This window comes from Ziziphus jujuba, chromosome 11 (assembly GCF_031755915.1).
Source record: "Ziziphus jujuba cultivar Dongzao chromosome 11, ASM3175591v1".
NCBI lineage: Eukaryota > Viridiplantae > Streptophyta > Magnoliopsida > Rosales > Rhamnaceae > Ziziphus > Ziziphus jujuba.
The window spans coordinates 25,050,457-25,122,545 of NC_083389.1; the positions used below are offsets into that span (position 1 = coordinate 25,050,457).

At 31.8% G+C, this 72,089-nt stretch overlaps 5 protein-coding genes across 8 annotated transcripts; 3 read left to right on the forward strand and 2 right to left on the reverse strand.

Moving 5' to 3' along the window:
• The first annotated feature begins 11,181 nt into the window (after window positions 1–11,181).
• LOC107405047 (uncharacterized) lies at window positions 11,182–14,753 on the forward strand. 3 transcript variants are annotated; one of them, XM_016012052.4, is made up of 3 exons: window positions 11,182–11,589; window positions 11,733–11,897; window positions 14,503–14,753. In XM_016012052.4, exons 1-3 carry the CDS (start codon window positions 11,325–11,327, stop codon window positions 14,535–14,537), a joined length of 465 nt encoding a protein of 154 aa, XP_015867538.3. In that variant the 5' UTR covers window positions 11,182–11,324; the 3' UTR covers window positions 14,538–14,753. The 3 variants fall into 3 exon arrangements, with proteins under 3 accessions (XP_015867538.3, XP_015867537.3, XP_048320716.2); XM_016012051.4 differs by lacking the exon at window positions 14,503–14,753 and adding an exon at window positions 13,915–14,488; XM_048464759.2 differs by lacking the exon at window positions 14,503–14,753 and adding an exon at window positions 13,977–14,487.
• Window positions 14,754–16,584: 1,831 nt separating this feature from the next.
• Window positions 16,585–19,111, reverse strand: LOC107405050 (large ribosomal subunit protein uL4). The gene is made up of 2 exons (XM_016012055.4): window positions 17,914–19,111; window positions 16,585–16,903 (listed from the first exon to the last, which is right to left on the reverse strand). Exons 1-2 carry the CDS (start codon window positions 19,021–19,023, stop codon window positions 16,790–16,792), a joined length of 1,224 nt encoding a protein of 407 aa, XP_015867541.1. The 5' UTR covers window positions 19,024–19,111; the 3' UTR covers window positions 16,585–16,789.
• Window positions 19,112–23,790: 4,679 nt separating this feature from the next.
• Window positions 23,791–33,921, forward strand: LOC107405049 (uncharacterized). 2 transcript variants are annotated; one of them, XM_048464983.2, is made up of 10 exons: window positions 24,936–25,066; window positions 26,344–26,420; window positions 27,404–27,533; window positions 28,523–29,010; window positions 29,328–29,408; window positions 30,835–30,939; window positions 31,534–31,647; window positions 31,759–31,842; window positions 32,466–32,537; window positions 33,185–33,921. In XM_048464983.2, the coding sequence occupies exons 3-10, from the start codon at window positions 27,488–27,490 to the stop codon at window positions 33,452–33,454; spliced, it is 1,260 nt and encodes a 419-aa protein (XP_048320940.2). In that variant the 5' UTR covers window positions 24,936–25,066; window positions 26,344–26,420; window positions 27,404–27,487; the 3' UTR covers window positions 33,455–33,921. The 2 variants fall into 2 exon arrangements, with proteins under 2 accessions (XP_015867540.3, XP_048320940.2); XM_016012054.4 differs by lacking the exon at window positions 26,344–26,420 and having other exon boundaries at window positions 23,791–25,066.
• Window positions 33,922–37,482: 3,561 nt separating this feature from the next.
• Window positions 37,483–39,517, reverse strand: LOC107411398 (sugar transport protein 10). The gene is made up of 3 exons (XM_016018978.4): window positions 39,385–39,517; window positions 38,071–39,029; window positions 37,483–37,956 (listed from the first exon to the last, which is right to left on the reverse strand). Exons 1-3 carry the CDS (start codon window positions 39,515–39,517, stop codon window positions 37,483–37,485), a joined length of 1,566 nt encoding a protein of 521 aa, XP_015874464.3.
• Window positions 39,518–51,920: 12,403 nt separating this feature from the next.
• LOC107406314 (sugar transport protein 10) lies at window positions 51,921–54,036 on the forward strand. The gene is given in 3 exon segments (XM_048465791.2): window positions 51,921–52,053; window positions 52,480–53,438; window positions 53,563–54,036. Coding segments are annotated over 3 exon segments (1,566 nt in total).
• Window positions 54,037–72,089: the final 18,053 nt, after the last annotated feature.

Genomic DNA, 72,089 nt, shown 5'->3' on the forward strand with positions numbered 1-72,089 from the left:
AATTGACTAAGTTTGACCAAGTTTGACCAAGCGAACAATATATGGGTTCAAGTTGACTTTTTCAATAGCCAATATTTTTGGTTTGACTAAGGTACCATTGTGTAAATCTCATCGATACGAGTTCATAGACTAGCGGCACGTCAAATTCTAAGTTCTGGATAAAAAGTTATGGTTCTGAGAAATTTTAAACATAAGTTTTAAATCAGTGTCCAAGCCAGTCCCCAATTTTTGTCTGTTAGTGACCTAAGGCTTTATATAAGCCTAAGTAAGCATTTTAAACAAGAAACAAAGCCCAAAATACCCATTTCTTCCCCAAAACCCGAGAAATTCTCTCCTCAAACCCGTGGGTCCAAACTGGATCATTTTGACCCATTTACCGTCAAACCGGGTCACCGTCGTTTTGCCCATTTCCGACCAACAACCACTTACACGTGCCAACCACTAGAAAGGTCACTTGAATGCGAGCTCAGCCGTGAAATTTCATGATAAGAGGCGGCCGAACACTCCCAGATCGGGTCGGCGAAGTCCGCGGCGGCCACCGAGGTGGGTCACCAGATTTTTTCATTTCTTGGCCATTTCAGGCCAACCCATACACCTTTTCTACTATTTTTGACCCCTATGAGCTCATTTCCGTAGTTATTTTGTCCAGATTCCTCACCCTTTGAAAGATCTGACAACAGGAAATTCGACCGATGCTTCAACAGTGTTTTTCGGCCACCGGAGCAAACTTTGGACCAAGGTGAGCATACTGGTAGGTTCCTTGTCTCTTGGGCTTTCCATCAATATAAAGTTTGTGAATTTTGGAGGTCGTTTGATAATTTTTCCATTTTTGAGTCAATTAGTTAATTTTCGGATAAGTTGGGGACTGTGTTTGGACAAAATGGGTCAAATTAGTTAAAATTGGAGTTGAATTAATGAAATTGGATATTATTAGGACCCATTAGGTAGTTCAATTTCAAAATATTAGGCTTCGGGTGAAAATCCCCAATTTTAGGTACCGGATCCTAAGGACATGCGGTATAATTGGACTGTCCGGTATCCAATTTATTCAATTTTGTAGTACTGTAAGTCATTTTGAGACATTTAGGCCATACAAGTGTCTCTGGTTTAGTTGTTTGGAGCCTGAGAAATATTTTATTATATGACAGGCACTCGAGTTGAGCCTGGAGGCAATCCTGTAGAAGAGCAAGCGTGAGCATCTACAGTACTGTGAGTGGTTATTAGTTTTAAAAATATTTTAGGTATATAGTATAATATATATATGTGGTTTGAGTATTTTACTTATACCTATCATTTGATTTGAATGTTCATTCTATGGATACATGAGGATCTGCTTTTACATATATGTGTTATCATTTTATATGACTTTGTCAATATTTTAAACGTTTGGCAATTCTAATGAGTTCATGGATGAACTTGTGGTATTTAAATATTTTAGTATTTGAATTGAGGTTTTAAATCACCTTGGAAATTAATCGATTTGAGAAAGCATATTAAAAATTATATAATTTGAAGCATGTTCAAATATTTTATAAATTTTTAGATGCTTAAAATCAGTTTATAGTGAATATATTTCACTGTGGTATTTTTTTATTTGAGTAAGAAATCATGATTTGAAGTTTTTTTGAAATATTTAGACAAGCGGTTGAGCGTGAATATTCAATTATGATTTATGATACGGTAGGATAGTGTATCGGTTATTTTAAATTGATGTACCGTATAGTACCAGAGTTTGGTTCAATATTATATTACAACGCGTTGGGTTTACCATGGTGCCGTGAGATTGGTATCATCCAACGGTTTATTATTGCCACAGATCGTAAGGTTGGGTACGTCCCGATGATTAATTGATATTTCCACGACACCTTTCGTATATTGAGGGTCGTGAGATGGATGTCTCCCACGGGTTACAGATTGGTACATCATTTGGTACATTTTGTACGTTTGAACATATTGTTGATTTACAAACATTGTGGTGATTTTTGCATTTTCATATTTATTTGGTGGAACTATATTTATTATATTTTATGCTCAAATATTTATATCTTGATTTGAGATATTTTATAATATTACAATGATCATTCATTTTATATTTGAGCATCGGTTTTATGATATAGTAAATTGGGATACAAGTTTGGATTTTGTGAAATGATTTTAAACGGAGAACTTTTCAAACGAGTGGAACGAGAGGTCTTAAGAGAAAGATTTTTCAGAAATAAATTATTATTTTTCTATTATACTATGTCACTCACTGAGATTTCTTTATCTCAAGTTTTATTGGTTTAAATTCGTTCCCCTAGGCCCAGGCAGTTAGTAGCAATCTATCTCGCGCACAGCTTATCGTTTTGTTCCTTCCATTACAGCAGCCGTATTTATCTTTCCTTTATCTTTCGTTATCTTCTGGATTTATTTATTACTTATCTGTACTCCTAGAGTTCGTTGATACTCTTAGAATGCTCTGATTTTAGATATGGGACTCAGTAGAGACCATGGTACTTATACGTGTAGTTATAGCCTGTAGTACAGTAGGCCAGTTGTAGACTTTACACTGTTGTGAATTTTTTTTATTTTTTTTATATACATATTGAGGTATTATTGTTATCGCTTGTGTTTGTTGTCCATGTTTTAAGATGAGGTTCCATTGGATATTCTCTAGAGATTGTCCAGTGGGACTTCACTAGGGGGGGCCACCCAGGGGATCCTGGGAAGGTTCCTGGGGCAAGTCCTGTCAAACTTAGTCCGCTTTAAGCCAACTTGACAAATTCTTTTCTGTTATGTTCAGATGACATCTGATCCTTGCCCTCTTGAATAGGACAATAAAGTTCTCTATTAGTTCTCCTTCCATCGGACGCAATCGAGACAAGTCAGCCATGGAAATATCCGGCTTAATCCTATAAAATTGCTCATGGAATTTCTACTCTAACTCCTGCCACGTATGAATTGAATTTGGTTGCAAGTTTATGCACCAGATGAAAGCAGAACCTGTCAAAGAATTAGCGAACAAGTAGAGCTTCAAAAATTATTGGTCATAGCTTCTCCACACTGGATAGTGAAATGTCTTATAAGCTCCATAGTGGACTGATTCTCTTCATTCGAAAATAAGGTGAATTAAGGAAACTTGAATACCCATGAAAATTCTATCTGATCAATGGCCTTGGGTTATGGCCTTCTATAAGATGGTAAACCAACCCTTCTAAATCTAGGGTCGCTCATCTCCTGTATGATGGTCCAACGGCCTCCTTTATGCCATGACCATTGTTCATCCAATTTCGAACGTTATGTCCATGTTTCCATGCTGGGGCATGAAAGTCAGCTTGACGACGATGGTCTTCATTCTGACCATACAGAAAGTTTTGGCCATACTATTTAATATTCCCTCCACCATGACCTTGATTCTAGACATGTGGGAAAACATGGGGCTGAAAGTTTGATCTTCCTCCATGAACACTATTCGTGGCCTGAGGGGCTTGCATACCATAAGGTGAGGCTTGAAAGTGTGTACTACATGAGGTACGGCCTGAGGGGCTTGTACAATCTATTCTTCTCGACCATTTCTACCATTGTGGCCTTGGTTCTTAATTGGTCCTCCACCATGAATTGGGTTCTGAGCCGGTGGGAGAATATAAGGTTGTCATTCTAGTGCAACTGTCCTTCCTTTATTTTCCATTTGTTCTAGCCAAAATAGTCGGTGCATCAATCCTTGATGTGTTGCCTTTAGGTATGGTCAACAAGGCCTGCACCTGTTCTTCCTAGCCAGTAAATGGCCTTGCACCACTCAACGAGGGTTGAGTAACCTACAATTGATTAGGCAACAAATCCATAATGCCTTCCATCATTCATTGTTGGGTCTCTTGGAATCGTTGTTGGATCTCATGGAATGCTTCCATCTTCCTTTGACCCTCCATCAGATCTCGAAATAGCTCATGGATCGACTCCTATGTGAACATCTCCGTCAAGTCCAAAGTCTTGCTAGCTTCTTCATCCTTGTTGCTCTCATAGGTGTCGGACTCTTGAGACATTGATCAAGTCTGTACCATTGTCCTCAGTTGGAATCTTGGGGTCCCTCTGAGCATGCCAAAAAAATATATTGGAATATGTTAGGAAACTTTCCAACAATCTGCTGTCTCCTAAATATGCGGTCATACCACTTTAAACCTATAATAGTTCAAAGAAAGAAAAATATGCGTCAATTGAATGGAACTACTCAGACAATTGTATTGATTATTGGAGAATAATATAATCTACAAGGTCCAATTACCTTAATGATTAAAGGACTTTTAAAAATAAAATTTCAACTAAGAACAACTGATAATAGTAGACTAAAAAAAGGAAATTCAAAGGAAATTCTAATGAGAATAAACTAAATAGTCTAATAGTCTTGTAGTTGTACGTAGGTGTGTAGAGATCCCCAACAAAGCCAATGGGGCTCATATTTATACATGTAGAAAACTTCAATTTGCTTTATGCGCTTCTTTCCAATGTAGGACTTTTTAAAAAATCCAACCTCAAAATCTTAATTTATACATGTGCGAGTCATGTCTCTTTTCATCTCCAATCAATGTGAGACTAATTTTATTTAATTGATCTTTCAAAAATAATATTCCAATGAATTAAAAATATTAATTTGAAAAATTAATATTTTGGCCCAAACATAAGCTTTTAAGAAGTATACGGTTTGTCAAGAAACTTGCACTGGGTCCTTGGTGTTTTCAGGTTTGTACGTTCGCAAGGCATTATACCTGCATTAACTTTGCTTAATTAATGTTGTATAACTTGTTTTAGAACTTGATATCTTTTGCATTCTCTTCCAACTTTGTCATTTTATATATATAATTTGTGCAATTTTTCTATGGTTTATATGAGATATGTACATAATTTGCACGTCTAATATCATCCAACATTATATGTATATAGAGTAATAAATTAGTTGCTTAAAAAACTACATAATTGATGATGATATTCAGTAGTTTTTTTTTTATTATTAATGCTACAGTCAGTCTATTATTAAGTGGGTCTGATAATATTATACAGTAAAACCTCTATAAAGTATGCACTGTATCAAAGCTAATAATTTGCTATATGTATATGGACTAATAAATTAGTTGCTTAAAACACTACATAATTGATAACCAAGTCCAGTAGTTTTTTTATTATTAATGCTACAATCAGTCTATTAAGGGGATGTGATAATGTTATGCAGTAAAACCTCTATAAATGAATATTCATGATACTGTAAAAAAATTATTCATTTAAAAAGGTTATTAATTTATCAATAAATGAATAATTTACTGATTTATCAATAAATAAATATCTATTAATTTTAAAAAATATACTATTTTTGAAAAATAATTTTACTAACTATGTAATATATACTAATAAAAAAGAATCAATCAGGCTAATCAAATTTATAATCATGGAATTGATTACCACTCAATCAACACACAAAGAAAAAATAATCAATAGAGAGAATTTTGTCATATACAAAAGTTTACTAATGGAAAAAGCTCCATTGATAAATGCAAAGACGGCCGTTGTTAAGCGGGCTAATTATTTGGCCTTTACTTACAGAAAACTACCTCTAATTGTGGATTGGTGGATCAATTAATAATTATTATACGGAACCTTATTTTCTTTTCTCAAACATCTTGATAAAAGTGAAAAACAACTTTAGATGCATATTTTGGGAAAAAGCTAAATTAAAAAGAACATAGAAGCTATTAAGAAAAATTTTCTTACCATGTATATTAAATGTCTATATATATTATTTATTTTCTTACAAGTTTAATCAAACATTAAATTATATATTCAATGGATCCTAAAAGATTTTTTTTTAAAAAATTATTATCTTATGCATTTAGTAAATTTATTTATTTAGCACATCGGCTCGGTTGGGACAAAACAATTTTATTTATTTAGGGAGACTATTCATTTATCGAGGTTTTGCTATACTAAACTATAAAATGGAATATTATTCCATTCCATATTCTTGAACATTTGATTATCTTTCATGAATTAACCAAATGCCCACCTAATTGAATAGGAAATAAATTATAAAGATTTTTAATTTCATCGTTTAGTTAAGAAAGAATATTAATTATGTGAAAAAAAAAAAAAGCAAAGAAGCATAATAGATATTTTATAGTTTATATAAACGAAAGCAATAATTACATATATTTTAGAAATTCTGATAATTTCTCATGAATTAGAATGTGAATTATGTTTGGCTTCAATTCTTTCTTTTTTGCCCTAACAAAAGCAAATCTCCGAAGCAGGTTGGATTATTTTATACATTTCTTTTCTTTTCTTTTCTTTTGGTAAATCAGGTTGAATTATTATTTTACCACATTTAAAGTGCTATTACATATTTTTCTATAAATTTATGATAGTTAAATACTACTTGGCATTCCACACACTCTTTATCATTGACACGGTGTTTATATGGAAAATGTTATTTGTCATTATTAGTGAATGAATACGAAATGATTACTGTTTGAGAATTTACTTTTAGGCTTATATTAAGTTAAAAAAAATACAATTAAATATCACAATTAAAATTTTTCAATAACTTGATAATCATCCCCAGTGTTGATAAATAATAAAATTCTGTTTATATAGTTGATAAATTGTGAATTAGCATTAACCTTTTTATGAATCTTATTTAAATATTGAATATTTTGCATAATAGTCCTCCATAGTTTCGTCAATCTATGCTAATTGTGTTTAACTTTTTCTTTGAGTCTACAGATTGTAACCCGTTGCTCGAAGAAAAATCTTTGTATTCTTCACTATTTGAGTGCACAGGCTTAACAACGGAAACAAAAATAGGAGAATGGGACCTTCTGCGTGTGGCAAGAGTACTGCAACAGAATTTTCCTCATCTGGAGACATTAACCATAAAAGCTTCTAATTGTTTGGTAAGTTTTTCTTTAACTATGTTGTCCCGTATTTCTTCTTTTATATCCTTTCCAATTCGATTACAGTTAGAAGCAAGACCAAAAACTCCTTTAAATACTTAGATGCTTAAATTATCTTTACATCATCACATTTATATTTTTTGGTTATGATTAATTTTTAGTAAACTGAGTAAGTCTTTATTAGAAAATCTCTGGTTAAATTAAATAAGGGATATTTAGGTGACAAAACTTCTTTTTTTTTTTTTAATAATTTTTAAGTGGCAAAGACTTAGCCATTAGATAAAGTGATAATTATTATTTGAATTGAATCTAAAATTCTAGAAGAGATGTGACAACTTTTAGTGCATGTCACATAAGCATCTCTTATATATATCTAATAAAATGAAGAATTTTCTAACCAGAAAATTCTTGTACTAAGTTAATGTAACCGGTTTATTTGATCCTTATTTTTTGTGATTTATTTGATAGTAGAGGGGGAAAAAAAAGTATCATATTTAGCTATAAAAATTAGTTGGTTCAGCCGCAACGATTGACTTTAGCTGCATAAACTGTAGCAACTAATTTTTAGTCACAAAGTTAATGGCTGCAAATTGAAAACAATACTATTTTGTCGCTAATACTTTTTCACTATGGAATTTGATATTTTAGCTACGATATTTGTTTTTGCTAATGAAATATGTATAGATTTTTAAAATTAGTGTACTTGACTTCTTACAAGCCTATTAGAAGAGAGATGGGAAAGATCTCCAGGCCATGTGCAATGAGAAGCAAATTTCATCACTAGCTGAGTTTTTGCTCAAGAATAAAAGGGTTTTGGAGAAAATGGTCTTTGAGTTATCAGATAAAATTAGTTGTATAGTAGTTGAAAAAATATGTCAATTGTGTGGTTTCTTCCTGTTTTGAAACTAAGGATGTCCCAAAAATTGCTCACAAGTTACAAAGCTTCCCAAGATCATCACTTCATGTGAATATTATTTTCTTGCTGCAACATTCCCTTATATGATGATTTTATTTTTTGTATTTTTTTGTCATTGGGGTAGTGGGAATTCAAAATTTTGAATTATTTTATAAAGAAAGAGTGGCTTTGTCATGGAATTGGAGTGGCTTTATTATTATTTTATAAAGAAAGAGTGGCTTTGTCATGGAATTGGAGTGGCTTTGTCATTGAATATTCTTAGAGATTATTTAATTAATTAGAACATGATTTTTTTTAAAACACAAAATTAAAAACATATGTTAACATATGTTTTAATTCTCTGACCACGAGAAGAATAAAATTGAGAAGAAAAACAATATATTTTATTTCTCTCTGGAAATCAATACACAACAAAAAACTTCTTTATACAACTCTGTTTGGAACCTCTCTCAAAATTTCTCTGGAGTTTCACTTTATTCTGGCAATCAAAGATACAAAAAATATGAGAACCTAGCACCTATTTGCAGGTTTACAAGGCTGCTTTTTTTTTTTTTTTCCAAACTAAATTTGACACCAAGAAAATTTGGATAACAAAAAGTGTAAAAGAAATAAAAGTCCACTTCTTATCAGCTTAAGTTTTTAGGAGAAGTAGTAATTCATCTTGGTATTAGAGTCAACAATCCAAAATATTATGGTTTCAAAACTTAACAATTCAACCAAAAATAAAATAATAAAAATAAAAAACACATTTAAAAACTCAAAAAGAACTCTAAAAAAGGCTGATCTTACATGTTAGGGAGAGGGTTAAAGAAAAAATTATAAAAGAAATGAAAACCAACGAGTAAAAGTTGTATTAGGCTAGGCTTGGAGGCTAGACTTCACAATTCTCTGCCTTCAGCTGCATTTCAAAACCGATGATCATTTTCCTTCCATTCCAAATATGGCTCTACATAGTTTTAGCTTCTCTAGCACAATAACCTTTGTAAACATGTTGCTAAATTCTCCTTAATGTGAATTTTTTTCTAGTATGAGAAGTCAATATGCTTTTTACAAGATTATACATTGAGTTCTCTTGCTTAAATCCATAGCACTCCAATTGTCACAATGTATCTTGTAGTCCTTTTGCTTGATGCCCAATTTATTAGTAAACACATTAACCACAATATTTCTTTTCTAACTTCTATTGTAGCAATGTACTTTGCTTCTATCGTAGATAAAGTAACACACTTTTGCAACTTTGACTGCTACGATATAGTTTTTCCTAAATAGGTATATAGATAACATAAAGTAGATTTTCTACTATTAAAATCTCTGGCCATATATCCATTTGAATAGCCTTCTAGAGCTGCATAACCTCCTCGGTAGCATAGGCATACCTTTGATGTATGCTTAAGGTACTTAATATCCAGTTCACTACCTTCTAATGTTCTTTTATAGGATTAAAAAATAAATAAAATTACTCATTGTACCCATTTATGAGCAATGCCTTGTCTAGTACATATAATTGCGTACAATAGACTGTCCACTGCTAAAGAATAAGACACTGAAGCTATATCCTCTATCTCTTTTTTGGACAAGGAATACAATCTTTTGCTTAACTTGAAATTGTTTGCTAGTGGAATGATGATTGGTTTGGCCTTATCAATGTTGAATTTCTTTATCGTTAGTTTAACATACATCTCTTGAGATAACAATAAGCTTTGGTTCTTTTTGTCTTTAATTATTTGCATTCTTAAAATCTGTTGATATGATTTTAAGTCTTTCATATCAAAGGACTTATGCAGGGTTCATTGCAAGTCCCACCAGGTGTCTAACATACATCAAAAATATTAATTAATGGTGGACATATAAAAAGTAGTTTTGTAATGAAAAACAATTTATTTATGTTGACTAATAAATAGATTCCATGGTTTGTTTAATGAATAAGAATTTTTGTTGGAAAAATATGGTTTTTAATATCATATTAAAGGCTATTTATGATGAAATTGTGAATGGAAATTGTAACTGTTTTGGCTTTTATATGAGGCCAAATAAATTAAATAACAACTTTTAATTTAATTGACTATTATAGGAAATAAATTGGATAATAGTTTTAGAATTTAATTAACTGTTATAGAATTAATGACAAATGTTTTAGAACAAAATTACTTGGCAAATTTAAAATCCCCTCTATGGATGAGCCTATAAATTAACATTTATTGTTCAGTTTTCAATAAAACTTTCAATCAAATTAAATAACTATCTTCTTTTTCCTTAATTCTCCATAGTTGTTATAGGCTTCCAAGGTGATAAAGTTCAAGCAATTTCAAATTCACTAAAGGGAAGCTCCAAAGGTGTAATATTTCAAAGCTTCTAATGTATATTATATTTTGGAGACAGAACCAACTGGATTTACTAATACCAATGAAAGGGTGAATCTAATTGAAATTGTCATGTATTTTTTTTAAAAAAATTGAAATTATTATATAGTTTAAATAAAAATTAATAAAAAATTTAGAATTTTTAAATTAATTATTTGAAAAAAAAATAAGGAATTTAAAATAATTTAACTTTAAAAAGAGTATAATCATTATTTAAACTGTTGTATAGGATAAAAGAGAGTGAAGGTTAGGGGGTATAGTTTTAGTTAAAGTTCTAAAAAATCGACGAAAATATCAAATATTTAAAATATTAAAATATCTATGTAAATATCAAAACTTGTTAAATATCAATATAGATTTATAAAAAATAATGAAAAAATGATAAAAATTTATAAAAAAAAGAAATTAAAATTTTTATTAAAACTTTAAAATTAACTTATTTAATCAAATGAATATCACTTTGACTATAAAAGCTGAAAAAATATTGAATGTGTATCATATCTTCTTAATTTATATTATTGATTAAAAAAATAAAAAAATAATACATATCTAATAAAATTATTTATTAATTAAAATATATAGTATAATATTTTAGATGTGTAATATAAAAAATAATAATAAAAACGTTATATCTTTTAATATTTAATTTAGATTAAAATATAATACTTTATCTTATAAATTCGAATAAATATCAGTAATATTTTTAAAATTTCTTGTTAAAAATATTAAATTTAATAAATATTTTCTAAAAATTGGATAAAAATTTTGAAAAATATCTATAAATATTATAAAATTTTTGACTAAAATATAAAATAATTGATATGAATATACACGAATCGAAGACACATTGAAAATTTTTTTAAAAAATTTATAAAAATTTTATCCATTTTATTTTCAAATCTAAATTTGTCATTAATTTATCGAAAAAAAAGAAAAGTTTTAAAAAATATCGAAAAAATTATAAATATTTTAAAATATGGTTCTCGTTGGATTGTTAGAAAGCCATTCTGTAATTACAACAGACTTCAGTGCTTGTAATTATTTTCAGCCCGTCCCTTAGTGATTGCGTTTTCCTTGCTAGTTTCAAAATCTAGTTCGTTGGAAACTACTACTTCAATCTCGTTTAGTTCTTCAATGGAATCCTCACACAACCACTGCGAATCCGCAGAGGAATTCTCTCAATCGGTAACCCTAAATTCGGAACCCAATGCAAACCCACAATCCTCTGAGTCCGACACCAGCACCAACAATGCTCCGAACTTTAATGGCGGCTCCGATGCTTTGGCCAAAGGTCTATCTTCGATGCTTACCACTGTGATTAGGGACTTCGATTCCAAAGCTCAAGACACTGTCGGGAGCCAGGAGCGACTCTCTTTTGCACTCGACCGTCTCTCACGAGGTATACTTCCAAATGGGTTTTTGTTATTGCTGTAAATTTGATGCCCCATTGTGGTTAAAGGTACAATCTCTTATGTGTAAAGCTGCAAAATTTTTCTCTCATTTGTTTTACTGACAATGAAATTTGTTGCCCATTTTGCATAGAACTTGATCAGTTATTGGAAGATGCACCGTTGCCGTTCGTTATGCAACATGCTGCAAGGATTTCTGTTGTTAGGAAGAGGGTTTCTTCGCTGAATTCGGTTCTGAAATCCATTCAACGGCGGCTTGATAATATGGATCGGATGCTATTTGCCAGTAAACTACGTGGTAATCATTTTTGACCCTATATCTGTTGTTTTTGTTTCTCTGTAATTTTTTTCTTTTTTCAATTTACGTAATAGTTTGTGTTACTATTTTTGTCGTTGTGGTAGATGCAGTCACTATGTATGGTGTTTTCAGTGGTTCGATCATTGTTTTCATTTGGTATTGGTTTCAAATCTCAGTATTGTGTCTTAATCCTAATATTTAGGTGGAAAGTTTTAATCTTTGTATGCTGATAGAGTGTAACATGGATTAACTTATATTAATTTTGTTATGGCCCTTTATGAGGAGGCATTGAAGCTTGAAGTTCTATTTGGTTAAACTGCCTCACACCTCTCCCTTCCTGGTTGTATTTTTGATTTCTCCTGCGTCCTGCCAACACCCTTCTTCTCATGGTCAAAATTAAGAAATTTTAGGATGAAAAGGAACGTGTGCATTTCCTTATGAATTGGTTCAATTCGAGTACCATATCCTCCAAGGACTTTTGATTTTTCATGTTGAAGAGGGAAGGCAAGAAGGAGCTTGGATTATGATGCATATAACCTAAGGTTCTGTTTTAATAGAAGAAGAGAAAAAAGGAAAATTGTGTATCGAAATATATTCAGGAAAATTGTGCATGGAAATATATCTCCGTCTTAAATTCTTATGGCTTTACACCTTGTAATAGGGAATTTTACACTTTTTGGCTAGGATTGCATGATAAAATAGGTTTACAGGACTGCTAATCTTGATGTTACATGTATTCTTAGTGAGACCTCAATAATTTTACAATTAATAATAAAAAGAAAAATAAAAGAGCAATTGAAGACACCTTTTCTGATTGTTGTGTTTGTGGCTTGCCCTTTTAACTATGATCCATGATATAAAAGTATTGTCTAGAATAAACAATTTTTCGTAGCAGGTGAATGATTTCCAGTAGGTAACCAAGCAGATGTGAGATAGGAAACTTTCTTTACTATGGTCATAAATCTCACGTTCAGAATTCAAATCTGGCTAAGAAATCTGTTTGATCAGTTCCCATAAAATTACTATATCACAAGTTAAAGACACCCATTTTTGAAGTCTGCTAAAGTCATGAAGGTCTGCTTCTTTAGACAAACCAGATGAAATTACTTCTCCATCTTTTTCTGCAGTCCCCTACTAGTAAATTTGCAAACCAAGAAAGAGAACCTTTGCATTAATAATCCATAAAATTAATTTAAATGCAATTTTTCATGTCTGTTTTTTTTTCCCCCTCTTTTGTGTTAGTTTGTGTTCAGGGTTAGGGTTTGGATTGAATGTAGTTCTCCAATAAACCTGACCTTATTGGCTTGGGATTTGGTAGGCTTGTGACAGCAGAAACAAACCATGGGCTACAGAATCAGAATCACTGAATCCACCAAATGGTCAGGTCAAATTTGGTAGGTTTTGTAAAAAAGAAATGTGCTAGAATAAAGTGAAATAAAAATAAATAAAATAAATTGCCAAAGAATATGAAACCTAACTGATGAAACCTTCTTATTGATAGAGTGGGATTAGATGATGAGATGTAGAAGGTGAGGCTGTGAAGAGTGAGTGTCAATTCAGAGAGTAAAACATATCATAGCTTGATATACATAACTTGGCTCGCTTCTAACTATTTAAGCTTTTTAGGTGGTAATTTAACATTCTAACAAACTCTATTTGTCTAATTGTTCTTGTGTTTGGGTTTAGCTAACCAAAGATCGAATTTCTTGGATGAACTTACCCATTAGGGTGAGTATTAATTGTCAGTTGTGTTAAGTTCCTATATATAGTTGGATCCAATTCCTGGTAACTTAATTTTTGGGGATTGATTCTGATCCAGTTCCTGGTAACTTAATTTTTCGGGATTGATTCTAACTTAATGTGGTAGTAGAACTGGTTCTTTCCATGTTCTTTTGTTTATGCAATATTCACCTTGCGTCTTGTTAGCCTACGCTTTTGGAATTCATGATAACTTAATAATGTATCAGAGCCTAATTGCCTAAATTGGTCTCGTGTTCAATCCTAATTTATTGTGCAGGACATGTAATGTCCAATTTAAGCCAACATATGGAAGAGAGTTTGAACCATCTATTGCATTAGGTTGAGCTGTCAGGAATAGTGCCTTAACAAATCAAAAGAGGAATAAGTGGAGGATTTGATGAGGGCATAAAGTTGGGGGGAGTGAAGTGAGCAGGTCAAAACCTTTGATGTTTGAGGTATGGTGAGGGCAGCAATCGTAAAATAAAATTCCGACTAACTTGGTAAGGTTAGATTGGTGACACTTGTAGCTTGACCCAATCCGATTGATTATTCCTTTCCATGATCTTCCTTATAATTTCCCATAAATCTGACCTAATTTCTATCAAGCTGTATTAATGAGTTTTAATTTTAATCAGTCCAATTGTGCTCTTTAGTAGCTCTTGTATTTGCAGCGTGTATGTGTTTGAGTTATAAAAGGCTTTCTCCTGCCTGTATGCTTTAAATCTGCTTTGTTGTTTTATTTCCTTCTCTTCATAAAAGGCTTTCTTCTGCCTGTATGCTTTAAGTTTTAAATCTGCTTTGTTGTTTTTTCCTTCTCTTCATTTACGTCTGAGTTCTAACTAAAATATGATGACAAATATTGCAGAGAAGCCATCGTCAGAATGTTCTGAACACCAGTAATGCTTTTGCTGTAATTATAGGTTCTGGTAATCCTTTTTTTTTTTTTTTTTTTCCTGATATAATTTTTTTGTTCAATGGTTTTCCACATTTTTGCTCTTCTTTTACCTCTTATTTTGTGGATAAATTCATTTGTATAAACACAATTATTTTAGAGTCATGGATGACAGGATTTTACAAAATAATAAAAAGAGATCGGAAAACTCAGGTTCTGGTGCACATACTTGTTCAACTGGATGAATTTATCAGGTCATCAAAGAAAAAGTTTTTAAAAAGCTGTCAAGGGTGGCAAATATTACATTGGCCAAGTATTGTCAGCTGTCACACACATACCGGAGAACTGGTAATAATAAAAAAATCATTATAGAGGCAATTGATATTTGTAATTACCTCAAAACACATTTTAGATGAGAAAGGGGAGAAAAAAGAAAGTCAAAAACTTTTTAGATTATGCCCTGTTTATAGTGATTTCTAAAATACTCTTGCTCTGGTAGCTCGAAATGCACATTCTAAAAAAGAAAAATAATTTTAGCAAAAATAAATAAATAAATAAATAATTATCTCAGAAGGACCTTGATAAAGGGAAGAATGAAATGAAAAAAGAAAAAAAAAATCACTTTTGCAATTTTTTTGATGAAAAGACTAAAGGCTGTAAATACTAAAATTCCTATTTAGGAATAGTATATGAAGCCAATGATGTAATTATCTTAAGTGTGATCCAGGAGCTAAAAAACAAAAAATCTTATATTAATCCTTATATTAAGAATCTTATTCGAACTGATTATTAATTTTAAAGTTACAAACATTCTAATTAATGTTTTTGTTGTATTATCAAATAAATTTTATAAGTACCATTATAAATTTATATTTTTACTTCCGTTTAAAATTATTATTAAAAATATTTACTAATTAAACATATTTATATTCAGAAGTATAGAATTAAACATTTCAAATATATTTAAAAATATATAATTAAATATTTTAAATGTATTTAAAAGTACATCATTGAATGTTTTTAGATATAAATATTTTAAATGTGTTTAGAAGTATCCGATTGAACATTTCAAAATGCATTCAAATACGAACATCTTAAATATGTTTAGAAATATATATAAAAGTATATGATCAAACATTTTTAGAGATGATCATAATTTTAAATACGAATATATATTTTCATTATCTAAAAATATTTTAATTAAAAAGAAAGTTTTGTAAAATTTTTATTACTATTAGTTTCGTCTAAAAATATTAGAAAGAGTTTTTGAGGTGGTGTTTGATTTTAAACTGTTTATTGGGAAAGAAAAAAAAAATATTTTTTAACTTAGTTAAGACCCAAGTGTTGATATTTTAAATATTAAAAATATCATATAAATTTATTTTATATTTTTTGTATATTTAAATGATATCTTTAAAGAGTTTTTTTTATAATTGTTTTAAAAAAAAAAATGCAAATCTTATACTTTTACAATTGTGAAAAGAAATTCTGCAAATCTTATACTGGGATAGGGAGCACAACGTTCTGTTTCCAACTATGCCATTAACAAAACTGAGAGTTCACAGACCATCACCAGCCTGCTTTTAGCTCCAAACATGCATTCATGTCCTTTTTAGGATCCAGTTTGGCATGTTGAAAACACCATCAACGAGTGCGTTACGCAAGGAAAGCCATTTTTGGTAAATGGGAAACTCTATTCATTTTTTCTTTGACAATCACATTCCACCACAGATCAAAAAAAAACCCCTTCCCTTTTCTCACCTCCAAGTCACTGGGGAACCAAATTCACCCAAAAAAAAAAAGTCTTCAGTAACTTCAGACTTCCAGTTGCATCTTCATGTACCAAACAATTAATGCATGCTTGGTTTTCACATCCAATGCCATTAAATTTACACCCTCGACTGTCAACTGCAAACGAGCTAGTATGATCATAAGGAGAGACACTGCAATTTCTATGGAGTTTTCTTTTTCCATTTAAATGTATAGATGAGTATATATAATAGAGTGAGAGAGAGAGACCTTAGGGAGAAGCTGCAACACATTCTGCGCTCAGACTAGAACAAAAATACATCACTTCTCCATTTAAGATTAAAAGAAACAAAAAATATCCTTAAATAACTATTGAATCCCGAAAACAAGGTAATACAGAATAACTTAAGAACTTCCATTAAGACGTCTCAAGAGATTTTCTGCCAACCAAAAAAAACAAAAAAAAAAAGAGCACCTAAAAGTCTAACTTTCAAAAAAACAGAAATTTGGATCACTGGGAGACACCAAGCCACTTCGAGAAATTTTCAAACTCGGTGTAGTCACTGTCTGAGATCATAGTTTGGTACCATGCCTTTCCTGCGGACTTGATAGCAGCAGCCTCCTCCTGGTAAATTTTATATATATATATATATATATAAAGAGTATCAGTATAATTAATCAAAAATAACTCATTAGAATATCAACTACCAAGCATTTTTCATCCATCAATTTGGATCAGCCAAAAATAACACATTAGAATATCAACAACCGAGCATTTTTCATCCATCAATTGGATTAGCCACAACAAACTTAACGAAATATTCAGCACCATACATAACAAATAGCTAATCTAAGTTGGTAACGAAACCCCGCAGTTATTTACAACTTAAAGTAGAAAACAATACATGAACTATAAAAGATTAAGGAAGAAGGTTAAACAGAAAGATGAATTGTATTTGTTATAATACAAATATGAAACGGTAAAAATTTGTCAAATAATTAAATACAACTATTGCCCCAACACTAAATATATGTATTTATATTTGACCAAAACTAAGAGAATAATGGTTGTATATCCAAAACTCCATTTTCAAGTCAATAGTACAATTATATTAAGATGATACATTTCCTTTTAGTGTGGTAAATCTGAAAGGCATTCTCTTAAATTTGGGGATGCAACCAAATAAACCACATAAATAATTGAGATTAAACTAAGCGTTGAATTTTGTGTCTAGAAAATATACAGATTACTCCATATTTTCAGATAGTTCATATAATATTCACCCAAAAAAATTAATTCTTATGGAATGAAAAATGTATACTGGTTTGACAAATAATATTAACTAGCAAAGGTTTTCAATGCACATTTTGGACAACTTGGTTAATTGGATCATAGTATTTCACTCCCCGCGAGAAACGTAATGAAAATGTCTCAAATAATCACAAATGTAATAAAAACCAGACAGCAAATTTCTTTCTTAATGTATAAATTCATATGCCTGAAAATAATATTCAATCCATACCCACAAACAGACTACTCAACAGCATAATACTACTTAATTAAACAAAATAAAAATATGCAAAATGAACAGTGTGTGTATATATATATATATATATATATATGTATGTATGTACCTTAGTAATGGGTTTTCTCTTCCTGTCCAATTTCTCCTTCTTGGACTTGACTCGCTGGGCCTCAGCCAAAAGAGCCATCCTCCTAGCAGTCTTGGCATAAGGGTTCAACCTCAACATGGTGTTGAGATTCTTCAACGGGTTCTTCTTCAAAATTGACCTCTTCACATCCTTCTTGATCGGCCTCACAACAGACTGAACCTCATCGGAGTTAATAATCCTAGCCAAATCAGCATTCACCATCTTAGCTCTTGGCAGAACATAACCCTTCTTCTTCTCCGACGGCTTCTCAAACGACCCGTAAATGGAATCCAGCTTCTCGAAAGCCGATTTGGTCCAAATCACGAACCTCCCAAGGTGTCCACCAGGAGCGAGCTTCAACAAGTTGAGCCTCTCCACATTAACAATGTCAATCCCCGGAATGTTCCTGAAAGCTTTAACGAGCTTAGCTCCCTCGGTTCCGTACACGATAAGAGGGCCTTTCCGATTGATGTACCTTCGGTTCCTCATCTTACCCTTACCGGGCCGGATCGAATGGCTGTCCTTGGCCTTCTCTGCATCGGGAAAAGCTCCGACCTGTTTCAGAACCTTGATCGCCGCCGAGGTCTTCTCGACCCCCTCAGCGGAATCACTGACGACCAGAGGAAGCTCAGGAACCGACTCGATCCTATGCCCGCGAGCCAAGACCAGAGAAGGAATAGCAGATGCAGCAATGGCTGAAACAACGGCATATCGTTTCTGATTGACGTTGATTTTCCTGTGCCATCGGCGCCAGATCTTCGTCGGAGCGAACATCCGGCCGCCCCTGCACATGTTCCCGAAAGCTCCCTGACCGGCGCGGTGAGTTCCACCGCCGGGAACGCGGGGGATACGAGAAACAGCTCGTCCGGTACCCCAGGATTCGGCGGAGGTCTGGTGGCCGGCGCGCTTGCTGACGGCGTATGGTTGGCGGCTGTTTTTGGAAATGTTGGAGTGAACGAAGTTGAGGATGTCTGGTCGAATGGAGGCCTTCATAACGTCTGGTAAAGGTAGGGTTTGGGGAGAATCGGTGGCCATGTCGCCTTCGAGGGTTTGGATGGTGACAAGGGGACGAACTACGGCTGTTGAAGCCATTGTTGTTGTTGCAGCTTCTTCACTGTGCGAAGTGGGAAGCGGCTAGGGTTTTTCTTCAGACGTGCGGAACTGAAGGCCACGAGTGAAAATGACGATGAGGGCTATTTAAGTTATCGTCTCCTTTGGGAGGTTGTGGATCAAAGGCCCAAATTGTCTTAAACTTGAATTCTTTTGAGATGGGACTTGGGCCGATTTGGGCTTTGAAAGGCCCAAATTGTCTTGCCAAAAACCCTTTTTTAACCTTTCTTCTTTTTTTTTTTTCTTTTTTTTTTTTCTTTTAAATACTTATTTCTTCTTTTTTCTTTGTATGTTTTCTTCATCCCTGTTACGCACGGTTGGAGGAACGCCACATGTAACTGTGACCCTCAAGGGAAATTTAAAACTTTAAAAATTTCAGAACGATAAAATTGAAAATCAATTTCTTATGCGCATTGACATTAATTTTTCTTTCTATGTATTTAATTAAACATGTGGCTGAATAATGTTTTCATCATGTCCACTTAATTAAATACAGCCCCTAAACAATAGATGTGACTTGCAATTTGTTTAATATTTTTTCCCTTTAATATTACATTAGTTACAAATAGAAATGAAGGTTTTATCAAGATCAAGATTTAGACCTAGATTTGAAAATATATTCTTAATTGAATTTATTATTGGGCTAAATCTATTAATACAATTTGCTTAATATAAAGTACGTATAAACAAATTAAGTCATAACCACCGATATCAAAAATTAATAATCAAATGTTTTTGCCATAAGTTAAATGAAAAATGGATTGTTTTTAGAAAAACTTTATATTTATTATTGGATTCTAATTTATAGCTTGGTGTGTATGAATTATTGTAGGACTATAAATAATAAATAAATTGTTTTCTATAACAAAGCAATAACTAAAATTGATTTATTTTGTCCTGGTGAGTTGCATTGGAAACTCTAGACTAATTGATTATTGAAGTTTGATTCAGAACGAAGTATAAATTTTATAATGCATATCGATTGAGCATGGAATTTAATATTAGAAGAGAAGTTCATTCTAATATAATTTACTTCAAGATTATTTATTTGATATAAGAGGGTTTTTTTTTTGTTTTTTTGTGAAAATCTTGCAAGGAATTTTTTGGGTTGGAGGAATAGCGATATATTCTGTTACTGTAAAACCTAGTGCAGAGGATACTACTTGTGCGATACTAAAATGTGCATTTTCTTTTCCCTTTTTTTTTTTTTTTTTTTTAAATGTGTGTCAAGTTGGAATAAGAAGAAAAAGTTTATTACATGAATAATTAAATTTGTAAAAAATGCACAACCATCTTCTTACTTCACAAGAGGGTGTCCTGCGTCCATATACTAGCTACTGCCTCAACAAACATTATTTGAGTAGATTTAGTAGAGGAAGATGAGATTCCTCTTAGATCAATATACCAATTAAATATGAGCACTTTGAGAATATTTCAAATGATAATAACTACTGAAATTTAACTTTTAGATTTTAACATTGATGATGTCTAGAGATTGAAAAAAAAAAAAAAATTTCTTCCTCCTCCAATTTAAAAAAATGTTATTTAGATGGATGAATTAATGGGTAGGCTAACAATATAAAGTTGTTAGATACCCATAACTATATTAATAAAAACACCTTCAATCACAAATAGGTTCACTTTATGAGGCTGTCTGGTAGTTTTGATAGTCAGACTCACCAATATCCCAATTTATATGCTGGATTTGAACCTCATCAACTGCAAAAAAAAAAAAAAAAAAAAGGTTCAATTTCATTAAAAAAAAAAAAATGACAACTATGTTATGGAAAAATGTTAAAATGACAAAGTAGGTGATTGGATGCCATTCAAATTTTAACCAAGAGAGTTTCGAGAGTTTGTGTCAAAAATTTGGTACTTTGGAGCATGCGATTAATAATTATAGGGAAGAGTACACAAATTGCATTGTCATGCTGCAAATGATTTCTTTCCAACTGAGGAAAATCACAAATGCCAAAGTGTCGGTGCCAGATGTAGCGATTAAAACCAAAGAGAAAGAGAGAGCAAAACAACGGCGACTGATGATTTACCCAAAAAAAAAAAAATGAAAAGGGAAAAATGGAGACTACCGAGTCAGGCATAGAGACAGTTTTACTTAGTCCTAAGTCTAATATCAAGTTGCAAATGGGCAATATTTGTATTAAAAATATAGGCCAAAATGGTTTTTTTTTTTTTTTTTAAATTGTTGCTAATTAAGATTCTTGCTCTTAGTTTGGTTTCTCCAATAATATGTGTCTGTTTCTACTTTATGTTGCATCATTCTTATTGACTGTTTAACCAACAAAAAATAAAATAAAATAAAATAAAAATTCTTATCGACTGTTAAATGAGGGCATATTTTGGCAGGTTTGGAGGTTCAAAGCGGAATTCAACAAGGGACCCATTATCCCTGTTTTGCTCATTCTGACATTGAATTCCCTTTTATGATGCTGTTCAAGCTTGAGGTTCAAGTGGCTATACCAATCCAAACAATCCCCACTTTTTTCGCTAAATGATATATCACTCTCATGAAGAGCAAGCATTAATGACTCTTTTTCTAGTTTATAATTGGATTGTCTATCTAAATATTGAAATTGGTTAGAAAATTATAAACTCCTCCAAATTGAAGATTTTGGTTTTTGATGCTTTCAACAATGTTATTTTATTGAAGGCTATGTTATTTGTTGGGAAAAAACAAAAAAAACAAAAAAAAAAAAGGTTGAAATTGGGTTTTGTGAGTTTGAGGTCTAAAATTGGCAAACCTCAACTACTTCTCTTTATACTATATTTTATTGTATTTTGCCATTTGGGTTTTGCAACCGTGTTGTCAAAATGATTTTTTTCTTTGTTTTTTTGTTTTTTTGTGGGGGTACAAAATGGAAGAAAATAATCGAATGAGAATTATTTTCCATACTTTTCCAACAAAGATTTGTTTGCCTTTGTATGGAATCGCCTAGTGAATTTGTTATCAAGATCATTTGTGTTGATAAGATCACAAAATATTAAATTAGCTTCCTTAGATTTGTTGCAATGCACCACAAAAGGATATATCTGTGACCCTTAAATAGCCAAGACATTTACTGTTGTGCAAAAACCATGTTCATTGGCCTTTTGAGAGACTATTGAAAGAAGAATGTGGGTATAAAGCTATACCAAAGCTGTGGATTAAAATTCTTCAAAAAAAAACACAAAGGTTGTGGTTTAAAATCTAAATTAAAGGATACAAAAGCCTTTCTTGACATACACATTGCATTTATGAGGGTTGTTGCATGCTTGACTCAATTTCATTTTATCTTCATTCATACAACGATTAACCTGGTTGCTCACTTTCTTTGTCAATGTGGTGCTAGTTTTAATGTTGTTAGGTGTCTTTGTTGGGATTAGTTTCAACTTATACTATTACAAATAAAGATATGTTAGTCATTTCATGAACTATTTATTCTTTCATATAATAAAAAATATTTTTAAATATTAAAAATGTAACTTTTAAAACTTCTTTTACAATGCTATTAGTAACAATTATCGTTATGTTTATTTTTTTTAATAATAAATATTTTTAAAATATATTAATGTAATATAATGGTCTTAAAATTTGATAAACATTAAATAATATTAATATAATATTAAAAATAAAGAATACTCTAGCTATTCAAATTTGGAAAGTCAAATTCATTCTGTATTTTAAAAATTCAAAATATAAAATATGTTGGAGTTTGTTTTTAAAAATTAATTTTTCAAAATAAAGAACATATAATACATGAAAAACCTTTTAAAGATATTCTTATGTGAAGACCTTAATAGTCTACGTGGACTATTCTTAAGGGATATTGGTATGACTAGGTCCCCCCTCCCCCCAAAAAAAAAAAAAACACTAAACATTTATATACAACTTACTTTTTTTTTTTTTTAATTAATCACTTACATAAAACTGCTGTACAGGTAAAGTAAGATAACAAACTTATAACAAAAAGGAAAAAAGAAAAAACAAAAGCCATTGATGATAATTCACTCGATAAATTTGTTTTTATGATTAATATATTTTTTTCGAATCTTATTATTTTTATTGATAATAACAATTGATTTGTATGATAAATGTTAATTGAATATTTAATTATATTATTTTATATTAAAATTTTAAAAATTAATTTTTTAATGATCATTATTTAAATTACTATATATCATATAGATTCTAGAGTGATCGTTTATCAATGATAATAAATAATATTTTTATTTTATTTTCATATTATATATGACTATAATTATTAAATTTATATTTTAAATGGTATTTATTAACCATTGTATAGATACTATGCAAGTTTCTCGTCCAATATGTAGAATGATTATGAAATTTATGGTGTTATATTCTTATGTTTGTAGTCTCTTATTAACACTTAATTTTTGATTGAATAAAACCTACCCCTTTTGAAAGCTTTGGTAGGTGATTGAAAGTAAATGTATGCATTGCATTAGATTGGAACACGTGTGAAGGATACCAAATTTTTGAATAGGAATGGTATACTTACTACAAAAATTAAAAAAAGTAAATAGAGAAAAAGAGAAAAATTCAATGACGAAGAAAGCACCTTCCTCAAGTGACTTTCCACGATGCAAAAATACAAAAAACTACAATACCTCCATAAATAGAAGCTAACATCCCAACAAAAGAATCCATGTGTTTTCTCTGAAAATGAAAATGCCAGTTGGATTTAGAACTACTACTATATAAACTAAACCCAACCCAACCCAACCAACATAATTAAGAGAAAAAAAATATTTGTTTTCTGTGTTTCAAAAATATAAAAACCTACTAATTTTATGTGGGTCCCACTCCGCATAATTATGCATTCTCTCTCCACCCTTATTCCAATTCCACCACCATTTTTTTCTTTTTTCGTTCTTTCATTCATTCATTTCTTTTCTGTACCTTCTCACTCCTGTCCGTCCCTTGTGTCAAACACCTTTTTGGAACTTTTCAAGCTCTAAAACACTTTTTCACAAGCAATGCCTGCAAAAAGTTCATTAGGGTTCTCTCTTCTTCTTCCCCAAAACCCTGCTTTTACTTTACCGTCCTCATCTTCCTCCTCTGCTTACCCAAATCCTTTAAAGCTTTTATCTTTCTCTACCCTTTGAATCTTAACATCAAAACCCTCTTGTCGGTGCTTCTTTCAACTTCAGCTACCCATCTTAGGGTTTCCAATCGACGGCCCAACTCCCTTTTCGTGTTTGTGGAATTTTCTTTTGTGGGTTGCTCTTTGGAGACTGTGATTTTTGGTACAATTTGTTTTTTCAGTTGTGTGTTTTTAGATTTTCAAAGGCAGAGACATTATAGCGTCAAAAAGGGGAATACTTTGTATCTTTAGCTTTATTTTTATTTTTATTATTTTATTTTTTTTGGGTAGAAGTTTTCTTTTTCTGAAAGCTTGCATGTGAAGCAATTTGAGCTTAAACAAGGAACGTGATCGAATTTACTGGATCTTCTTCTTCTTGAGCAAAATCCGTGATTTGGGTTGTGCTTTTTGTCTTTATCTATTGGTGGGTAATTTACTGGATCGGAGTTTTTTTTTCACCCCTATGGGCTACGTTGTTGATTTTCTTTCACATTGTTTTGCGTCCTCTGGGATTCGTTTTGAAGATGGTTACCGATAGCAAAAAAGCTTTTGTATCTGAGAAATCAAGCTTTTTGTTTGAGGAGGAGATTGTAGTAGTGATGGAGGATATAGGATTGTTCAACCAAGGTTGGAAATGGCTACAATCGCAGAAGCATATATACTCGAGAGCAAGAACTGCGGCTATCCATTGCAGAGACAGAATTGGGATGACCATAGAGAGACACTGGCCGATGGTGTGCGATGGATGTGCCAGGCTAGGGAAGTTTTGGTGCTTTGTGGTCCTTTATTGGAGGGACTGTGTTTTAAGAGGTTTCCATTCGTTTATAGGACTGAGTTCTGCTGCTCTGCTACTTATCATGTGGAGTTGCTTTCTTAGTTTGACTTCAGTGTCATGCTTGGTTTATGTACTTCTTAGTATGGTATATTTTATATTTCATATTATTTCATCGTCATTGTGTTTTTTCATTTAATTGTTTTTCTTGGTCCCTGCTTCTTGCTTCTACTCTTTATTTAGTATGGCTTTTTTTGTCACGTTAATAGTTTTCTCTTTCTTCAATATACCATAATCTGCATTTTTACTTGGTAAATATAGAAGTTCGGAAGTGATAAGTGGATTTATGCCATAAGGATTTTCTTGTTAGTTGTTACCAATTGCTAGCGTCATGACTCAAGCCCATTTAATTAGGGTTCTTTTTATTTATTTATTTTTTTTATTACACAATTTTACTCTACCATGAATTTTGGGGTAGTTTATTGAGTGACAAGACATTGGGTGGGAATTTAATATGCTTACTCAGCTTCATAATGGCTGTGGGGAATGACCTAGCTGGTCCAACATGGGGGTGGTGATCTATATGGTCTTCTGAAGTAGACTTGGCATCTAACAGAAATCTAATTAGTAGAAAGCAAATTATGTTGATGTCTTTGAAGATCCATATACGTTAAGAATTAAATTCAATTTTTTTTTCCTCATTTTGTGTGTTTTCCGTGTAAGTTCTTTGTCATTTAAAATACATGGATTGATTTTACTCATCAAAGTAAGTTTTTATGATATCGATTGCACATGGAGTTGTTTTTAAAGTTATAGTACCCTTGTTTTATTGGCTTAACACCTATATTTCATTGCAATTCTCAATGGGCCAGCTTTTATAGTTGGAAGTTTCATTCGCTAGAGTTTCCATTTACAACCTTAATATGGTACCTCTATCAGACTCTGAGGGTGAAGGGATTTTCCCATGTGTCATTTACATCCCTATTCTTTATGCCAAATATTTCATTCCCAATTGCTAGCAATATAAAATTCCCTAGAACTATGTCAATGGATATTTTCCTCAAAGAATGCATAAAGACGGAGTAATACTCTCATTTGGTCTAAGTTTTTAGCCTTGGCTGGACAAAGAAGTATGGTATCCAGTTCCTTTAAATGGACGGTTTATTTCTCCCTGTGTAGTTATTTATGTATTCTTGGAGGATTTGTATATCGTGTTTGGTAGCTAATGCAGTCTTGGTTTTATAGCTATAGCATGTAACATGATTTGGATAATATCGTGACAGGGAATTTGCAGATCATGTTGTTGTGGTTTTCTCGAAATGTATTATAGTTATTTGTTTTCTAATTTCTATTTCTTATAGTTTGGTTTATGTCTCTTAGTTGATTTCATTGGAATCTGAAGATGTTTCTGGTTTATTCGCCTAGGAAACTTGGAGGATTCACATGGGTTTATCTGAATATGGGGTTCTGTAGCTTTAAGCACTTCATGTCATTTTAGTTATGTAAGTCCAGTCTCCATTGTACAAGAGATATAAAGACAGATTCCTAGTTTATGTTGACCTATTATTCAGCTTCATGTAATAGAAGGAAAGATATCATGTAGCTACTGGGCATTGTGATGATGAATGTTATTTAGCCTTCAGAACTTGGGACCTTACCCACTGCTCTATTCTCCCTGGACCACCATCTAAGTCCTTGAACTTGGAGCATGGGGTATGCAAAAAACTAGTAGTCTCAAGCCTTAATGAGATGGATCATGGTAGACATTTCATGCTCTAAAGTGCAAAAGGAAGTTTTGTAGGCTTTGTTATCATGTTTAATTGCCATCAATTCCGAAACTTAAGCAGTTAGGAAGTGGGCCAAATATCTATATCTTAACTAATAAAATTCAGTTTCTTATCAAAATAAATCAAAGGAACCTTTCCTTGCATTTAGGGTTTTGGTGCATTGCAACTTCCAGAATTGGAGGGAGTCTGCCATTCTTTTATTTGTACCATCCTTAGTTATTGGGTGGACTAAGAGTTGATGAGAGATAAGATTCTTCAAACAAAATACTCTGAAAATTAAGATATGATAGTTCAAAAAAATAATGTGTATTCACATGGCCATGTACATTAATCTTATACTTCTGGGAAATGCTATTTTAATGCCTGTTTATGTGCTAAAACATGGCAATATTATCCATTACCATAAGATAGTTTTTCATATCTTGTTTGGCTATCTTTTCGTTGTGAGTTCCATTATGTAACATTTAGATAGAATTTATTTTTCATTTCTTTAATCTCTTCTGCAATTTTATGGTTTAGGAAAAAAAAGGGGCACACACATACACAGAAACAAGAGGTGGTATTGTTTGATTTTAACGACCCACAAACAGAACATGTTTGTAAATTAGTTTTATTGGTCAGTACTAATTTTTGTGAATGATACATGTTTCTAGAGAATAAGATTTAACTGTCACTTAACAGTTTTTTTCAATTTTTAGGGAGTTGCTGGAGCTGCTATACAGTACTTGGGTTACACTCCTGGACTTTTTATTGTAGGCCTCTTTGCTATTCTGATTTTATGGATGTATGCCAACTTTTGGATAACAGGAACACTGTTTATAGTCGGAGGTATTTTCTTGCTTTTTTATTTTATTTTTATTTTTTATTTTTGACCTTGAAAATTTAATTTTGGTAGCATGATGAATTAATTTAATCCATCTCAGTGTCTTATCTCTTGTGCTAAGGACATAATAAGGATACTCTACCAATTACATTTTATTAAGCTTAAAGGATAGTTGCGACTCACTAAGTAGATTTTTACTAAAAATTGCTGATAGATAGAGGGATGGGGCCTTTTATCATGGGCTTTGACTTAACCATCAATATGCATAATTTTTGTTGGCTCTTTTATTTTTCTGCATGGAATAGGAGGCCATCTCTAAGACTTTTAAAATAGAGGGGTATTAGGAAAAATGGCTCCAAAAATGTGAGATTTGAGTGGGGAATTGAAGATGGATGAGGTTCAGTTGCTTGATTAATGCTCTTTGAAATTGACTTTTCCTTTTGCCCAGTTGCTTAAAATAGCAAAGAGCATCCAATTGGAGTTGACATTGAGATGTAGAGTTTATCAGAGCTTTGCAAGACTGGGAGGTTATTGCTTTTTTAAAAAAAAAAAAAAAAAAGGAAGAAGTGGAGTTATTGCCTTTATTACCTTTGTTAAGTATGTGGTGTTGGCTTGATATACGTAATTGGTTCCACTTTCTAACGGCTTAAGGTTTTTGGTTTGATGTAATATGGTAGTAGAACTTAGGTGTAAATCAATCGTAAGCACTTTATACTTAGATCTGGAAAGTCTGTTAATTGGAGCTTGGAGACCTAAGTCAGTAGGCTGCAATCTTGCGTTCTGATCTTGTTAATTTATTGTCTTGTACATGTAAGGCCCAAATTTCATATCTAGTTATTGTGGGCCTTGAGATGGGAATGATAGCTGGTGATGTGGCCTTATATGCATGGATGGGTTCACTTTTTAGTAGCTTGAAAGTTTGTATTGATGGTAACTTAACAATCTTTGTCTTGTTATCTGTTTATTTATTTAAAAAATATTGTATGTGATGCAGGTTATTTGTTCTCTCTAAATCATGCACGTTTGGTGGTCTTAATGGCAACAATATATGCTATTTATTGTGTCAAAGTTCGAGTTGGATGGCTTGGTGTTTTTCTCTCAGTCAACCTTTCGTTCTTCTCTAACGATGCTTTAAATTATATGCTCCAATGGTGTGATAATGTGAGGGAAACCACAAACTTTGAGGAGCAGAAACAACCAGAAACTGTTATGGAAGATGAATTTTCTGGAGAGTGTGAATTCTCTAGTCCAAGTGATGAATCTGAAAAATTACACTCTTGTAAATCATCCACTAAAGTGGCTACTTCAACTGTGATTAATAACCAGAAAGAATCTTCTGCTACGGAGGTGATCAAAGAGCAAACAAATTCAGTTGATGAGATGAACAGAATTTTAAATAGCATCGATCATTATGAAGCACTTGGATTTACTCGACACAAAAAGATTGATTCTTTGACTCTAAAAAAGGAATACCGGAAAAGGGTAAATTTTAATTTTCTTTCTCTGTACTTTCTACAGATTTAGTTCGCTGATGGGAAAATCTTTTCTTTTGCTGTTCTCCCTCTCCTCTCTCTCTTCTACTCCAAAGTGCTATATTTGAAATGCCTGAGGGAGAGGAAGGACTTTCTGGGAATCTGTTTACCTATTACCGGAACTTAAACCATCTAGTGACTAGATCAAGTTTATTAATATCCAGTATACAGTAGAATGCTATTTCTGGGTGTTGATGAGATTTTTTATTCCCTTTAAATGGTTACTGATTCCCTTTTATTTTTCTTTTGTTCGTTTTCTTTCTGTAGGCCATGCTTGTGCATCCTGATAAAAATATGGGAAGTCCACAAGCAAGTGAATCGTTTAAGAAACTTCAATGTGCATATGAGGTAAATAATTTTAAGTTATTGAAATTGCAGTAAAGGGGACTAACTTTGGAGATGTGTAGTTATTACTTGAAGCATATTTTAAATGGCAATTTATAATCTAAGAGAATGTCATGGTTGTGGTTGTTTTTGCTAGTCAATGATATAAATTAACTGATTGACCAAGGATAGCTGCTTCTTTAAGCTAACTGGCCCAAGCCATGCTGCATACCTGGAATTATTGTCTGGTCTAGGATTCTGATGTTTCAAGCTTTTTGGGCAATTTTTATGTAAAATTAAAATTGGTATGTACAGTTAATGTACATATTTTTATCTAAACCATATCGGTGTGTTAATGTTAACTTGTGCTCAAAATTACTATGAAGATATATAAATTTAAAATATATTTGTGATGATAAATTGTCAGGGGATTTATAAATCAGATATTTGTGTTATTTGTTTACTAACATACTTTACAACAAGCTATGCAGTTGTCCTTATTAATTTCCAGTTAAGATTGTGAATTGATATAGTTGCTTTACATGATATGAACTTAACCATTATTGTACAAACATTTTTTTTGTTTTTTTTGTTTTTGGGTCATCGTTAATGTATAAACTTTACTCACTTGTTTTATTCTTTTTAGTGTCTCATATGATTACAGTTAGTACATTATTTATTGCATATTTGCTTATTATTTTGATTTGTTTTATCTTTTTGTAAAACTGGTATGCTAAATTTGTTTCTTCCCCTCCTCTGCCCCCGGCCCCCCAAATAAATTCATGCTAAATTTATAATTAGATGATAAAGGATTTTTAATTAATATATTAGATCAAGCAGGGACGTCAAATATCTAGACTAGTTTTATGTAATCTACATTTGTCAAGTGAGCTCAAACTTGGTCTGCACTCAAAATTTTGTACAGGTTAGGCTTGAAGTAAGAACCTAGGTAAAACATGAGATGATTTAGGCTTGAGTTAACATTTCAAAATCATGGACTCAGCTTATGTTCCTAAAACTTTTACCAGCTTGCTTCGGTTGCTGCTCTATATTGACTTAAAAGTATTAAGGTTATATGTAAAAACTGAAACAGGCTTGACAATGCATATTAAACTGAGTAATGCATGCCATTCCTTTTACATGTAGAACAGTAAAAAATTAAATCGGTGGGAAAGGGGGGCGTTACTGCTAATAAGATTGACTTCAAGACTAATAGGTCAAACAACCAGTATTGTAGTTTATCATTTAATTTCCTTGAGGATTCTCGTTCTCTATAATTTGTCTGTTGTGCTTTTTATTTTAGTTTATTAGTAAAGTTTTCTATCAAAAAGTAGGTTAGACAACCAGGTTGTGATATATGTTGACTGATTCTTTAAGTTCAAGCTTGTATAAAATAGGTCCTTAAGTACATCTACTCAGTGTGTTACATACTGACTGTATATTTTTTCAGGTTCTTTCTGATTCGACGAAGAAGAGAGACTATGATGAGCAGTTAAGAAAGGAAGAATCCAGGACTAGGAGTGTCTGCCAGAGGTCTCATAGCACTCCACGTCAGGCAAGTTATTTTGTATTGCTCATCAACTTGTTTCTTAGAATTAAATGGCTTTTGGGAGTTTTATATTTTTGTTATCTTTAGTTGAATTCATATAAAACCACAAAGGAAAGAAAAGGAGCTAGCCTGTCTCATCAAAGAGAGATGAGTTGGACTCTTGTCCAAGGAATTTTTAATTCATACAATATTTGCTAGTCTTCTTATAAGTAGATTAGTTGGAAGCTCGATCAAAGCAGACCTTTATTCCAAATGAGTGCATAGCTACATGAGTTACTTTGTTTTTGTTTGTTCCCAAGTTGCACCTTTTAAGTAGCATACTGATAATTGTATTCTACACTCTGCATTTTGATGTGTCACCCTATTCATGGAGATTGAATTATCAATAAATCATATGATTTATTCTTGGAATTAATTAAGAAAAAAGTATGAGTTGGATATTAGGATGAGGTGGATTTGAGTGGTAAATTTTTATTCGCAGGAATTTCACCCCCTCCCTCTTCCCATTTTATATATCTTTTCTAATGAACGAAACCAAATATAAACATAGTCATGCTGCTGTGGCTTTATTACAATTTCTAACCATGCTTCAATTAACAGGATGGTCATGATTATTGCTCAGAAGAATCCAGACGTATACAGTGCACCAAATGTGGAAATTCTCATATTTGGATATGCACCAACCGGAGTAAAGCCAAGGCAAGATGGTGCCAGGTTAGTTTTTACCACCTTTCTCTCTCTCTCCCGGTCCCCCACACCAACAAAAAAATGTTCTGCGGTTATGTTTTATGAAAGTGTGATTCATTGGAGTTGGTTTGGCAATAGGATTGCCGTCAATATCACCAAGCTAAGGATGGAGATGGATGGGTTGAATACAAAGGCTCTCTGGTCTTTGATAGGCCTCAGAAGGTGTGTGTATATATTTTTCTTTTAGAGTGTTAAGCATCTCAATCTCTTATGCACTGGTTCAAATGTCAGACAACACCTGTCCTTTGCCCATGGAGAAGTTTAAAATTTTAATATAACTTTGCATGTTGGAGTACTAGGCAGTTGTCAAAATTGCCGAGGCATGGGCATGGAGGGCAATTAGATGATACATCTGCGGGATCATGCTGCTAAAATTTATACATCTAGTAGACATCTCATCTGTTGTTTTCTTTCCAAATAGTATAAAAAAATTTTAAGTCGCATTCAAACTTTGAAATAGTGTAGTATGGCTCTTAGCTTGGACTTACTTCTGTTTGCATTCAATAACTTGCTTGACATTTACCAAAACCAAAAAAAAAAAAAAAAAAAAAAAAAGGAAAAAAAAAAGAACTTGCTCGGACAGTGGGATTTTCAAATCCCTCAAAACTGAGATATGAAATTATTTCCATACTTATGCCCATCATGGATCTTCTAGTTGTCATCTCGATGTAATAAATTTTTTATTTAACTTCATTATGTTAAATTATTATAGAAAATTTGTCCGTATTAAAATGTAATATACATCCATTGTATATTTTTATTAGAAGTTTGTTCTTTATGTTTAGGTGGAAATACCCCGTGCATTTGTTTGTGCCGAAAGTAAAATCTTTGATGTGTCAGAATGGGCTATTTGTCAGGTCAGTGGTTAACTCTTCTACAGATGGTACACACCCCCCTTCCCTATTGTACACAAATTGGCACATAACATTTGTCATTTATATATGAATATATGAATATAATTTAAAAACTGTGAATATGTTCTGTGTTATATGTTTCTGTTCCCTTTTTACTTTCTAGAGAAATTCTGCAAAATGACATAGTACTCTATAAAATTTCTTTTCTAGAAATATTAGAAAGTACTCAAATAATTGTTTATCATATATTGATTGTGGGCTCAACAAAGTGGAACCTGTGATATGGCCAAAGTGTCTTACTTGATCATTGTTAGCATATAAGGCCCCACATGCTATGACTCTGACTTTCAGTTTAAAACATAGTGCTGTAGGAAAACCCTCAGCGACTGCTGATTGATTCAATGTTATATTTTTGGTGCACGTAATGTAGAAAAGTTCCCTTATCAAAGAGTGTTACTTGACCTTTGTTAGCATATAAGACCCCACATACTATCGCTTCCAGTTTATCTCACACTGCTTTAGGAAAACCATCGACGACAGCTGATTGATTCAATGTTACATTGTTGTGCACTAATGTAACTTTACTAGGAACAGAAAAACAAAGGAAGCCCCTTTGTCTGAGTCTGACAGCTTTGATTTATTTCATTCAGGGAATGGCATGTCGACCTAACACTCATCGGCCCAGCTTCCATGTGAACATGGTTGGGTTGGAGAAAACCCAAAGATCCAACTCAAGTAGATTCCCTTGGGATTTGGATGCTGAAATGATGGATGAGGATGAAGAAGAATTTGAGCTATGGCTTCAGCAGGCCCTAGCTGCTGGCCTCTTCTGTGAGACCTCTAAACGCAGAAAGAGCTGGAGCCCATTCAAGTTGCATCACTTGAAAGGAAAGAAGCATCGTGGAAGAACATCATATTGATTGACATCATGGGACATGGGACATGTGACACAAGACAATTTTACTGCCTGTCCAAGAAAGAAGTAAAAATGCTTTTGCTGGAACATTTTGAGCGCGAATTGTCAAGATCAAGATTGATAGGTAGCTCACATCAGCGATAAATCCATATCTACTTATTAACAATTGAAGAAGGAAAGAAGGTTCGTTTTTTGAGAGAGGAAAAGAATCAATGGGGTAACCTTGTGCCCTTAAAAGGTAAGGGCGTTTGAAGCACGAGAGCCTAGGTTTTTGTTGTGCTCGTTGCACGTTAAGCCCCTCAATTTTCAATTTTATCAGGCTAAAACTAGTCGCAAATCGTAGTATCAATCTGTGCCTTGCCCTTTACACTGACCTTCAGTACAAGGTAGCCTCTTTAAGAATTCATCATGAACTCAACATTTTGTACATATTTTCTTTATTGTCAATAAAATTTCATTGTCTTGGTGACTTGACATTGTGTACTGTTTGTTTGGTGGTACACCATGTTTTTGTGACCCTATATTATGTTGATTGTATTCCAAGTGCATATTTCAACAAGGTTATAAAAGAATTATAAGGATTGGGAGATGAACTTATATTGTTCCACAGAAAACGACTTCTTTTGGGAATAGGAAATGAACTAAATATACTATCTTTGAAAACTGTGTAGGTTTTTGGACTGTAATTGAGATTGATGTTACGCAGGGTCCAATTTAGATACAAAAAGTTCGAATAATTGAGCTTCAATATCAGTTAGGCAAATATTATCATCGACACATCTTTGGTCCAATCAAATTTAAGTCTGGTCGTTTATTTATTTATTTATTTTTGTGTTAAATTTATAATAATACTGTCAGATTATGAATATCAAATTTGTGATTTATTATATTATTTTTTTGGACGATTTTGAATAATTGAGCTTCAATATCAGTTAGGCAACTATTATCATCGACACATCTTTGGTCCAATCAAATTTATGTCTGGTCTTTTATTTATTTATTTATTTATTTTTGTGTTAAATTTATAATAATCCTGTCAGATTATGAATATCAAATTTGTGATTTTTTTAAATTATTTTTTTTGGACGATGTATATGAATTTAATTATGTTAGCAACGATACAGTAATAAGAAAATTGAAATTGTATCATAATGTTAAGCATTATTTTATTGTGTTTTATTTTTATCAAGTATTTAGTTCCACAGATATTAATGTTTCACTGCAATATTACACTGAAATATTATTTTAAAATCAATTAAAAAATACAGTTCATGTCTCTCTTTAATTTTTTTTTTCTAAATTTTTAGAAATCAGAAAGAATATATAACAATAATCGAAAAAGAAACTAATAAATTAAAGAAAGCAGTATTTTCAAGAAGGAAAGTGATGGCACATTCCAACATGTTCAATCATGGTAAACAACAAAAAAATAGAGCAAATGGTCAGCAAGAAATAAATAAATAAAAAATAAAAAGCAAATATTCAACGAATAAATAAAATAAACATATTAAAATAAAGAGCAAACAAGTCCTTTAAATAGTGGTTTAGCTTTCGTTGTTGTGGGTAAAATTATCTCAGAGACACTGCATTATTTACGGGAATTTACTTAAAAGTGACCAGATAATTAATATATTGGGATAACTTTAACTGCACCTAATGGAAATAATTACTGGCTTTGTCCATATCTGGAGGGTCTAGAAACTAGAGATTTTCAAGTGACATTTAATTAATGATTAAATATTAGCTTGACTTTTCATTTTGTCAACATCTCACCTTAACTTCAATCTTATTCCAGCAATATCAGATTTGATATACAGAAAATTGATGGTCTACAAATAAAGTTAGATGATATTTTATATTCCATTTAAATATTAATTAATTTCTGATTTGCAAAAATAATTGTTTATGCTGTGATTATATGGATTCTGATGGAGAATATTTCATGAGAACTGTTTCTTATTTATTTGGTGTATTTAGTTGTAGTTTGTAAAATGGAGATAGTAAAAATTGATATTTTCGCAATATTATGATTATTTTCAGATTTATACTTTGTAAATGTATCATATATTACTAGTGTTTTTTTTAATTATTATTATTGATTAGTATGCAGGTATTATTTAACTATCCTATCGGAGTTAAGATGAGAATGGTTCGGTAGTACTTTTGCAATGTGGGCATTAGTCGCCCTTCCTTTAATTGTAGGAATGCAGGTTGTTGTATCGGTACCTTTGGAATGACAAAGTGTTCGATTGCAGGTATTCTTTCTCCTTCTCTTGCGTTAGGTGTTGGGATATTAAACGTCCACCTGGCAACATTCGATATATAATATAGTGTATCAGGTGTATGGTTGATATTTTGTGTATTTTAAATATTTTTAAAGAAATTCACTTAATTTATGACTTTATTTATTTGCTTATTTATTTATTTATTTATTTTTGTAATTTTAAATTATTTTATTATTTTCGTTATAATTCATTTATTTTATTTAAAAACTATTGTTAGGATATTTATTTAAATATTTATTTTTACTTCATTTTATTTAATTTTATTTTCTAGGACACAAAAAATAATAGTTTTACGAAAATGTTTTTAAATGAGGAAAATTTTCAAAAATAAATGGATAGTAAGGATTTTGAGAGAAAATTTGCTTTCTAAATGATTATTTTATTTCTTTTTTGTTTACTATTTATTATTATTATTTTTATTGTTTCTTTTGTTGTTATCCTTTTTATTATTTATTATTGTTACTTAGGATGATTGGCAACTTATCATTTTTTTAAAAATTTTTTTTCTTTGTTTTCCTAACACATTCTCCTACATCCATTTGGCGCGGCTTATTTGACTGCGTTCTTTCATTGCTATACGATGTAAATTTTTTTTTTCTTTACTTTGTTACTATTTTATTGTTCCTCATTTATCTATGATAATTATATTTCTAATTACTCTTAGAATGCTACAATGTAAATTGTGGACCTCACAATTTGTATCAGTTTAGTTACTTGTTCATCATATGTTTTATTTTTTAGTGTTGCAATTTGTGGACAATGTAGTAAAGAGGAGAAATAAGGTTGTTACATATTTAGAAGTGTGTTTTTCATACAAAAAATTTTGAAAAAATCCTTATGATAAAGAAATTCTGTCGGATTATCTATAAAATTTCTAATGGAGTTTTTCCTAATTGGGATCCATTTAAGATTCCAGAGGAAAATTCCTGCAGAGATCCTAACGTAATCTCCACCAGATTAATTAGTTAGGTAATTGAAATCTCAAAGTAAATTTAAATAAAACCACTATAAACTATATATGTGTACATAGCTACTAATGTGTGCGAGTTGGGCATTATATGATGGCCAACAGGCTTCCACTATGCAACTTGTCGATACAGTACATTACATATGATAATCAGGATCGCATTGACAAAAAATAACTTAATATGCTAATAATTCGCCCAAAAAAAATAAAATAAAAAATTTAATATGCTAATATCATTTCATTAACTCATAATTTTTCGAACATTATCGATATTTAATCAATAAAATTTTTCATTTTGAAACGCCTCCTATGCATGGCTCCGACGGAAGAATAATATTAAAAGACAATGGATTTTCTATCTCCTATCAATCATAGAATCCCACCTCTAAAAAATAGTTGTTCTTTTATATGCTCTTTCATTTTTTCAATTTGCTATATTTTTAAATAATGTAATATTATTTTACTGGTCAGACAATAGACAGAACATCTGGGTCCTTCAAACACTTCAATTTATGTTATCCCGTTTAGAATATTACTTGTAATGTACAGTTTAAACAATTATTTAATATTTCCACTAACCATTAAAAAAGAAAAACCCTTAAAAAAGCTGATAAATAAATTCTTTATTATACGTTTTCTATTATTTTCTTCCTTGGATTAATTTGAGTAAGATGTGTATATATAATTTTACCTGCCTCACCATAAAAAGATTTCATTATTTTCATTGCATTGATTTATTAGACCATCAAGTACATAATTACTTGTCACAAATATACATATTTATGCTCCCTGATTAGGAGCAACTGTATCCATCTCGTGTTCATCATTCATATTAGGTTCATCAGAGACATACCTACCCCAAAACCAATGTGCTTTCCATACTCTATTCACCTCTTCAATTGGAACTCCTTTCGTTTCTGGCATGAAGAACGCGATGAAAACAGTCATAATCACGACGAAGATGGCGAAGAAAAAGAAGAGACCGAATTTCATGTGACAAAGTAGTTTTAGGAAGAGTTCTGCAATGAAGAAGGTAAAGAACATGTTAACCGAAACGTTGATCGCTTGTCCTGCTGCTCGGATTTCCAACGGACAAATCTCACTGGGAACTAACCATCCCAATGGTCCCCATGACCAAGCAAATGCAGCTACATATGCACAAATGAAGAACAATAGCAAATCGGCTTCCGAATTCGGTAATGATCCTTGTCCATTGGTACCGAATTTCACCCCGATCATAATTCCAACCGCTATCTACATCCAAAGAGAACAAAAAATAAATATATATTCAACTTATCAATAATGATATAGGCACTAATTTCGCGTGCAAGTGAATGTGGTAAACAATTTAGTGTCTGTAGCACTTACCTGGCACACAAGCATCTGAGCGCCACCTTCAAGGAACAAAATCCTTCTACCAAACTTATCAACTGTAAAGATCGAAACTAAAGTGGCAACCACATTAACTATACCAGTTATGACAGATGACATAAGGGAAGAGTTGTCTTCAAACCCTAAAGTCTGGAAAAGAACAGGTGCATAAAACATGATCACATTTATGCCCGTTAGCTGTTGAAAGAATGGTATGAGGCTGCATATCACTAGTTGAGGCCTGTATTTCGGTTTAAGGATGTTCCTCCATGGGTGTTGCACTTTCTTTGATGCCTCACTCGCTTCCATAAGATCACGAAGTTCTTCATCGACGTCATTAGTGCCGCGAATCTTTTGCAACATTCTTTTGGCTTTCTCCATGTTACCTCTCTCAATGATCGAATTTGGAGTCTCGGGCAAGAAAAATGAACCAACAGTCATTAATATTGCAGGGACGCCTGCAAGACCTAAAGAGAGTCTCCAACCCCATCCGCCGCTAATCTTATTAGTGCCGTAATTAACAAGGTTCGCGACGAGGATGCCGATGGTGATTGCCATTTGGAATCCCATGTTGAGTGCTCCTCTAAGCTTTGCAGGTGCCATTTCGGATAGGTACACTGGAACGGACTGATTAGCGAATCCAACACCAACACCGAGCAATATACGGCCGAGGATCAATAATGCAACGTTTTGAGCAATTGCATTTAGGATGGAACCTATGAGAAAAATTAGACCCCCTACAAACATGGAAGGCTTTCGGCCAAAGAGTTTCGTGACCGATGATGCGAAAAAGGAAGCAACCAAAGCAGCGAGATAAAGTGAGGAGGTGAACAACGTAAGAGCAGCGTTATCAAATTTGCAATATGCATTTTCAGCACCTGATTCGGCTCTCTCTTTCTTCTTTTCTACTGATGGGAAGAACTTCTCCAAGAAAGGTTGCATAGAGGTAACTCCCCCTGCAATAATTTTGGAAATATTTTAGCAATTGACATATTAATCTAACAACAAACTAGTATGTGGAGCCAGGTTTGGGGTAACTAAGATTGAAAATTTCATATCGGCTATAGACTTCGATCATGTATGGTATATAACTGATATGAGGACCACAAAACTTAACGTTAGATCAATAAATAAATAAATAAATAAATAAATAAATAAATAAATAAATAAACTCTTCAAATTTTCACTTGTACGTTTTTCACTACTAAAATTTTTTGATTTAGTCATACAATGGTGATAAATTTCACTTACAAAATAAAATAAACTTATTTTTTTAGGCATCTAGTAATTGAAGGATTAGAGTAAATTTACCTGAAATTCCAAGATCATAACCAAATATGAGACCTCCCATAGCAGCAACCATACAAGTGAACACAACATAGGCAGTCACACCACCATTGTAGTTTTGGCCTCCTCCATAGCTAACAGTTGCACCTCCTGCCATCTTCGTGTCTCCAAAAAGGGTTGAGAGATTAAAGACAGAACTAACCAATTAAGAATAACAATGGGTTCCTTCTTTTTCTTCCTTTTCTTTTATTTCCTTTCTTTTTATCTTCTTTATTGATAAAATCTGGGTTTAATTATAAACACTTATAATATTGAGATTCCCTTTTTTGGTGAAACTAACAATGTTAGGATGTGATATGTAATGTTGTTTGTATGCCATATTAATAGGTCTTTTTTTAGTGTTATCTTCTATAGAGTAATATGAACTTATCAAAAATAACTGTCAGTCTCTTAATTTTTACTTTAAAAAGCATTTATATACATGATAAGAAAGAATTGAATGCCTAATTTTAGAATATTAGCATACAAAACTCAATCATATTAGTTGGAGTAAAAAACAGACCATTAGTTTCTTTCTTGTTGTATAACAAAACATAGGATTGCCGACTTCTGTAAGTCATGCATCTAATGTTTGAAAACTGGCCGTCCATTGGCTGGGCAAAGGTAAGCATAAATGGCTGGAAGTAGCACTTATTATATAGTTTTCCCAGGAAAAGAAGCAACTACTCCTAGCTTTCTTTCTATAGGCATTTTTCTAAGTTTTATCATACTTACTCGCCTTCCTTTCCTGTTGGGTCATTAATGAGATTTATTCTTATTAGTCTAGCCTATTTTAACTTAATTATTTGTTAAATTCCTCAAGCTCCTGTGCTATATAATGTGTTTTGTGCTGTTTTTGTACAAAAGCTTCAATTATGGAATTTGAAGAACATTTGTTAAAATGTTGGATTTTTTATGTATTTTAGAGCTACTTCTTAAGATCCAACTAAAAAAAAAAATTGAAGAGATACCCTAAGAAATTAATGCTAAGGGCATGTACACTCTCTTAAGAGAGTCCGCACGCCACTTTAAAGCTTGAAATGGGCAATGTTACACGAGCTAGGGCTTGTGTACTCTCTCTAGAAAGTGTACAGGCCACTTTGTCCTGCATCCACACAAAGTATGGCATGTGCACTTTCATTCTCTTTGGAGAGTGTAAACATCACTTGCCCTTATTTCTCCCTCTATTTCTTAACAAGATAAGGATTTTAACGAGGCATGTGACTTGTTTGTGACATTTTATGAGCTATATGATGAAGATCTAAGGGTGGAGATTAGGCTTTTGGGGTAAAGATTATGATGGCTTTTGAGAAGGTGGATATATTATTCCAAAAAAGGCATAGCAAAGTAGAGCTTTTGGAGAAAAGAAAACACACAAACACAAATTTACAGTGAGAAGCTCTAGTTCTAGAGAGAGAAAGTTTAGGAATTAAAGAAGTTTGAAGATCTACAAAGGATAAAAGATTGAAGGCTCAACAAATCTAGTTTTCTTTCCCTTGTTATTCTCTCAATTTGTATTACTAGAAAAATTCTTGGATTTGTCAATGAAGAATGATAAAATTTATGAAATTCTATTTTGATTATATTAGATGTTTGTTTCTATTCATGAATATATGCTAGATGTTTGATCTAGGGTTTTGATGTTAGATTTTGATTGTGATGATATAATTTAATTGATTAATGATTTAATTCATTTTCAATTATTTGTGCTTCATTGGTATAATTGATAAATACACCTAATTAGATCGAAAAATTAGTTGAGTGTTGTCTGAATGTGTGAAGTTTAGCTTGATAAAACATAATTTGCAAATTGATGACCGGGAAGACACAACTCTAATTGAGCTTGGAAAAGTTATATTGGATCTTATATAATTACAATCCAAGTCTTAATAGAGTTTTAGAAAATCATTTGATATTAGGATTATAAAATTGGACTTAATTGCTTGGTTAATTGGTATAATTAGGGCGAGATTCCAATTTGAGTAAATTTTTTAATATCTTGCTTGCCTTGAGATAGGAAGTGAGTTAAATTAGAAACCCGATTGGATTGGAAATGTTTGTTAATTACCAATTAGGTAGTTGCATGATTAGTTTAAGTGAAAACAAGGTCCTAGATCATGTTTGAATTCATAGATTCCTTATATAATCATTGATGTGTATCTATTCTTTCCATTTGTCTCCATTATATTAGGCTGGTATTTAATATTGGATTAGCATTTACTAATTAGCTTAATTTTCATATAGTTGATTGTTTGAATAAAGTTGGATTATGATTATCATGATACTTGGCCAATTAAACAAGTCCAATCAATGATCGTGAGAACTATACTCTATTACTTTATTGCTTAGTCAGTGGGATCAAAACCTTTGAGTGTGGGATATGATCACATGATTCAATTAAGTCCTTATGAATCATGCTTATCAGAGGTAGCATCTTGCCTAGCAAGAGATTGCACTGGTAAGTCACATACCCATACCCTGGAAGTCTCCCCATTCTTTACCTCAGAGGTGATTGTTGTTTGCATAACTTAAGGTAGCTAATAGATTCATATAATTACTAATATTTTTGAAAAATACATCCAAAAAAATTCTTAAAAATATTAAAATATTTGATTATGTAAAATATAAAAAAAATTAATTATATTCTTGAAGTCTACAATTATTATATTATTTATATTCTTCACCATACATATATACATATTGTTTTAGAAAACTCAAATTCAAAATCATTATTTAGCGCAAAAACCACTAGGTTGTCCCTTTTGGAACATACATAGAATAATTTGAAAAAATTTATAAACAAATTATATACATATTCAGACACATTATCATCTATATATACATGGTAATTAGAAAAGGAACCTCATCTCTTAGCTCGAAATGAAAGCTTGCAAAATTGTCTGTAGCAAATTTGAGATTCCTTTACATCCTCCCTCAAGCTAGGAAGAAAAGGAACCTTATCTCCAAGCTCAAAATGAAAGCGTGCAAAGTTGTCTTTAGGAAGATACTTGGTGAAAATATTAGCAAGTTGATCATGAGTGGCAACATACTAAGTAACATGCGTGCCTAAAGGTACCATCTCAAGTAGTCAATTTCTATATGTTTGGCTTGAGCATGGAACATTGGACTAATACTCATATAAAAGGTACTTAGGCTATCATAAAAACAATTCAAGAGAAGTTGATAAATAAATACCAATGCCTCCAAGAAGAAAAGAAATCCATATAATTTCAGCCATAGTAGATGCCACAGAATGATACTTAGCCTTAGATTTGGATTAGGAAACTGGTGGTTGCTTCTTGAACACCAAATATTCTATTAGCACCAAGAAAAATCGATGTAGGAATTTTCTAATTAAACATATAAAATCTTAATAACAAAACATCCAATAAAGAAGATACTAGAAAAGCTTAACTTGGCACCCAAGTTTTACATTTTCTTAAGAAAAATGAAAGGAAGAAGATGATTCTAATGAGAATTGGCTAGCTTAATACATATATATATAAGCTTAATAATGAAAATGATGCATTTTAGAAAATTATTCATAAAGATCAAAACGGTGTGTTTTGGCGGTTGGTATTTAGCACACGTGAACCTTGGTACTGCCACTTTGACAGTCAAATTTCAAATGTAAGTCTTAAGATTTGTGATCGTTAGAGGGATTAATGCTCTATTTTTACTGTTGTTTCTGTTGATGCCTTTGCTGCGGATTCTGTGTTTGTTCTTGTTGCTGCTTTTACCATCGTTGCTCCATCAATTCCACCTCAGTCTCAAGAAACTCATCCTCGAGTTGAAGAAAGAGAGTGGAGAATCATCCAGAGGCAAACACGGATGGAGATCAGCTACACTGAACACAAGAGAAATATGAAGATCATCTGGTAAATCGACATGATAAGCGTTGTTTCCCATGCATTTGGTGATGATACATTTGGTAATGATAAAAGGACCAATTTTATAAGGATGCAGGTTATTATAGTTGTCAGTAGGGAAATGTTCCTTTCTCAGTTAAATTATTACAAGATTGCCTTCATTGTATGTTTTATGGCGGCGATGGGCATTTGCTGCAGCTTTATACTTTAAGTTTGCTTACTTAATTCAATGTTGAACCATTTGTGAAACTAGGCATAGTTATCCATAAAAGTGGCAGCTCCTTGATGATTAGGTAGTGGGAGTGAGATAAGATCAGTTGTGTTGTTAGGCAATTTGGTGTAGACAATGGCAAAAGGTTGGAGGCCGGTAGAGCGGTTGACTTGAGGTAGAAGGGAGTCTCACTGTTTAGGTCGATCAAAAGCTAGATTACAAAGCATATTGTCAAGGGTTCGGTTTACCACTTCGGCCTGGCATTAATTTGGGGATGATAACGGCTGCTATATTGCAATTTGTTGTAGAATTTCTTCCACAAAACTTTCTAAAAATGACTAAAAAATTTAACATCATGATCAAAAGTTAGTCTTCAGAATTCCATGCAAACATACCACCTCATGAAAGAATAAGTACACCACATAGGTTGCATCAGAAGCTTTCTTAGAAGGGATGAAATAGGCAATCTTTGAGAAATGGTCAGCCATAACAAAAATTCTATCAACTTGGTGCATAGTCATGGGAAGACCAAGGACAAAATCCATCGAGAGGTCTTCCCAAATAGTGACAGGAGTTGTTAGGGGAATATAAAGTCTAGTATTTTGGGAGTGGCCCTTATTAATTTGATAGGTGGAGCAACGAGCAACAAAAGAGGCAGTTTAAGCTTTCATTTTGGGCCCAAAGAAATGTTGGGTGATAGCCATAGCTGTTTTGTCATGGCTAACATGGGCAGCTAGACCACCAGAGTGGAGGTCATGCATAATGAACTCTCACAGGGATGTCTTAAGGATGCAAAGTTGATTACCTTTGAAAAGGAAACCATCGAGAATGTGGTAGTCATCCATGTTTTTATGTAGTTGGCATCGATCCTAAATGAAAGAGAAGTCTTCATCATCAACATACCAGTCTTTGAGATGGTTGAAATCTTGTAGGTTGAATTTGAGAATAGTGAGTAAGGTATATTTGCAGCTGAGTGCATAAGCTACTATGTTGCAATGACTTCCTTTATGATTGAAAGTGTAGTGAAATTTTTGAAGGAATTCAAGCTAGCAAGCATATAGATTATTAAGTTTCTTTTGGGAGTTGAGGTATTTAAAAGGCAGAATGATAACATATTCTTGCTCATATATGGACCAATTTTGTCATGCTAGACAAAGTTTCTCACTGAAAAATTCAACTGGGCAGCCTTTTTGAGTAAGTACAACTCCAATACCAACTTTGGAAACATCGGTTTCGATTTGAAAAACCTTATCAAAATTTGGCAAAGCCAGGATTGGGCATTGGTGAACTTGTTCTTCAATAAGTCAAGTTCTTTTTGAGACTAGTTGTTAGTGGGGTGGCTATTACTCTGAAGTTATTGATGGATCACCTGTAGAAGGTTGCAAGACCATGAAAGCTTCGAAGTTTAATGACATTCTAGGGCCGAGGTCAATCAAGGATTGCCTGGATTTTTTTTAGGTCAGTGTGAATGCCTTCCTTGTTGACAATGAATCTGAGAAAGAGGAGTCGGTTAGTGGTGAATTTGCATTTTTGAAAGTTGCGATACGGCTTGTTCTCCCTTAACACTTGGAATACTTTATGTAGGTGAGTTAGGTGGTCTTTTTCGGTTTTACTGAATATCAAAATATTATCAAAGTACACCACCATGAATTGGCCAATGAAAGGTTTGAAAATTTGATTCATGAGGCACATGAAAGTACCTAGGGTGTTACAGAGGACAAATGAAATGACTTACCACTCGAACAAACCTTCTTTGGTCTTGAATGTAGTCTTCCACTCATCCCCTAGAAAAATTCTGATTTAATGATGCCCACTCTTAAGGTTGAGCCAAGAAAATATTTTGGAACTTTCAAGTTTATCCAACATATCTTCTGGACGTGGGATTGGAAACCTATATTTAATGGTAATCTTGTTGATGGCTCTACTGTCTACACACATGTCCAACATCTTATCTTTCTTTGGAACAAGAAGAGTTAGTACTATACAAGGGCTAAGGCTTGGTCATACCAGGCTTTTGGATAGCAGATCATCAACAATGTGTTGCAGAATGGCATGTTGTTTAGGGTTCATGCAGTAATGCAACAAATTTGAAAGACTTGCTCTAGGGATTAAGTTAATATCATACTGTATGTCTCGAAGGGGGATAACTCATTTGGCAGTTCAGCAAGGTAAAGGTCACTATATTCCAGAGTTTACAACTTTTTCTTGTTTGACAACTAGAGCAGAGCGAATACTTATTAATCTAGTGAGAAACATATTGGAACAACCTGAAGGGTTTTAGCTCTCCTTAAAATGAAAGTAAAGTTTGTACATATATAAAATCATTATATGGTTTAAAATAAGTTCCAAAACAATGGCATAAAAAGTTTAACAAAGTAAAGAAGTCAAATAGGTTTATAACAAATGAATATGATAAATGTGTTTATGTGAAAAATAATAAATATGGTCATTGTCATTGTATGTCTTTATGTAGATTATATGCCTATCATTGGTAGCACTAACGAAATAATTCAAACTACTAAAACAATTTTAATTAGTAAATTTATGAATAAAGATTTGGGTATAGCAAATGTTTTTTTAGGAATTAAAATTTCTAGTAAAAAAAAAACGGTTTTCTTCTATCTTAGAAACAATATATTGAAAAATTGTTCAATACGTTTGATAAAGACAGTGACTGTGTTTTGAAGACATTGGTAGACTTTAATATTTCATTACATAAAAATCATGCAAATGGTATATCATAATTAGAATATTCTCAAATTATTGGCTGTTTAATGTATGTTATGAGTTGTACAAGAATAGATATAGCTCATTGAATTAACAAATTAAGTAGATACATAAGTAACAAGAATAGATATAGCTCACTGAATTAGCAGATTAAGTAGATACATAAGTAATCCTAGCAAAGATAATTGGACTATAATAATTAGGGTTTTTAGATATCTAAGACATACCCTAGATTATGGATTATATTACACAAGATATTTTATTGTGTTTGAGGGATACAATGATGCTAGTTGGATATCTGACTCAACTTGTAAGACTCATAATTCTTGTAAGTCTTAAAATAGGAAGCATTAAATGGTTTTGAGTTTATTTAATATAATTTACTATAAAATCTTTTTGTGTGGGATTATGTGATAAGACTATTTTGCCTTCACCTATTTAATACATAGTAAGGGTATAATGGTGCTTTATCTTTTTATTTATTTTTGTGTGTCTAGAAGTTAAATTTCTTGGGTGGAAATGAGTATGCAAGTTGCTAAGCTTGGTATAGGTGGTTTGGTGACTAGGCAACCAAGTAAGTATGAATAGTAATTTTGGATCAAGTTTATGCAGATAGGTTAACCTCCTGATTTTCACTAGAAGGCTATAAGAAAAATTGCAGAATTCATAAGTTATGGATGGAAAGCCACCGAAGTTATCTTTCCAACAAATGTTACAAACTGACTTTTCGAGTTTTGTAGAGAAAGTTATGAAGTTTTAAGTGATTATTTATTTGAACTGATAGGTCTATCTGATTTTGAATAGGTTTTGGAGCTAGTTTTGGATTTAGATGACCCATTGGGCACATGGGTTCTAGAGTTGGATGAATTTTAGATAGAAGAAAGTGTTTTTTCAACTTTTTATTTATTTTAATTAGTATAAGATAATAACAAGGAAATATTTATTATTTTCATTTAATTATCTTGATTTTTATTTAAATAAAAAAAGGAATTAGGAAACTCTAGGTTTTTTATTTCTTGTATTTTCTCTTATTGTCCAATACAAAACCTAGAGAAAAAGAAAAAGATAATATGAAGGAGGGCGGAAAGAAATTAAGATCGATAGACTTCTTAGATGTTTCCAAAGGAAAAGTTGAGGATTTATAGAAAATTAAAGTAAATACATCTTTTGGTTTGTGATTTATGTTCTAGTTTTGTAACCTAATCTACAATTAAGATTTGTTTTTATTTTAGTTTCTTTTTCTTACTTGGAAATCAGATTAAGGAAGAGATTTTTATTTGTGAAAGCCTAAAAGGATCAAGATAATTTTTCTTGTTATGAATAAAAGTGAGATGTGTTTACATATGCTTTTGATCTAGCATCCTTATGTTGTTAAGTATGTGATTATTCTATGTTTCAAGATGAATCAAATGGTTTTATACTTAATATAAGATAGTCTCTTCTTGCTATGTTTGATATTCATCTATTATGATATTTATCAGTATCGGACTTGTTTCAACCACAATTTCAACCTTTAAATAAAATGATTCCTTGAAACTGGAATTATCTTAGAAATTGGACACATCAATGAACATTTTTCAATTTGAATTATCTCCAAATGATTTTTCTAAATTTAGTTTTGATTTTTCAAATTTGATACCTTTGCACTCCTTGCAAATCCAGGCCTATTTTATAAACATAAAATTTCAAATTTCTTTACTTGATTATTAATCTTTGGGTACTATGTTTTCAAAAATTAGACTCTTACCCTTTCCTTTAAGTTGGGAATCATTAATATTGGAATTTTTAAAAATTTATTTATAATTTTTGAAACTTGATTGATTAATTGAAAAACTTGAAAGCGACTGTTCTAATTTAAGTAACTTGTGTTAAATGATCTCTTGGACATATACACTATTTATTTTGATATGATTTTTATATATAATAAACTACACATCCTAAAGTGAATTTAGAATTTAATTTCACGTTTCACATTATTTGGACTTATATTCTTTTCAAAGGGGAAGCTACAAGTTTGAGTTGCTACAAGTTTGAGTTTATCTACTGAAAATTTACAATGGGATTAATAACTCAGTTTTGTTTATTTTTGTTAATGGGTTAATTGAACTCCATATAACTTGGAATATTGAATGTTGATTGCTTTACATATTAGTTTCTACTAAATTTTCAAGACAAGGTAATTTATTTGCGGCAAGTAATTGTTTTTTTATCACAGTATGTTCTATCTGTCTTTCAGATTCTAATCTATGCTTTAAAAAAATTTAATTGAGTATGTTTTTGTGTTTTTCTAAGTTTGAAAAAGAAAGAAAGATGTATAGAACTTCAAATATGTTTGCTTTAATTCTACAATGTTTTGTTAAGCAATGTTATATTTTGCCTAATGATTTCATTATGTTATAAACTATGATTATATGAAAATTTACATTAATATAGATGAAATGTATTATAATAGTAGAAAATATGAATGATTAAGCATTATTTATTATTATCATTTGTAAGTGTATGATATGATATTATTATCTCTTAATAAGTTAAAATGAATCAAGCATAGACATAATGTTTTGGTATCATTTTCTAAGTTGGTTATGGACGGTCGTGGGACTTTGCACCGGAGTATAAGAAATCGCGTGCACTATGATAAAAATATGATATGGTAAGTCAGTGTCTAACACTATGTGAAATATCCAGCTTTAAGTTCCTGATGCTATATAATACAACACCCTATATATTTAGTTATGCATTACGGACTTCACATGTTTCAATATGTTTCATGCAGATGACATTATATTTATGACGTGGAACAAGTGATAAACTTACTATGATAATTTCATGTTATTCTTATGTTACATGCGTTAGATAATAAGAATTATGTTACTTGTATTTATATATATTTACTTGGTAAGCATATACATGTCTATTCTTTATAGCATTGAAAATTATTGAGTTTACTTTTAACCACATTCTTTTCAATTGTTGTATTTTTTGTTTTTTTAAGGTAATGACAGTGAGTGAGTTTTTGGTGAATATCTTGTTAGACCATGGGGAGTATTTTAGCAACATCTAAAAACAACTTGTACATTTTTATGCTAAGGAATAAAGTTTCATTTAAGTTGAAATCATATTTAATTATCTTCAATTTTTTAAATACATTTTTTTGTTTATGTTTTAAATTGTTTAAGTCACTTAGTTTTATTTAAGTTTGATTTTGAGAATGCTGTTTTACATTCAAGGTACAAGACTTGAACAGCATTTTTAATTTATCTATGAAAAGTTTTAATTTTTTGCATCATACTTATGAATAAGAATAGTAGCCACTTCAATTATGCTTAACTTAAGTGGCATGGCTGGAGAGTATTACACAAAAGAATAGAGATCCACAAATAAGTATGTTTTTTTATGCTAAGAGGTGTAGCAGTATCGTAGAAATTTTCTAAGCAAACTTGTATTGGAAGGTCCAAAATGAATCTAAATTTATTGCTTTAGATAAAGGGAGAAGAAGCAGAGGGGCTTCAACATTTTCTTGAGGATACTCCAAGGTGGCCAAAATTTTTACATGCTATTTGCATACATTTTGATATTCAATCGACTATTTGAAGGGCACAAATCCATAATTGTAATGATAAATCTTGACATGTACATAGAAAACAAAATACTATAAAATATTTGTCCTCAAATGGAATAATACCTATAGATTATGTGAAATCTAAAGATAATATTGTGGATCCGCTTACTAAAGGTTTTACAAGAGAACAAGTATGCTATTCATCGAGAGGAATGAGATTAAATTCATTTATTTAGAGTTGCCTTGATGGAAACCTTACCCAATTGGTTAGAGATCCTAAGATCTAGATTAAAAGGGATAGTAGAATCTCTACCGAAGCACTAAGAGTTATATAAGTCTACCTAATTCTATAATACTTTAGTGTTGCCGATATTATGTTCGGATAACCATTATTTTTAATGATGCCTGTATTTTGGAAATACAAATGCAGTTTTACAAGAAACTCTCAATAGGAAGTCATCTATATAAGGTGAAGGGGATATTTCTAAGAGAATTTTTATCTTGTTGAGTTCTCTAGAGCAATCATGAAAAACCAAGAATGTTAAGGGCCAAATTCAACATAAATGAAAGAAGCAACAATGTTTAGGAGAGTGATTATGTTATTCTATTATCTTGGTTTACACGATAGTTAAAGTTCAAGACATCATGTTCACTTATTGGCGTATAAATTTGATAGTATGTCATTAAGGAAGATTCAAAGGCAAAAAAAATCTTTCCTAAAGCAGTTACTTTCTAAATGATCCTTCTTTGAAATATCAATTTTATATTCATCTGAGGGATTGCTTGAATTTTGCATTTGTTTAATGAAAAAAAAAAATGATATTTTGGAAATTTATGATAGTTGATGAAAACTTACAAAGGTTCATTCTCAATGGTTATGTTTTTTTCTATGTATCTATACATCTTCCCCTAATCAGTGTGTTTTTTCAAACCTTCATGTCTTGTTGGATCTTTATGTCTCTTTCCCGTATCTTCTTCTGAATTGTGTGCCTTTTGTTATGTCCTTTTAACTTCTATAAATAACATATAAGATTATTCTTCAAGGCACTAAAAAAAATAAAATCAAACTTTGTCTAATTCGGTGTTATTTGAATTTGAAGTGCAACTATTCAAAGAAGTAATCACTGTATTCTAGGAAACAATCACTATAGAACTATAAGCACCATGACAGAGCAAATATTATCTTAAGAAGAGAGATTTCAACTCATGCCTCGATCAATTTATAAAGATCAAACTTCTTAGAATTTTAATTTTAACTCAATAATTTGATATATTAATATATTTATATATTCATATTTATATTGATATTTATAAATATCTATACGCATAGGTTTGGGTTTTATGCGTTTTATCAGTTTCCTAATAAAATTAGTGTACACTTTGGAACCATCCAGAATATGAGACTAGCCTGGATTAGATTATATTATATTGGATATATATGTCAATGTAAATAATACGTGGATAATAATACAACGTTGCATATTTCAAGAACCTAACAAATTTATTCTTTTATATATATTTGGCATGGTCAAATATTGTTTTGGTTGTCATATAATCATAGGACATAATTACGGTTTCGTTTCCCACTGTAAAAATTGTTTAAAGAATTGTGTTAGTAAACTTAACATACTTTTCCATTATTTAACTTCCTCAAATTTTGTACGAACGAAGGTAATATTATCCGAAGATAAAATTATTGTTAACGCAATGAATTAGTCTTATATACAACTAGGTCTGTTTTCAAAATTTCCAACTAATATGATTTTTGTTTTGTTTTATTCTTTTTTTTCAATTTTTTTATTTTATCGAGTTTGGATAATAATACTCTAAAATTAGGCGTTTTCCAATTATTTCATATGTATATAAATGCTTATTAAAGTAAAATATAAAGTCATCACAGTTTATTATTTCCAAAATTACATTATCCTATAGAAGATAACTTTACAAATGTCCTTCAAACTAGCTGTCCAAATACTTATCACGTCCTAAATATTGTTAGTTGTTGAAAAAAGATCAAATTTTAATTTAAAGAAGTGCTTATAAATTAAACTCAAATTTTGATGGCTAGAGAATAGAAAACTAAAGAGAAAGAAGAGAGAAAAAAAGAAAAAAAAAAAAAAAAGAAAGGAAGGAAAACTTTGGAGACACAAAGATGGCAGGAGGAGCTTTTGTAGCTAAAGGAAGGGTCCAAAACTATAACGGTGGTGTGACCACTTTTGTTGTGTTCACTTGTATTGTTGCTGCTATGGGAGGTCTTATATTTGGTTATGATCTTGGAATTTCAGGTTTTACTCTAATTCTTCAACCACAAATGCCTAAATAATTAGATAATAATTTCTTTTATTCTTTTTAGTGGTATATTAGGCAATATGACAAACACAAAACAGTTTTAGTTACTAGGTTGGAGATCTTCTGTCTCCAGTCTATATGATCACCGATGGAATTTTGTCGCATTTTAAAAACAGTTCTTTTTTTTCATTTTCGTTATTTCTTTCTTAATATTTTTAAATGAATTGACAATGCATAACTAAACAAACATGAATGAAGACAATGAAAGATGAGATAAAATATCTTTATGTGTTTTAAGAATTGTAATTAGAACGAAAATAATCAATAACAATAATAATATTAACAAATTTTAAGCAGCTATTTTATGGTTGATCAATATGCGCCAATTAATGAATGCTAAAGTATATTCAAAATTATTGCAGGGGGAGTCACCTCTATGCAACCTTTCTTGGAGAAGTTCTTCCCATCAGTAGAAAGGAAGAAAGAGAGATCAGAGTCAGGAGCTGAAAATGCATATTGCAAATTTGATAACGCTGTTCTTACATTATTCACCTCTTCACTATATCTTGCTGCTTTGGTTGCTTCCTTTTTCGCATCGTCAGTCATGAAAATCTTCGGCCGAAAGCCATCCATGTTTTTTGGAGGTCTAGTTTTTCTCATAGGATCCATCCTAAATGCAATTGCTCAAAACGTTGCATTGTTGATCCTCGGCCGTATATTGCTCGGTGTTGGAGTTGGTTTTGCCAATCAGTCTGTTCCGGTATACCTATCCGAAATGGCACCTGCAAAACTTAGAGGAGCACTCAACATGGGATTCCAAATGGCAATCACCATCGGCATCCTCGTCGCGAATCTTATTAACTACGGCACTAATAAGATTAGCGGCGGATAGGGTTGGAGACTCTCTTTAGGTCTTGCAGGTGTCCCTGCAATATTAATGACTGTTGGTTCATTCTTCTTGCCTGAGACTCCAAATTCAATCATTGAGAGAGGTAACATTGAGAAAGCCAAAAGAATGTTGCAAAAGATTCGCGGCACTAATGACGTTGACGAAGAACTTCGTGATCTTATGGAAGCGAGTGAGGCATCAAAGAAAGTGCAACACCCATGGAGGAACATCCTTAAACCGAAATACAGGCCACAACTAGTGATATGTTGCCTCATACCCTTCTTCCAACAGATGACAGGCATAAACGTGATCATGTTTTATGCACCTGTTCTTTTTCAGACTTTAGGTTTTGGAGATAACTCTTCCCTTATATCATCAGTCATAACCGGTATAGTTAATGTGTTAGCAACTTTAGTTTCGATCTTCACGGTCGATAGGTTCGGTAGAAGGATTTTGTTCCTTGAAGGTGGTGTTCAGATGCTCTTGTGTCAGGTAAAGTGCTACACATGCCAAATTGTTTACCAAATTTATTTATAATACTTGTAATTGTTGCCTCTAGCATTATTGATAAGTTGAATTTGGTTTCTTTTTTTTTTTTTTTTTTTTAATAATATAGATTGCTGTTGGAGTTATGATCGGAGCAGAATTCGGTACGGACGGACAAGGATCATTCCCAGATTCCCAAGCAGATTTGCTATTGTTCTTCATTTGTGCATATGTAGCAGCATATGCTTGGTCATGGGGACCATTGGGATGGTTAGTTCCTAGTGAGGTTTGTCCATTGGAAATCAGAGCGGCCGGACAAGCAATCAATGTTTCAGTTAACATGTTGTTCACCTTCTTCATTGCGGAACTCTTCCTAAAACTTCTTTGCCACATGAAATTTGGCCTCTTCTTTTTCTTCGCCGTCTTCGTTGTGATTATGACTATTTTCGTCTCGTACTTCGTGCCTGAAACAAAAGGAGTTCCGATTGAAGAGATGAATAGAGTATGGAAGGCACATTGGTTTTGGAGTAAGTATGTCTCAGATGAAACTACCATGGACAATGAACAGGAAATGGATAAAGTTGCTTGTGAGTTGGTAGCTTAACTTTATATGCTCTGATTGTGTATATCATTACAGGTTAAGATATCGTGGTAATTCTCCAAAAAACTCAATGTTAATGAAGTCTCACAAGAGATTTCTTATTGTTGTGAGAATTGCAAATTATGTGCAATCATTTGTTGTACTTTTCCTTCTTTCACTCAACTGAAGGCAAAAATAATGGAAAAATATACAAATCAGAATTTGGTGATTCACTTTTTAATCTTTTTTTTAATGTTTAATGGGTCCGATAATCAACCAAGGGAATAAAAAGATGATTATTTTATTTATTTATTTAGTTTTTATCTTTTTACATTTGAACATAAGTGGATTTACAATTAAGAATATTCACCTGTACTCAAATGAAGTTGTTAATGTCAGGATTAGCATCAAAATTTCCTTTTTTAACTTTTAGATCACATCAATAGCTAAAATTTAAAATTACATTCATTAACTATTGAGTAAAGACAGAATTCACTTTCTCTAAATAAAATTTTGATACGTTAGTAAACCCACATTTGACCACTTTTTGAATTTCAAATTTTAATCCTCAATGTGACCTAATGACTAATTAGGTTATCCGAATGTGAACTTAACTATAAAAATATTGTATGTATAATTTCAAATCAGGTCCATAATATCATAGCTAACATCGGAACGTCTTTTTTCAATCCTTAAATCACATTAAAGGCTAAGATTTAAAATTATATTTATTGATTATTGGGACCAAAAGAATTTATTTTCTCTAAATAGGATTTTAATATGTCAATAAATCGATACTTTGTTATTTTTAAATTTTAAATTCTAACTCTTCATGTGACCCAAAGACTAATAAAGAAAGATCTGCTTTTAAAGTTATTAGATCTTTCTGATTTGAACCTGACTATATATATATAAGTTTAATATAATATACATATTTTGGGGTCTCTAATTTGTTCCAATGCAATTGAGGGCTTTAATTTTCATTTATTTCAATTGATTTTCCTAATTTAATTTCCATTTCAATTTCAATATAGGTTTTGTTTTCTACTTTTGCCAAGTAAGATCCTAAATTTTAGTTTTGTTATAATGTAGCTTATAGGCATTGCATAGTTAACTCTTATATGAAGGGACCTTTTTTGGTTTTTATCATATTTTTAAATTTATTAAGTTAATAATATTTTTGGTTTTGGATTTATGCTAAGACCTTTGTTTTTGTAAGGACCCACTTTTCAAAATCTTACTAAATAATACAACATCATCTCAATTCTCTAATATAATACAAGATTTGCAAGTCCAAAAATATAATTGTTACAAGTGAAATCCAAATATTTAAGAAACTCACCATAAAGCTCCAAACCCAACATAACCTTTAACCCTCAATCTTGTACATCACTTCCAAATTCGGCAACCTAACTAGTCCATAACTATAAATCCTTAGAAAGATTAAGAACAGAGGAATGAATATAAGTACTCATTAAGATTTATGCACTCACTCCAAAACACAATATAGTCTTGCACTATCAAAATAACAAGCATATATGTACAACCACAACATGAGATGCAAATGCACATTCTCCAAGGTTAGTGTTTTTGGTAAAACAAGATATCCTGACTATTTGGCATATAACACTTACAAAAAACAAATTAATAAATGTTTAGCAAATCAAGGCTTGATAAGGGAAAACTTGCTACTACACATACAAAGAACCAAACAAAAGTAAGTGAGTGTGTAAATAACTAAATTTTAGCTTAACTACTTGGTGAAGATATTTGAGACCAAGTAGGAGAAAAGTAATACCATAATTATCATTCTTACATTATCATCAACATATCCACAATCATCATCATTACCATGACCTCTGACTCATGTCTTTGATGACCTAAGCAAATCAAAATGTCAAACCGGTCTATCTTTAGGCAGTCATCAACCTCACGCCATAAAACAGTCCTACCTATCTCCTTAAGTGATCAAGCCAAAGCCACAGGACAACCTTGTCTCTTGTCCTTTTGCTGGTCAGACTAAGTCTAGTAACCAGAAACGATTCTATAAATCATAATCAAATCATATCCATAACTATATCCAATCATAACTATATCCACATATCATTAATCCTATTCTAACGTTCAAGGTTTTGTTTAAGAACAATTTCCAAAATTAGGCCCATGCACTTTATAAAATAAATTTATAAATTACTTTTATAAAACAAACTCATGAGATATGCTCAATGCATGCTTATGCATCATACAATTGCTCATATCATCCTTATCCTTTCATATATATATATATATATATATATACATAAATATCATATCCACTTAATCATTTCCAAGATGACAATGTGATGATGATAATAGTAATAATAGTAACAAACATAAATTGCAAAATGGGAAGTGTATATCAAAATTGATATTAAACAGATTCACATACAATTCTAAACGTCATATTCATGAATGAATGCATGTAACATACTTCACCATATATACATATACATATTGGAAAATAATCAGGGTTTAGAAAATGCTCACTTACAATACAACTCCAACATCTCTAGTCAAGTGGTGGTCCTTTGTTAAAATCTCGATCAAATACTCCATTGTCATTGACTAAAAGCAACAACTTAGTTAAAACCAGATTCAAAATTCAATTTTATCCATTTAACATTGTCAATCACCATCAAATCAAACCATAAAACACCATTCAAACAAACAAGTTATAACCATCATCACCATTAAAAAATTACCTTTATATTCACCAACAAAGTCCATAACTTTAACAATTCCAATTCATCAACACATTCCCATTAACTTAAGTTCAAAATATTTTCCGATAATTCATCTCATCATCAAGTATTAAATAATAAAATCAAATGCTTAAGTCCAAAATAAAATAAACCTCAAGAACTAATTATCAAAATCCAATTATCTTTTAAATAAAATAACACGATTTCTTAACCCCATATTTCATTTCCAAAGACTTCCAATATTTTAAAAAAAATAAAAAAATCATATCAAATTCATAAAAATAAAAGAATTTCAAGTTCTAAAAGTCATCCAAGTGATTTTAAGAAAGTCTATAATTAACCTTAATGTAACACCCCATACCAAAATGTACTGAAATTTTTGCATTTTGATAAATTTGATAGGGGTTGACCAAGCAGCTTCCATAGTTGACTTTTTGATACAGGTGGAATTTTACTTTGATAAGGCACTTTTTTAAAGTATGCACCATCCTGAGTTCATAGACTAGTAGCACATTAAAATTGAAATTGAGTTCGGAAAGTTATGATCAGAATAAAGTATGGTTTGAACTGATCGAGCATGTCCGATGTTGATTTTTTATTTGTATGAATTTGGGGCTTGAATGATTTACCATTATATAGTGCTCATTGATACAATCTATAGACTAGGGGCACATTTAATTTGAACTTATAGTTGAAAAGTTATGGATCTGTAAAATTGCAATTATTTTTCTGAGATTGACTTTACTAGTAATTTTTGGACAGCATGTGTAACATGTGGGATTAAAAGCACCAACTAACAAGAGCCATATGTCAGCATAGGAGTCACTTGAGTGAGTGCACAGTGGCATTAGAGAGTGGCCTCGTTAGGGAGGAGAAAGAAAAAAAGGAGAGAGAAAGAGAGGAAGAGAGGGCAGCCAACCATTTTCAAGCTAAACCGTCCACCTCAAGCCACCCTTCAACCACCTGTGCCACCCCACCAGACTACCCACTTGATGATGACCAACCTACCAAATTTCACAATGAGCAGGCTGGCGACGACAACAACTATCTTGATCGATTTCACCCTTTTTCGGCCGCATCTTACCTCACCGCCACTACCTCCCTCTTACCCACCTAAAAACCTGCCAAACTCAAAAATTTCATGGCCTATGGATCACCTATGTGCTGGCACCAGCAATGGTGGTAGCTCACCGATCACCCTTTTTTAGCGGGTTTTCGATCGATCCACCATCCTTTTCCACTATTGTTGATCTTTCTAAACCCAAATTTGAGGTCCATTTTGCTTAATTTGTGATAGTTTGTGAGATATGAGAGCATTAAGTTGGCTAAGTCTTTTGAGTGAGATTTTAGCCACCACCTGTTGAATCTCTTATAGGTAAAACTTGATTTGTGACCCTCATACTTTAAGCTTCCTTTTGGTATATGCTACTAGTTTTGGTTGAGGTTTGCATTTCAACCCTTGGATAAATTGTGTCATAAAGACTCGATAAAATAAATACTATTTCAATGGGTATTGTATTGTGTTGATATTTTAGGCATCTGTGTAAACTGAGGAAAGGATTTCGTGGAGGATCTAGAATGATTCGCATTTTTAGGTTATTCACATTAATTTGTTTTATACTATTTTGAATTTTTGTTAAATACTGTGTTAATTAATTAAAGAAAAATTATTATTTTATTTTGGAGTGGGTCATAATTAGTACTTGTTAAAGTCCTCTATTATAAATGAGTTTTAATTAGTTTCATATGAAGCTCGACCTAATTTAATTAATTAAAGAAAAATTGTTATTTTATTTGGGAGTGGATTGTCATTATTACTTGTTACAGTCCTTTAATTTGAATGAGTTTTAATTAGTTTCATATAAAGCTAGACCTAATTTGTCTCTATACTGAGTTGAATTTCACATAGATGAGTGTGTATACCCTTACTATGTTTTGATTTGTTGTTTTTAATGAACTGTGAATTTTCATTTTCTGGAAAGCTTACAAGTTCAAGAGATTTTAGCAAAACAAAGTTGTTAGTTGAAGCATAAGGACAAATGCTATCATAAAAAATGACATGTTTTGATATGTATATATATACTCTTTTGGATGTAGAATGGTAGCATTGGTAGCATTTGTGTTGAGAGTTATGTCCTACAAAAACACATGGATATGTTTTCTTTGAGAACTTAAGATCTCCATTGTTTCAAAGGTATGAAAAAAATCATAAGATAGATGTTGTTTATACAGTTTAAAATAAGGAGTATCATGCTTTAAGGTTAATGATGGTAGACAGTTTATGAGATACATGGCTGTTTTAAAAGCTTTCATTCAAAGTCTTAATGATATATTAGGATGAAAAATCATAGTTAATCCCATTTCAAAGTCTTAATTCCAATACCTAAAGCAGACGTACAATACCATGTTTATTTAGATTTTAAATCTTGTGGAAGTGAACTCAACTCCTCCATCGCTTTGGAACACCTTTAGAGAAAAATCAAACTGTTTTTCAACCATCGTTTGAAAATTAACAAAGCAATCATAGAATTTTTGCTTTTTTATACAAAGGAAATAACCATATAAATTTAGAAAAATCATCCATAAAAATTACATAAAACCGATATTGTTGATTGGAAATTTTTTTGAAGGAAAATTAGAAACTTCATTCAGTAAGCCAAAGAGAAGTTTGTGTAATTGTCACACACTTTTGACTAATTTGTTCAAATAGAAATATTGATAATGTTTTTGGAATGTGAAAAGTTTAAAACATTGAAATTTGGATGTCCCATGTCTTGATGTCATACTTTTGAAGTAACTTCTTCTACATTCAAAGTATGGTGACTTCATACAAAGCATAAAATTTTCCTTTTCTATGCCCCTTTGCAAGGATTTTTTAGCTGCATTTCTTAAACATGAAACTAATATATGTGTATTCAAAAACTCACTTGATATCTTTAGTCATTTGGATTACAAATAGGAAATTCTTTTCCAATTCAAGAACTGCTAGCACATTTTTTTAATTTTAGCGAACCACATTCTTTGTACTTTTTTTTTTAGCATTAGCTATATGTGAAGTTGTAAGACAAGTTCTATCTTCAATAAATGTTCCACATTGCCATTATAAGGAAGAAGATTAGAAACCTTACCTACATCGTTTGTCATATTTCGGTTAAGGTATGAGTTCCAACAATGAGAAGGGAACCACTAAGGGAATGCTCATGATGAAACCCAATTATTTTGCATATTGCTTAGGTTATGTATCAAGTTTTCGACATGATCACTTCCAAGGTCCATCCTAGATACCTAACTTGGTCTTGCGTAAAGATAGCCCCCTTGAAATTCTATCAAAACCCCAACAGAACATTGCTCATAAAATTAGATATTACCTCTAAAACACTTTATATGTAAGAAACACTTTTAAAGTATTTCTCAACAATAGCAATTACAATAATTTAAAAATCAACACAGACAACAAAAGGGCTATGTATATATGGGTCAATCTACCAAAGTAGTCTGAGGAGTACAAATGAACAAACACAAAAAATTGAAAGTGTTCAATATAGTTTTGTTGGAATATTAGGAAATTCGATTAGCTATTACTGTGATTTAGTCAATAATGTAAAATAGGAAAGTTAATATTCAGTCAATTATTGTAGGAATTTTTTTTCCTAATTTGTTTTATAATCTCCTCTATAAAAGGACCCTTATGTAAAGCACTTAGATAGAAAAAAATAATATACAGAATTCTATTCTTTCCCAAGAGTTTATATGGTATCAAAGCAAGGTAAAACCTTTCGGTGAAAAGTGTTGCGGCATGAACAATACCCCCCATGTGAATAGTACTTACATGAACAATAACTCTGTGTGAACAATATCCAGTGATCAAAGAGCCTAAACTCACTCTTTGATTCTGCCTAAAAAAGAAAAACCCTAATCGTCCCTTTGCACAACTTATTACCAACTATGTCTAAATTTTTATGCATCCATTCATTCCACTAATCTGTTTAACAGTAGTACTTCCCAAGCCCCAAATACTAATTCTCATTCTGTCCAGATCATCGATTCGTTTGAATGGTGACAATTTCTTATGCTGGCCTCAATCCATTCGAATATATATTTGAGGGCGTGGGAAAATTGGCTACCTGACTGGAGAAAAGAAGGCACCAACACCAGAAGATGTGACTTATTCAACTTAAGATGCAGAAAATTCAATGGTTATGATGTGGCTCATCAATTTCATGGAAGAAGACATTGGTTCAAATTACGTATGCTATTCTACAGCGAAGGAATTATGGGATAATGTTAACCAGATGTATTCTGATTTAGGAAACCAGTCCCAAGTGTATGAGTTAACCTTGAAACTCAATGAACTCTAATAGGAAGATGACACTGTCACCAAGTACTTCAACTCATTGAAATGGCTATGGCAAGATTTAGATTTGTTTAATGACTATGAATGGAAATCTACTAAAGATGCCATTCACAATAAAAAGACTTTGGAGGCTCATCGAATATACAAGTTCCTTGCTGAGCTTATTATGGAGTTTGATGAATTAAGAGTAAGAATCATAGGTTGATCAGCTTTTCCTCTAATTGCCAAAGTATTTGTAGAAGTGAGAAGAGAAGAAATTTGCAGAAACATAATTTGGGCAAGAAGACCACTAATGGGACTGTAGAGAATTCAGCATTAATTACCTCTGAATTTATTACTAACAAGGTAGCAAATCATCCGAAGAAAGCTAAAGAATCCATGAATATGGTGTGACTACTGCAACCATCCTTGTAACACCTGTGAGACCTACTGGAAAATCCATGGCAAGCCTGTAAATTGGAAAAGCAGCAAGGCTGGTGATAAAACTAAATGCGTAACACCTATTGCCAATGAAGCTTAAGCAAGTCCCTTCAATAAGGAGCAAATGGATCACCTTCTTAAACTGCTGAAATCCAATTCATTATCTAGTATTCCTAATGTTTCTTTTACTCAAACAAGTAATGAACCTAGTGCACTTTCTTGTTCAAATTTTGCTCCATGGATTATTGATTTTGGAGCTTCTGATCATATGACCAATTTTTCTAAATTATTCTATAACTACTCACCTTGTTCTGGCATAGAAAAAATTAGAATTACAGATGGTAATTTCTCACCTATTGCAAGAAAAGGTTTGATAAAAATCTCGAAGAAAATTGATCATAAATCTATTCTCCATGTTCCTAAACTAGCATGCAATGTTTTATCTGTGAGTAAGCTTTCAAAGGAGTCTAATTGTTGGATTATCTTTCATGATTCCTACTACAAATTTCAAGACCCAAATTCGAGGAAGAAGATTGGTAGTGCTAAAATGATAGATGGACTTTACTACTTTGATGGTGACTCCTTTGTAGTGTCAGTTCTATCTCTATTTATGAACAAATAATGCTTTGGCATTTTAGATTAGGACATCCTATTTTTCAATATCTTAAACACTTGTTTCCTATTTTGTTTAACGGTTTGGATTACTCTAAAATTCAATGTGAAAGTTGGTTTTTATCTAGAAGTTATTGTACTATTTATTTGCCAAAATCTTATGCTCCGTCAAAACCATTTTAATTAATTCATAGTGATGTTTGGGGACCTTCAAAAATCACTACTATTTCTCAAAAAAATGGTATGTCATATTTATTGATGATCATACTCGATTATGCTGGACATATTTAATGAGTGAGGAATTTGAAGTAGGAAAACTATTTAAAGATTTCTATAAAATGATTAAACTCAATTTCAAACTAAAATTAGTTTTCTTCTAATAATGGAACTGAGTATTTTAATGATCACCTAGGAGCTTTTCTAAAGGAAACTAGCATTCAACATCAATCTATGTTTATAGATACCCCTCAACAAAATGCATTGTCGAAATAAGAAATAAACACTTACTTGAAATGGCTCGTGCTATAATATTTTCAATGAATGTTCCAAAATATCTTTAAGGAGAAGCTATTTTAACAGCTTCATATTTGATAAATAGAATGCCCACACATGTTTTGAAATATAGTACACCTTTAGAGTGTTTAAATTTTTTTTTCCCTATGTCACAAGTTTTTTTAGATTTATCACTAAAAGTTTTTTGTTGCACTATTTCTGTTCATATTCCTAGCCATTCTTGGTCCAAATTTGATCAAAGGGCTGAGAAGTGTATTTTTGTTGGCTAGAAATGTTTTAATCCCCAAACCAAAAAATTTCGTATGAGTATGGATGTTTCTGTCATGGAAAAAAACCTTACTTTCAAAAATTATCTTCAAGGGGAAAAAGAGGAAATAGAAGACAATTTTTAGGATCTATCCTCTGTTCATTACCAAAGATTATCTTGAATACTACTCCTAATTCTTCCTCTCCAACTATTTTTGAAAAACATAGGAAAGAAAATTTTGATAAAACCATTGAAAATCCTAATCAAAAATTGCAAAAAATTATTATATCTCCAATAAGGGGAGAAACACTATAAGCAGATCAAATGAACCAAAATAATGAGCTTCTGGTTTATACTCAAAGGAAATCCCATTAAAATAGCCAAGTCCACCTCTGATTCTAGAACCAAATCAATTTTCAACTTCGGACACTAGTACTCAGAATATTACAGGTATTCCTACTTCTAACTCAAACTCAATTCCTATTTCTAATATGCCATCAGACTTGGATATTCCTATAGCTCATAGAAAAGGAACTTAAACTTGCCAGATACTTATCTTAAGAAAAAATTTCGCATCACCATAAAGCTTTTTCCTTAAAAATTTCACACCTTTTTATCCTTAGAAATATTAAGGAAGTCTTCGATGATCTAAATATAAAATTAGCAGTTATGGAAAAGATGAATGCTCTAAAAAGAAGTGGTACTTGGAAGATAGTGGACCTACCTAAAGAGAAGAAGATGGTAGGTTGTAAATGGGCTTTCATTGTCAAATTCAAAGCTGATGGTAGTATAGAAAGATATAAGGCGTGATTGTTTACCAAGGGCTTTACCCAAACTTATGAGATTGATTACCAAGAAACTTTACTCCTGTTACTAAGATAAATTCAATTTGAGTCTTGTTGTGTTTAGTTATGAGCTTTAATTGGCCTTTACACCACTTGGATGTAAAGAATGTCTTCTTCAATGGAGATCTTGAAGAGGAGGTCTTTATGAGTCTACCACCTAGGTTTGAGAAGAAATTTGGTTCTAATAAGGTCTATAAATTGAGAAGATTCCTATAAGGCTTGCAACAATCTCCTAGAGCTTAGTTTGAGTAGTTTGGGAAAGCTGTGAAAAATTATGGCTCCCATCAAAGTTAGGATAATCATACAATGTTCTATAAGCACAGCAAAGAAGGCAAAATTGCAATTTTAATTGTTTATGTAGATGATTTAATTTTAATTGGTGATGATATTGAAGAACTAAAGAGACTAAAATAGAAGTTGGCAGTTGCTTTCAAGATCAAAGACTTAGGAACTTTGAAATACTTTCTTAGAATGGAATTTGCTAGGTTTAAAGAAGGCATATTTATCAACCAACGAAAAAATATTTTCTCGATTTACTTGATGAGACAGGCTTACTCGGATGCAAACCAGTAGAAACTTGTATTGAACCTAACATGAAGTTACAAATTGCGAAGGCCAATGAAGTACAAAATAGGGAGCAATATCAAAGGCTATTTGGAAGATTAATTTACTTAACTCATACACGTCTTAACATAGAATTCGTTGTTACTATGGTTAGCTAGTTTAAGCATTCATCCGGACAAGAACACTTAGATGCAGTCTCTAGGATTCTAAGATACCTTAAAAGAACTCCTGGAAAGGGTTTGCTATTTAAGAAACGTCTCCATCTACAAGTTGAAGCATACACTGATGCAAATTGGGTAGGAAATGTTATTGATAGACGATTAACTTCAGGCTATTGTACATTTGTTGGAGGCAACCTTATACTTGAAGAAGTAATAAACAAAGTGTTGTTGCAAAGGGTAGTGCTGAAGTGGAATTTAGAGCAGTTGCACATGGAATATGTGATGGTTTATGGATTAAAAGATTATTAAAAGATTTGAGAATCTCTAATCCTATGCTTATGAAGATTTTTTATGATAACAAAGCAGAAATCTCCATTGTCCATAATCCTTTCCTTCACGAAAGAACAACAGATGTGGAAGTGGATAAGTACTTTATCAAAGAAAAGCTAAAAGCAAGACCGATTTGTATGCCATATGTTCCTACAGCTGAACAAACAACAAATGTCACTACAAAAAAAATGGCAATTAGTGACCAAAATATTTTAGTCGCTAAAAGTATCCATCAAAAACCAAATTTTGATTGTTGAATATTTGGTAATTGAGGTATCAAGATCAATAGTCAACCATTTCCAATGACCAACATGTTGGCTAGTAATAAATAGCTTTTACAACCACTAAATAATCTGATCGCTAAAGGTGAAGCGTGGGAAATTGTTCCTGCCATAATTTTGGCAGGAAGAATACTTTCAGTCACCCAACCAACTTTAGTCTCTAAAATTTAGTATCAGTGACGAAGAGTTTGTTCAATCGTAGTCTAAATAATAAAGAAAATGAAGAAAATAATGTTAATAATAGACCTTTAGCAACCAATTCTTGTTAGTCACTAAAGGTACATGTCAGCCATCAATTGTTTGGTCATTGATTTTCTAAATAATAAAAAAATAAAAAATAAAATATATGGGTAAGACCTTTTGCGACCATTCTTCTTTGGTCACCCAAAGATTCTAGTCAGCGACTCATTAATTGGCTGGTGGAACTCTTTGAAAATTTTAAAAATAAGGGAAAATTCTAGCTAGACCCCTTCGGGTTAAAGGAAAATATGAAATAAACCTTGAAGTTTGTAAGATTTTAATCGCCACCCTTATGAAGTGATTCATCCGTTCAAATGTTTTCTCTTTCCTACATAGAATATTGGAATGACATTAATACCCTTGTTTCATTAGCTTATGTAACCATTGGGATTTAAAAATTAATAAAATTTGAAATAATGGTTAGAGACCGTTTAAAACCATAGCTAGTAGTGGAGGGGTTTCAATGACACCCCCTAGAAGACAAATTTTGTCCAAAAACTAATGCTCTCATAAAACACACAGACACCTTATAAAATCAGCACCACTTTTTCAAAAACTATTAAATTTCAACTTCTCTATACCTCACAAAACCTGCCCATCTATCCCAAACACATAAAACCTGCGAAACACAGTAATAAATCCCTTAACCCAAAAACACCTACAAAACAAACTCCTCCAACCAAAACTCACAAAACCTGCACAACCCACAACAAAATCACAGTCACAAAACTTGCAAAATTCTTGGAAAATGACATAACCTTCTCATCTATACTTCATAAAACATGTATAATTCTAGCCCATAACAAAATCTCCACAACTCACAACAAAATCATAGAAAACAACTTAAAAAGTTGCTGATCATATATTCCATTATTGAAAATGCAAGTATCAAGTGGTAGGAGTGAAGTTAATTGAGACATAATCAAATTTAAAAATATAAGGTGCAATTGTGGCAAAAATGTACGGGTCAGAATTTCGAAATCAACCAAGAATCGTCAAAGCTTTACTTTGTTTGCTTAGAAAGGAAATGCAATTATTACTCTTTTGGGACACTAGATGAAAAGTAGTTTAACATGGTTGATGATGCAAGTAGCAACAAGCGGAGGCAAATAGGAAACAATCAAGAAATTGAAAATCAAAAGCAAAATGATATTAAATCACTAACTGTAAGAATCAAAAACTTAGAAGCAATGCAAGGTGGATTGAAATATGATGCTTATAAATATGCTGTTTTTTGGCATATCAGTTGTTTTAATCGCACTATGTATCATGAGTATGAAATGAAGATAAATTAAAGTTTAAATGAAAGAACAACTTCAACACAAGTAATATATAAAGTGTCTAAATATCCCATTAAACTCATCAGGTACATAAACTAAATACATTTTCATCATTCATCCCCTAAAGTGATAACTATTATATACAATTGTCATTTGTGTTGTGCATAAAAAACAAACAAAAATCACCTACTTACAATGTCATATGCACAAAAAGATAGGGTATTACAGTTCATGTTAAACCTAATTTATCTAGTTGAAAATCATTGTCTAAAGGTCAATACCTCATTACAGTTAATTGTATCAACCTGATGACAAGTTCCTACTATCCTTGCTGAGAAAAAGCCCCTGGAACTTTTGAGGCTAATGTTGATGGATTGCCACTTTCATTATTCGCCTAAATATAGGAATATTATAGTTAAAATATCAATTAATAGTTATTATTCAATTCAATAAAACTGAATAAAAAAATTAAAAGATTAATTAAATTACTTTCAAGGTTATTTGCTTTTTTGCATTTCCAACAGAGCATGATCTCTTGTTGCATATGCCACATTTAATGGTGAAAGATCTCTTTTGTTTTAGAGCTGGTTTATCATGTGCCCTCCTCCTCATCATTTTTGGCCTTCTAGGTCTCCTACCAAATGTTGGAGGCTACATCCTTTCCACATCAACTTTTGGCCATAGTGTCTCATCCAGTATAAGGTGAATCATACCACTATAAGTCTTAAGATAAGTTGCCTTGGTCAAACTCTTGTCAACATATGCAGCAAGCTTCGTCCTCATATAGTTGATAGCTGTCATAGCATGCTTACATGGTAATTCCAATAGTTTTCCAAGAACCACATCCACATTGGGCTTTGTTCAAGTGTACAATAAATACCTTTGTCTTATCTAAAAGCTCATACTCATCATTACCAGCCTAAATAACAGTTAAATGTCTTCCTGCCTTGTGATTCCTATTCATCTTAATTTGGACATTCAGTGGAAGATCTGTAGTCCATGACAATGCCTTGTTTTCTCATCTCTGAACCTACCCATCATTTTCCTCCTAAAAAACTCAAGCAATTGCAGAATAGGTTTGCTCCCATACATATTTATTTGGCTGTTAAAAGATTCAGTCATATTGTTGGTCACATGATCTGTTTTAGCACTTTCATCAAAAGCATGTAGGCTTCAATGACAAGCAGGCACTTCCATAAATCATTCATAAATAGCTAGACTAAAATTCTTGATGCCTTCCATGTTTTCTTCAAATTCCTTGACATTTGTTGACTTTGCTGCTGCCCAGAACATCTTTCTTACCTTAACTCTAGGAAATTTTCCTTTAAAATTGGCAAAACCATGCTTAGCATAAAGTCTGTATTTATCATCTGGAAAAATCTCATTCAAAGCTATGAAAATCTCTTTTTGCCTATCAAACATAAAAGTAATTGTTCTAGTTTCATGCACCCCAACTTACTCATTTAGTAAAGTCAAAAACCATCTCCAACTATCTACGTTCTCATTTTCACAAATACATACTACCACATGAAATATACTAGTATTAGCATCCAAAGATATAGTAGTTAGCAACATACCACCAAATTGTCCTTTCAAATGGCACCCATCTAGACCAATGAATGGTCTACAACCCTTTAAAAAGCCATCCTTTTGTGCAGGAAAACTTAAGAACCTCTAGAAAATGGGATTTTCAGACAAATCATTCCTCCTAACATTACTTTAACCATTGTACCAGGGTTCTTAATCCTTAAAATATTTCCCTACTTATGTAGCTTTGAGTAGCTCTCACCATGACCACCACCTAACCTGCCCAGTGCCTTATTTTTAGCCCTATACAACATTGAATTCTTAACCTCCACTCCATATCTTGGTTTGAACTTTGCAAACATCTGAGCTACATCTATATTAGGATTGTCCTTAAACTCTTGCTTAAACTTCAAAGAAAGCCGCTCAGTACTCACCAATGGATTTATGGTCAATTTAGTACATGTATGTTCTTTATTATATATCTTAACTTGAAAAATTTTACCATCAGGCATTGAGGATTCATGTATCGTCCATAAACATCCTTCTGCAGCATAACGTACAGTAACTCTATTCTTTTCATTTTAAGTTTTATATAACTAAATCCTTTTTTTATGGCATAATCCAAAAAAACCTTTGTATACTCGATAACATTGTCAAAAATCAGCCCATTATACAAGTAAGGCTTTTCATCTGGTTTAGGCACGTAAACATTGCCTACCATATGCCTAGAATTCTAGCAATTGGGTTCTCTCCTTCAGAATCACTTCCAACACTCCTATCATCATCATTTGACTAATATACATCAGAATTATCATCACCTTCAACGTTCACATTTGAATCATCAGCTCTACCGAGGTCTCCATTTACAGATTCATCTTCACTCCATTTAAACTGTTCTAAGGCATTAGATTCTTTGAGAGTTTCCATATTACATTGAGGAGGGCTTGGAGGAGGTCTCGATTCAATTTCAGATTGGGATTTAGAAGTGGCAATTGGTTCTATTTGGGAGTCAGATTGATTTTGAGTTTCAGTTTCAGCTTGGATAGAGGCGGCAACTGGTTCTATTTGGGGGTCAGATTGATGTTGAGTTTTAGTGTCAGCTTGGATAGGGTGTTAACTGGTTCTGGGTCATTTTTTGGATTGTCAGATTGATGTTGAGTTTCAGTTCAGCTTGGATAGAGGTGTCAATTGGTTCTAAGTCATTTTCTGGATCATTTTTAGGATCATCACAAGGATCATACATGTCTAATGGTAAAAAGGCTACCTTTATTCTGATTTGCTCAACACCTTTTTCTTTAAACATTGCAACCAACTCCAACAAATCCGCATCATTCTCTATAACTATTTTATCCTATGTAGTCTGAGGTAACCTAACTTTAACAGACATCTTCTCCCCTATATTGTTTTACAACCACAATTTAAGAACTTAGCATCATTTAAAAGGTTAATGAGACTATACTCCTCTTCATCTATCCAAAATAGATTTTGTTCAATCCGAAACATATCTATTACAATCTCAAATAACATTTTGTTGCAAATAAGAAGAAATAAACAAATAAAAAAAATAAAACTCAATCTCTAACAACTATTTATATTCAAACAGCACATATCGAAGGTTCAAATACCACATATCAAGAATAGAAAGCTAACCCAAATCAACCAAAATGTACAATAATGGAAATAACTAACCTTCTTGTTTAGAAAGAGCCAACTTTTTTCTCAAGTGTTTCCTTTCATAGCTATCCAAATCTACAGGAACCGTAAACCCTAGAGGAAATAAAAAAAACAGAGTACAAAACCCAAACAAACACACTAATCAACAACAAAAACTTAACATAAACTTACCAATGGTGGTTTACGCTTCTTTACCTTTCTCTTTTCAGTGTGAGCTTTTAGGTTTTTAAATGTGTAGCTTAAGGATATGAGGGCAGGAACAATGGGTAGAGAACAACAATGGCGCCAATTTTGTGGGTAAAGACCGCACAATGTATACAAAGCAACGATAGCGCCAATTTTCTGGGTAATAACCACTGACTTTTGATTACAAGTTTGACAGGGCTGAGAAATAGAAACTTCTACAAAACGATTTGCACATTACTCAAGTTTTTTTCAACGTTATCTTAAGCTTAAAACCCCCATTTTCAATCTAAAATTACCTTATTACCCATTCTCAGTTAAATCTAATAGGGAAAACTTAATAGCAAGGGAAGTAAATAGAATTATACTAAAACTAAGGGTTATATTTGTAATTATACTAAACATGAGGGGGTCTAAATAAAATTAACCCTAAAAATAATAAAAAATAAAAATATATATATATATATATATATATATGTCAATTCGATAAAATAAGAATTTGTTTCCTATAATCAAAATTATATTCATATAGTGGCGGAGGATATCATTATAAAATAGAGGATTAAATTGTTTTTTAATTTTATTTTTGAATAAATAAAAAATATATACTAAAATGTAAATTTTTTTTGTACCATAATCAAATTAATTGGAATATTCACTAAATAATAGATTTGTTGCCAAAAAAATTAGAATTAAAATGAAAAAATATATTTTTGAACAAATTTTAAGGAGCAATATAGTTTAAAAACTTGTGGAAATCATATTAAATTGATTGCAATTGTATAGAAAAATAAATAAATGAACATAATCCTTTAAGCAAAAGAAAAAAAAAAAAAAGAAGCAAAATTTCATTTTGCCAGGATTAATCAACAATGTAAATTGAAAATTAGAAGAAAATGAACAGATAATGTAATAAGAAAATTATTATTTTGTAATTATGCAATTATTATTATTAATTAATTTTATTAAATAATTATATTTAGAATTAAATATAAATCATAATTAAGTATTATGTTATTAAAATTTGCAGATAAATATTGTAATTATATTAAATAAATTACTGTGGTACAAAAGTATGAAATTAAAAAAAAAAAAAAAAATAGAAAATGTTAAGAATGGGGGGAAATGAAGAGAAATTGAAAAAGCATTTGGGTAAGAGATTCAAATGCAAAAATAATCCTTTATTAGTCTTTCATAAAAAATTAAAAAAAAAAAAAGGAGTAATCCTTTATTAGTAAAATAATAAAGATAGAAATAAAATAAAATAAAAGTATGGGCCTGATCCATGTGTGGGCTAGAGGGGGCAATGGCCTCTGCCCTTTTAGGTTCTTTAATTCCCTTTTTAAAATTATATTTGGATCAACTTAGAAGTTAATAAATAAAAAAGTAAAAAATATTAAGAAAAATGGGAGGAAATGAAAAGAAATTGAAAAAGCAGTTCGGGAAAAAATTCATATGGATAAGTAATTAGAAAAAAAAAAAACAAAAAAAAAAAAAGGAGTAATCCTTTATTAGCTGGTTATTCATGGAATTCTTAGGTAATTAAGAATTTCATTTCTCATTTTCTCTTTACAGGGGTTTGTGGTGGTGGAAACAAATTTTAGTATGTATTCCTACTCAACTTCTAAACTGCATTGTGAAATTTTACATCTTTTCTCAAGGTGTGTCAGCTAGTAACTTTGATGTATTGTCTTTCCTCATCGAGAATACAAACTTTCTCAATTTTCATTTTATTTCTAATAATTATAAGAACAATGGTTAGAGGTAGTATTTTATGAAGAGGGAGATGTAGAAGGCTCAATTTTTCCAGGTTGTGTTATTTTTGGTCAAATGCACTTCTAGTTTACAATTTTATTTTGTTAGCACGTGTACATAAGTGAAGCGCTGGTGAGGACAACCTGCAAGTTTTTAAAGTGTGGATTTGCTTGATGGCCTTTGGATTAGCTCAATAGTATTCATTAAAAGATGAAGTCTGATTTGATTGAGATAATTTAAAGGTTGTAAAGCAAGTCTGCATGTTAAATTATCAGTCCTAACCTTTGTGGGTTATGTTAGCTCTAAACTATCTTTTTGGTTAGTCATATCAAAGCAATGTAGCTGCAATA

Excerpts from the sequence above, each read along its gene's own strand:
- LOC107405049 (XM_016012054.4), top strand. The coding sequence starts at position 24,671 with ATGGTTACCGATAGCAAAAAAGCTTTTGTATCTGAGAAATCAAGCTTT. Across the intron at positions 25,067-27,403 it reads TTTATGTACTTCTTAGTATG|GGAGTTGCTGGAGCTGCTAT; the intron begins GTATATTTTATA and ends TTCAATTTTTAG. Across the intron at positions 32,538-33,184 it reads CAGAATGGGCTATTTGTCAG|GGAATGGCATGTCGACCTAA; the intron begins GTCAGTGGTTAA and ends TATTTCATTCAG.
- LOC107411398 (XM_016018978.4), bottom strand. The coding sequence starts at position 39,517 with ATGGCAGGAGGTGCAACTGTTAGCTATGGAGGAGGCCAAAACTACAAT. Across the intron at positions 39,030-39,384 it reads TTATGATCTTGGAATTTCAG|GGGGAGTTACCTCTATGCAA; the intron begins GTAAATTTACTC and ends AAATTATTGCAG. Across the intron at positions 37,957-38,070 it reads CTCAGATGCTTGTGTGCCAG|ATAGCGGTTGGAATTATGAT; the intron begins GTAAGTGCTACA and ends CTTTGGATGTAG.
- LOC107405047 (XM_016012051.4), top strand. The coding sequence starts at position 11,325 with ATGGAATCCTCACACAACCACTGCGAATCCGCAGAGGAATTCTCTCAA. Across the intron at positions 11,590-11,732 it reads ACTCGACCGTCTCTCACGAG|AACTTGATCAGTTATTGGAA; the intron begins GTATACTTCCAA and ends CATTTTGCATAG. Across the intron at positions 11,898-13,914 it reads ATTTGCCAGTAAACTACGTG|GACATGTAATGTCCAATTTA; the intron begins GTAATCATTTTT and ends TTTATTGTGCAG.
- LOC107405050 (XM_016012055.4), bottom strand. The coding sequence starts at position 19,023 with ATGGCTTCAACAGCCGTAGTTCGTCCCCTTGTCACCATCCAAACCCTC. Across the intron at positions 16,904-17,913 it reads AGAGAAAACCCATTACTAAG|GAGGAGGCTGCTGCTATCAA; the intron begins GTACATACATAC and ends AAAATTTACCAG.